At 42.4% G+C, this 71904-nt stretch overlaps 4 protein-coding genes across 6 annotated transcripts; 2 read left to right on the top strand and 2 right to left on the bottom strand.

Annotated features, from left to right (window-relative positions):
* Positions 1-12806: 12806 nt before the first annotated feature.
* On the top strand, positions 12807-14478 carry LOC127312420 (uncharacterized). The gene has a single exon (XM_051342957.2). It carries the CDS (start codon positions 12810-12812, stop codon positions 14292-14294), a length of 1485 nt encoding a protein of 494 aa, XP_051198917.1. The 5' UTR covers positions 12807-12809; the 3' UTR covers positions 14295-14478.
* A 2739-nt stretch (positions 14479-17217) lies between these two features.
* LOC127314505 (YTH domain-containing protein ECT3) lies at positions 17218-21424 on the bottom strand. 2 transcript variants are annotated; one of them, XM_051344980.2, is made up of 9 exons: positions 21194-21424; positions 20422-20495; positions 20167-20341; positions 19788-19864; positions 19419-19719; positions 19229-19296; positions 18592-19071; positions 18112-18324; positions 17218-18033 (listed from the first exon to the last, which is right to left on the bottom strand). In XM_051344980.2, exons 1-9 carry the CDS (start codon positions 21228-21230, stop codon positions 17671-17673), a joined length of 1788 nt encoding a protein of 595 aa, XP_051200940.1. In that variant the 5' UTR covers positions 21231-21424; the 3' UTR covers positions 17218-17670. The 2 variants fall into 2 exon arrangements, with proteins under 2 accessions (XP_051200940.1, XP_051200938.1); XM_051344978.2 differs by having other exon boundaries at positions 18592-19074.
* Positions 21425-36260: 14836 nt separating this feature from the next.
* Positions 36261-41046, bottom strand: LOC127314504 (protein DAY-LENGTH-DEPENDENT DELAYED-GREENING 1, chloroplastic). Of its 2 annotated transcripts, XM_051344976.2 has the most exons (8): positions 40083-41045; positions 39713-39798; positions 39375-39548; positions 39094-39208; positions 38604-38701; positions 37471-37606; positions 36938-37071; positions 36261-36570 (listed from the first exon to the last, which is right to left on the bottom strand). In XM_051344976.2, exons 1-7 carry the CDS (start codon positions 40689-40691, stop codon positions 37003-37005), a joined length of 1287 nt encoding a protein of 428 aa, XP_051200936.1. In that variant the 5' UTR covers positions 40692-41045; the 3' UTR covers positions 36261-36570; positions 36938-37002. The 2 variants fall into 2 exon arrangements, with proteins under 2 accessions (XP_051200936.1, XP_051200937.1); XM_051344977.2 differs by lacking the exons at positions 36261-36570; positions 36938-37071; positions 37471-37606 and adding an exon at positions 37670-37907 and having other exon boundaries at positions 40083-41046.
* A 25096-nt stretch (positions 41047-66142) lies between these two features.
* LOC127315654 (glutamate receptor 2.8) lies at positions 66143-71842 on the top strand. The gene is made up of 5 exons (XM_051346124.1): positions 66143-66398; positions 67366-68705; positions 69006-69312; positions 69984-70390; positions 71312-71842. The coding sequence occupies exons 1-5, from the start codon at positions 66143-66145 to the stop codon at positions 71840-71842; spliced, it is 2841 nt and encodes a 946-aa protein (XP_051202084.1).
* Positions 71843-71904: the final 62 nt, after the last annotated feature.

Here is a 71904-nt window from a genome sequence, read left to right on the forward strand (position 1 = left end):
ACTCGTATCCTCCTGGCGAGGCTTTGTGTAACTTTCCCACCATGTCGAGACCCCACTGAGCAAAGGGCCAAGATAAGGGTATTGGCATTAGTTCCGCTGCCGGAGAGTGAGGCTTTGCGGCAAATATCTGGCACGCGTCACAAGTTCGCACTATCTCCTTCGCGTCCTCAATTGCTGTTAACCAGTAAAATCCAGCTCGAAAAACCTTGGCCGCGATAGCTCGGCTACTTGCGTGATGACCGCATACTCCTTCGTGTACTTCCTTCAGAATTACCCTTCCTTCTTCGGGTGTAACGCATCTTTGTAACACACCCGAGATACTTCGTTTGTATAACTCTCCTTTGATCACAGTGAAAGCTTTGGAACGCCTAATAACTCGCCTTGCGTCAACTGGATCGTCGGGTATTGTTTTTCTTAGGATGTATGATATGTACGCCTGCATCCATGGGATTTGTACCATCAGTACTAGATCCTGTTCCTCTTCTTCTTCCAGTGTTTCTTGCGCAGCCCCCGAGGATTTTTCATCCTTCTCCTTCTTTTTTGATTTCTTCGTCTTTGTGGATCTCTCTGTTATCTCTTCCCAGAACACACCTGGAGGAATCGCGAGACACTGCGACCCGATGTTTGCAAGAACATCGGCTTCGTCATTGCTTAACCTGCTGATGTGGTTTACCTCGCATCCATCAAACAGTTTCTCCAGCTCGTTATACATTTCCTTGTACGCCACCTTGCTATCATTGACTGCATCACATTGGTTCATGACTTGTTGGGCCACCAATTGTGAGTCGCCAAAGATTTTTAGTCGAGTTGCGCCACAAGCTTTCGCCATCTTCATCCCATGTATAAGAGCTTCGTATTCTGCCTCGTTGTTGGACGCGTTTGGGAACGTCATTCGTAAGACATACTTTAATTTGTCGCCTTCAGGTGATATGAGAATCACGCCTGCTCCAGCTCCCTCTAATCTCTTGGATCCATCGAAGTTCATGGTCCAAGTTCTCGATAAGTCCGGAGGTCCTGTATTTTGCAACTCCATCCACTCTGCGATGAAATCTGGCAAAATTTGCGACTTTATTGCTTTTCTTTTTTCATACGTGATGTCCCGAGGGGAAAGTTCTATTCCCCAAAGGGAGACACGGCCTGTAGCTTCTGGATTGTTTAGTATATTGGATAGAGGCGCCTCGTTGACCACTATTATCGGATGCGCCGAAAAATAGTGCCGCAATTTTCTTGCGGTTGTAAACACTCCGTATGCTAGCTTCTGGTACTGCGGGTACCGCTGTTTTGAAGGCGATAAAACTTCACTGATGAAGTATACCGGTCTCTGCACTCCGTGGAGTTTTCCTTCTTCTTCCCTTTCGACAACTAGCGCTGTGCTGACCACCTGGGGTGTAGCCGCAATGTATAACAGGAGGGGTTCCTTCTCTTTTGGTGCCACCAAGATTGGTGGTGTCGAAATTGTCCGTTTAAGATCCTCGAAAGCTCTATCTGCCTCTTCGTTCCACTGGAACTTTTCTCCTTGTTTGATTAAGGCGTAGAACGGTAGCGCCTTTTCTCCCAGCCTGGCGACGAATCTGCTTAAAGCTGCGACTCGCCCAGTTAATTGTTGTATTTCTTTCAACTTTGTTGGCTTCCTCATTGTTACGATAGCTTGGAATTTTTCGGGGTTTGCTTCAATCCCTCTTGCTGAAACCAGGAACCCAAGAAGTTCTCCCGCAGGAACGCCGAAAGAACATTTTGTCGGATTCAGCTTGAGACAAAATTTGTCGAGGTTGTCGAAGGTTTCTTTCAAATCCTCGATCAACGTTGCCCCCTTTTTTGAAGTTATGATGACATCATCAATGTACACTTGTACGTTTTTTCCAATCTGTGTTGCTAGGCACTTCTGCATCATCCGTTGATATGTTGCTCCCGCGTTTTTCAAACCAAAAGGCATTGTTCTGTAACAAAACACGCCATACGGTGTGATGAACGCTGTCTTGGCTTCGTCATCTTCTTTTAATCGGATCTGGTTATAACCAGAATATGCGTCCAAGAAGGAAAGACGTTCGCATCCTGTCGTGGAGTCGATAATTTGATCGATCCTTGGGAGGGGAAAGTGATCCTTTGGACAATGTTTATTGAGACACGTAAAGTCGACACACATGCGAAGGACTTTCATGTTTTTCTTCGGCACCATCACTGGGTTAGCTACCCACGTGGCCTCTGTAGATATTTCTTTAATGAAACCAGCTTCTCTGAGTCGATCAATTTCTGACAGCATGGCTTTGCGGTTTGGTTCCGAAAAACGCCGCAAAGGTTGTTTGATTGGTCTCGCTATTGGATCCAAGTTTAGGTGGTGCTCGGCTAGTTCCCTGGGTACTCCTGGCATGTCAGCTGGACACCATGAGAAGATTTTCCAGTGCTCACGGAGGAACTCGACGAGCGCGCTTTCCTATGCGAGGTCCATGTTTGTCGCGATGGACGTCGTTTTCTTCGGATCTGTCGGGTGGATCTGCACTTCCTTGGAGTCTTTCGTCGTGTTAAAGGTCGATTCCTTGTTAAATCTCCCTACATCTGGCAGCACATCATAATCAGTCATGAGCCTTGACGCCGCGTACTCTGCTTGCATCCCGAAAGTTTCTGATAGTCGATGAAAGTCCTTGTCACATTTATCGGCTAGCGCGAAGCTTCCTTTAACTGTGATTGGTCCCTTAGGTCCAGGTAACCTCCATAGCAGATATGTGTAATGTGGTACCGCCATAAACCTCGCATATGCTGGTCGCCCCAACAAGGCGTGATATTGCGACGGGAAATCCACAACTTCAAACTCCAACCTTTCTATCCTGTAATTTTCTCGGGTCCCAAACTGAACGTCGAGATGAATCCTTCCCAACGGATAACTCGGCTTCTCTGGGGTGATTCCATGGAAACGCGTGTCAGTTGGTTTTAGATTTGCCAGGGATATGTTCATCTTCCTCAATGTATCTGCATACATAAGGTTTAGACTGCTGCCTCCGTCTATGAAAACTCAAGATACGTCGAATCCTGCGATCACCGCTGGCAAGATGAGTGCTGACTGCCCTGGTCAAGGAACTTGCTGCGGGTGATCCGCAATTGTGAAGCCAATGTCCTGTCCCGACCAATTTAGGTACTCTATGCTTGGTGGAGGCATCTTCTCTGCCATGAACACTTGTCGCGATATTACCTTCTGAGCCCTGTTAGATGGTCTAGCTTTCTGAATCATCGAGACCGCGCCATTGGAGTTAGGATCAACATACGGAGGTGGGTGTGGTGCTGTCGCTATTCTGAGCTGGTGTCGATTTTCGTCCGTGATCGCGGGAGGAGGTGGTAGGTGGATCTCACTCCTAGGCCCTTGTGGGTTTCTATTTGCTGCTTGAGCATTGGCTATCCCTGCTACTCGCAGCATTGATTGAAAATTTCGGCAGTCCTTCTGCAGATGTCCCGACTGCCTTCTTCCATTGTTGTCGAGATAAAAATGCATCTGGCATGGCCCGTTCATCATATCCTCGGGGGTGACGAAAGGTCTCTGGAACCTTGACCCGCTATTTTGCCTATTATTTCGAGAATCATCTCTGTTGTCGCCTCGCTGCTCATTACTTCTTTGATATTCATCTCTATTGTTTGCTCCATTGTTTCCCCGAAAACCAGCCGATATTTGGCCAGGAGCGTCGTAACTCGAGAATTGCCGAGGAAATCGCCTTCTATTTTGAAAGTCTCGGCTACGGTCCTCCTCTGGTGACCGGTGTCGCTTATTGTGAACAGCATCCTCTCCATCTGCCCATCTGTTTGCTATCTCCATCAATGCTGACACTGTCCTTGGGTTAGTTCTCCCCAAGTCTTCGACAAAATCTCCTCACCGAATTCCTGCCACAAACGCATCTATTGCTCTCTCATCAGGTATGTTCTCTGCCGAGTTTTTGATGATGTTCCATCTTTGGATGTACTTTCTCATCGATTCATCATCTTTTTGTCGACACGACCTCAACTCTTCAAGTGATGCCGGTTTTTTGCAGGTTGATCGGAATTTCTTGACGAAAACATCCTCGAAACTGTCCCAGCTGTCGATGGATCCCGGGGGAAGTTTCTTTATCCAGGATCTTGCGGCTCCACTCAGGTGTATTTGAATACTCTGCATTGATGTTGCCCTGGTGCCACCTATTAATTTCACCGTCTCTAGATAATCGACTAACCAATCCTCAGGATCTTGCAGGCCATCGAATTTCTTAAAACTATCGGGTAACTTGAACCCTGACGGGACTCGAGTTTTTCGAACCCGTCTCGTAAAACATGGTAGTCCACACATATCTTCCTCGGCAACTTCTGGTGAATGCTGATGTTCTCTTCTTTGTTGTCGCGCTCTATCCACTCTGGCCTGAGTCGTTGTGTCTCTAACTCCACTTGCTCTCGGTGGATCTTGCACTGCTATAGTAGGTCTCGGACTATTTTGCCTTGCAGTTCCTTCGGGAGGTGTAGCTGCGAACGCTGCTCCCATGGCTCCGCATCCCGCCATGGCCATGTTATACAACGCTTCTCTTGGATCTCCGGGAGGTGGTCTGGACGCTAGGATGAAAGCTTGCGTCGCCATATACCCTGCTTCCGGTGTTTTTGGAATAATATTCCCCCTCGTGTCGATTGACATAAAGGACATGTCGAGGTTTTGGATTAGAGTCTCTCTTTCTGCTTCAGGTATGTTTTGCAGCCGAGATCTTGCTCTCCTACGAGCTTCTCTATGACTATCTCCCGAAGTTCCTGACTGTCGACTTAGCTCCGCTCTTCGCCTGCTTGATGCGGAAGCTGCCTCCCTTCTTGTGTTCAAAGCAGCTGTCTGTTTTTCCAATTCCCTTCCTGCTCTGGCGAGCCTATATTGATATGCTTGCAGTTCTTCCACCATAGCGGTTGTCTCCATTGGTTCAGAACCATCCATAGCTTTCGCAGCTCTATCCCATGCTGCTTGTGGAAGTTGAACTCTGACACGTGGTGTAGGCCCGACATATTTAGTGCCCAAGCCTCGCCTTAGGTCCGAGGGATCGACATATGGATTTCCCAAATCGTCGAAAGCCTCTGATGTTTCCTCCTGATCACGACTTGCTTCTCCAATGGCATAAACTTGATGATATTTTGGATTTTTCACTTTGTTGGGTTTGGTGACACCATCATATAGATTGGTGAAGACCTTGCCTACAGATGTGGATCTGTCGATGAAGTTGAAGCTGTCGACGCTACTCGAGTCATCGCTTATATCTGAGTCCGCGGATGACTCGAAGGATATGTCGCTGAAGAGCTTGGCGAGTTTTTCACTTGCCCTGGTGCTGATGAAGCGTGGCGACGAAATTTCTTCATCGCTTGACTCTGTTGACGATGTTGAGTTTGAAATATCGGGATCGACCACCAATAATCTCGACGAGATCAGAATTTCGAGACGATATGATCCTTCCTTCTCGACACAGAAGTGGAACTCTCCAAACGTCATCTCCATGGGCTCCTCCAGATACGCATATGCATCCAAACGGGAGGGCGGGTGAGGAACAAAATCAACGAGACCAGTTTCGATCTGTTTACCTCTGTCCATGATGTTGCTTGCTACCGACGAAGTCGATGATCTTGAACGTGCCATCGAGATCAGCTCCTTGTCGCCTCTAGATCCCACAGACGGCGCCAATTGACAAGGTATTAACTTGTCAATGCCTACAGATTGTAGACTAGGGTTTAGTTGGATGTAGAGGGCAAGTAGATCTCGAAGGTTTCAGCCGAAAAGTGCTCGACGAATATGAAACTAGGGTTATATTGACAGTAAATTCGATCCCCCCTTTGTCCCTCGACTCCCCCTTATATATGAGGTGGAGTCGAGGGTTTCGTAATACACAAGTTTACAGAGTCCGGGAGGGTTTCCAACCCGTCCCGCAAGATTACAACTATCCTTTCCTAATACAACTCTAGCTTTCCTTAATAGTATCTTGGGCTTCCGAATCTTCTTATCTTTCGGGTCGTGGGCCTTCAGTAAACCCCGGGTACCATCGTCGGTAGGCCCATTGGGGATGCCTATGTCAACAGGAGAGGCGGTTGCAGTGAGAACGTACGTCGAGGGAGAGAAAGAGGGGCTCTATAAAGACGAAGGTGGCGTGTACCGTAACAAGCGTCCGCTATGCACGGCTGCAGCATGCACCGCGACACGAGTCTAACCCTGGGACTTTGGTGTATTCAGTTATAACCTCGTGCCTTATACGGAAATTTTATCTGTACTCAGTTTTCCCCTTGAGTACTTAGACTGACAAGTGCAATACACTCAGTTTTACTCTCAAGTAGCTGGTCAACAGAGAGTCAACAAATGAAATTAGCATAGCTAATTGAGTCATTTCATGCGCAAAAAAATCCAAAAAAATAAAAACATAGTGGCACCTACTCATGGAGTCTTCCTACGCAACCTGCTACCTAGAAAACCTTAACAAACATATATAAATCAAGTTTTACCACAAATTACCACATCTCAGAATCACTAGTGTAGCTATGAAGATGCATGGTTTTCCACTCAAACCCCTTTGCAAAACATCTTCCCCAAAAACATAGTTTGTCTAAATTATGTCATAATTGTCACACTCATGTATATTTGAATTGCAAATAATTTGATGTATCCCAATATGAATTATATTATACAAAACACGCATTTTTCATTTTGAAATTCTTTTGTTTGAATCTCTTAGTCTATTTACTATTTATGTGCCCTTGGATTCTTAGTACTACTCAGTTTTTCCCTCAAGTACTATCACAAATGCTCTCAGAAGCCGAAACTTATCCTAATTGGTTGAGCCGTTGTCACACGGATCGACTCCATGAACTGTTGATCCATTGATCTAACGGGTAGTATACCCCTCTCTGTCTCTTCGTGGCCACCCCTCTCTCTCTCTTCGTGGCCACCCCTCTCTCTCTCTGTCGGTGGAGAGTGCCACCCCTCTATTTATGTGCAATAACGAATTTGCCACGTAATATACTTTGGGATATAGTATTGGTATTTTGAAACGGCCCAAAAGTGGTATAATTTTGGTATAAACATGAGGCATACATATTTGCGGATTTCGGTGAATGCATTATTTGTCACCCCTCTAACAATTATCAACTATCTTTAGCTTTCCTTTTATTTTAGGGAATATAGTTTGGGATATAGTTTTGGTAATTTGAAACGGCCCAAAAGTGGTATAATTTTGGTATAAACATGAGGCATATATATTTGCGGATTTTGGTGAATGCATTATTTGTCACCCCTCTAACAATTATCAACTATCTTTAGTTTTCCTTTTCTTTTAGGGAATATAGTTTCGTATATAGTTTTGGTAATTTAAAACGGCCCAAAAGTGGTATAATTTTGGTATAAACATGAGGCATACATATTTGCGGATTTCGGTGAATGCATTATTGTCACCCCTCTAACAATTATCAACTATCTTTAGCTTTCCTTTTCCTTTAGGGAATATAGTTGGGAATATAGTTTTGGTAATTTTGGTAGAAACATGAGACATACATATTTGGCATATTTGGGGGAATTCGGTGAATGGATTATTTGTCACCCCTCTAACAATTATCAACTTTCTTTAGCATTCCTTTTCTTTTAGGGAATATAGTTGGTAATTTGGTGAATGCACACACTAACTTTGAAAACAACTACAAGTACATGTAACTGAATAATGGATTTGTAACAAGGTATCCCTTGTAACAACTTCTAGCGCCTGGTGAGCAATGATAAGAATTTGATCGCAATTATACAACAAAAAAACAACCAGCCATCAGATTAGCTTGCTTCATCAACTCGATCAGCTGCCTTAAACTGCTTGTTCATTTTCTTCAGTTCTCCCTTCACTTCCACCAGTCCTGCATTGGGAGCATTAAGCATAATCGGAACGGCTCCTCTCTCCGCCATATTCTCTACAGCAAGTCCCCCCCTCCCAAATTGCGTTCCCCAAGAGCACCAATTGATTCCTGCAATTGAAGAACTAATCGTACACATCGATCCACTCGAAATGCCTGCATTTTTTCAGGATCTGAAAACAACAACGTGAACCCTAAATCCCAAATTCGAGGGAATAACAAGAAAATCGAGAGAAAACAGAGAAATTGGAGCGAGATCTAACCTTATCCCCCTCTCTATATGGCAAGCTCTCGCATGCAAGGAACTCACGTCCACGGTTGCCGTTGTCATCCGTCTTACAGATCGACCGCTTCAGGGGCTCCTGGCGTGGGCAGTCAGAGCATCTTGTCAAAGGAACGGGTCCATACTGAGGCCATGAAGAACGGGAGGTCGAAGAGAAACTAGACATCACCCGCATGTCGGAGAAGGGCTGCAGCTGGCGGAGAAGAAGAACAATGGGGCGCGGGGAAAGAAAGGGGAAGCAATGGCACGGGCACGGGCGCGGGGCTGGCTCGGGCTCCCATTTTGCAACGGTCACCTGGGTAAGCTGTGGGTCCGGCGCGCTAACGTGGACAAGTTGTGGGTCCCACGATGATCTGGATAAGTGGAGACGTGTCCATGCGGGGCACCAACAGCGGCCCACTTGCCAGCACCAACCAACGGTCAACTAAACGGGAATCCTCCGTCCGAGCTCCTTCTGTGGGTTTTAGACAAGGGATTGGGAAAAACTGAGTACAACTAAGGACCCGAGGGCACGGAAATAGAAATCCCTAAAATTTATTGCTCCTGCGATGGGCGCAAAGTGCTAGCTCACCCTTAATCCGAGAGGAATTTGTACTTCGTCAGATAGCAACATTTCGATATTGTGTCGTAGAAATCGAAGAAAGAGATAGTGAGAACTGAAAAGAAACAAAATCTGCATGCACATAACAAGGCAGAAATGCAAGTGAAGATTGAAAATGCAGATAGAAAAGACACAAAATATGACCAGCTCTTATAAATTTAGCGTGTAAAATTTAAAATGCAGAAAAATATGACCAGATCTTATAAATGCAATGAGCAGGAAATGAAAACTAAAACTAAAAAGGTTAAGAAACTGAGAGACTAAAAATAAAAGACTAAGAACTGGAGATTACTTAAAACTAAAGGTAAAACTGAAAGAAGACAAGCTAAGAAAAAAAAAGACCAAGGAAATATTTGCTAAACTGAGAAAATGGGAATAATATAAATGAGAGAAGAAAATGAAACGCGAATAAATGATTGAATGAAATAAAAAAGATACTAAGATGGACTGAAGATCAACAACAACTGAAGAAAAACAAGGACTCGAAAAAGAAATGAATGAATAGATACTTGAAAATCTACTTTCCACTAGAGACTAAAGGAAAAAACTTCTTGGAAACTGAAGAATGAGAAAAATGATAACCAAGGAACTGACAAAAATAATAAGAAACTAGTACTGATGACTGAGCACAGAGGGTAAACTATAAATTGAATGCTCTGGTATAGTGAGTTCCTAGAGACTGAAGCTAATGCAATTCTAAAAAACTGAGAATGATATGACTCAGAGAAAACAAACTAAACAAATATAACTGAGACAGAAGAAAGAAGAATCAATACCCAGAAAATAAAACTCAGCAAGTAAAGGACTAAACAAGTTAGAAAATGATGCAACCAAGAGAACAATACAAATAAACACAGATTATAAAATGCACTAAATGCTCAGAAGATGAGGTAAAGTAGAACAATGAGAATCTTAAATAATGAGGTAGAGAGAAAATGAAAACAATGAACTGAAAATGAAATGATGAGGAAGAAGACAGATACTAAGAGGAACCGAAGAATGACAAGAACTAAAGAAGAACCAAGACTAGAGAATAACTGAGAGAGAATGAGACAGGAGGAGAGGGACCCCAAAAGAAAAAGGAAAAAAAAAAACAACCCCAACTTGCTCCGATAACTCGGCAGCGGCTGCGAGCCAGTCTTGCCCGACACAATGAACTACATGGAATGGAACAGTCGGGTGCTTGGGAACCTAGCAGCTGTTTGAGAGCTTCGCAATGGTGAAGCAAGAAGTCCCCAATCTCATGTATCTGTATGTGATGGATTCTAAAATCGCTAGCCTAAATGGAGGTGACAAAGCCTATGATGTTGTACAACTGAAGCAGCAGCAGCCCTCATTTGACTCTAATCAATCTCACTTTTCACTTCTCACCTCCACATTTGACTCCAACGCCTTGTTTCAGAATTTTATTTTTTACTCCAACCAAGTGTTGCTCCAAACTAGTAAACTGCAGGGAGATGGATGAATCAACTGCTTTCCTCGACCCCCCGCTTGTGGTGCTTTCTTCCATCTGAGCTCGCCCCCCTCTGCGTTGGGTGTTGCCTCCCTCCCAAAACCCCTTGTACTGCTGATGAACCTCACACGGGCCTTCACCCGATCGTTCTGATGAAATGAAAAACAACACATTCAGGTGGGAGCCTTTGTGCTCCTCCCAATGTACACTCAAAAAAATGCTTTCCTCCACAGAGCTTATACTTTTCTTTGCCTTGCCTTCTTCACCATTGACGGCAGTTGTCGTCGTAGTGTTAGAGACAGCTTTATCCTTAACATCGTGGAAACATCACTTCGTGATGCAGGTTTACATCTGGTTGTAAGCGCCGCGTGGTCCTGCTGAAGTGCTGCTGCTGTTGTTCATGTGCTATATAATCATTCTGCAGGAGCATCCGCAAGCTTTGCCTCTTGATGATAGTATATGGGTCGGAGTAGTATGTATAACTAGAGGATTACCCCGCGCGTTGCAGCGGGAATTGAAGAATGATTTACAAATAGACATCATAAAATTCACAGTGATATTTATCAAAGTGAAACAACTTAACACCAAAGAATTAGCAGAAATGCATCCGCTCAATTCCAATCTCAAACTAAAATGTAGCACACGTCTATAGTTCTTTCAGTTGTTTCAGAATAAGATGTCGATGTACAATTCAATTGATTAAAAAAGGTTACATCGAGATTTACAGTGAGACTGATTGCAAGTATACTATAAAGTCGATCAGTGAACACTGAACACTTATGCATATCTACTCAATTCTAATCAAGTCAAAGAACCAAAACTGCAGCGTATATTAATTTACATTTCATTCAGATGGTTATATCTGGGATTACATTGATACTTATAGTAAAGCTGATTGTACGAACAAAAGCAGCTAAAACTGACAGATGGTTATATCTAATGAGCCAAAAACATGTCAAATTGACACTGTTGGCTAAAGACTGTTGTACGCTCGCGACATGTAGGTTAGGCAGGGTAATGGTTTTAGGAATGGCTCGATTATAAGCCATTAGATACAATAAAAACTGAACAGCTATAAGACCGCCTGACTTGTTGCATGAATTAAAGAATTGAAAAATGTACATGGATTAGTTCTTTGCATGGAGTCGACATCAGGATCCTGCACTCGGGAAATTCAGAAACAATAATCGATTTGTGCTAATCAAGATGGTTTTGTTCTTAGTTAGCATGAGGATGAGGCTTAACAAATAAGTACAAAAGAAATACTATAATAAGTGCAGGATAAGCATGATACAACAATAGAAGAGTGAACTGGAAGTTGCTGCTTAAAGAAACATGAATCAAAGAATAAATAAGAGGGGTATGATAAATAAAACACACTTACATTTGTTGACTTCTCAATCATGTAACTGGGGTGGGCATAAAATAGAACAAAGTTCTTAGCTGGATCGACTTTTCGTTGTATTTGGATTAAGCACAAACACACATAACACTTAGGCCAATGGAAGAGTATTTGGAATTATAATCAATATACATGGAGTATATTCTCCACCAAATAAAGACTACTTTGAATTAATTAGAGAAAATAATTTGATATTAATGCAGAAAAGAAAGGACATGGAGAAAACCAGCAGATCAGAAATGGGATGAATAGAGAAGATTAATCAATGAACTCCAATCGGTAGGTGCAGACGTGCAGTACTGATCCATCTTTCACCCGATGGTGCAGATCCTGCACAGGAAAACGTCAACAATGTCCACGCTGCCCTTTAGAAAGTCATACGGGCAAGGACCTGGAGGAGCACCTATGATGAATCAGAAACAGAGGGAAAGCCTTGGTGATCTAGAGTTCGCCATGGTCTTATAAACGCAGGACAGGAGATGGATCGTCAGGCGGAGGTCAGTGGGAAGGGGAGAGGGTGGAGCAGACGAATAGGAAGGGCAAACAAACCGCTATAATTATTTTATGTTCCTTTATTGTTGGTGCGATTCGGGATTACAAATAGGTACATGGACATGCCGCTAGTGGGCTGCCGTGGAAAGCAATTTGTGTGCAGAAAATTGAAAATTCAAATAGTTTTCTGATGTGGCAGGTTGATGAGGTGGCATGGTTGCATGTTAAGAGAATTATTTTTAGTGGGTTGCTCCTATTTAGATATTATAGATTACCTGGCTTGGTTTTGTTCATGTCTCTCATAGCTTCACCTTGCCCCGCTACATGCGTGCAGTACATCAGTCATGTCTGATGAGTCACTCTCTTGTCAATGCTGCTGCATACTGCAATGCTAGTGCGTCTGTGCGTGTGTGTGATTTTCTCCATGTTTGTCCTGATGATCTTCGTCGAACTCGCTGCTTTTGTGTGCATGATTTTCACCATGTATTTTCTGATGCCTATTATCTAATCTGATGACCTATTGACCTGTAGAAGTGTAGATGCACTTGGGCTACTGGCTACTAGCAGAGCCCACGGTTCTTCAGCTGGATCTGCGAGCGGTAACAAATCCCCCTATTCATATTCCGACTACCTCTCTGACCCGGACAGTCGCGAAGCCAGTACCTCCCTCCATAAATCCAATTCATCGATCTTGATGTACGTCCGGCCGGCCCGGAGACCGATGGGGATCATCAGCTCCGATCAGCCGCGCCCTGGCCTGCGGCACCCCCCGGCCGATGCCGGTGCCGGTGCCGGTGCCGATCGAGATTGTCCGGCGAGCTGCCTTCTCCGCATCACTGCCATCATCGACAGCCGGACCAACGCATCCACCGCCTGCTGCGATACCGACGACGTACACAATGCCTCGAAAATCCAGATCACCTTCGTCATCGCCGACCCTCCTCAGGTCTCCTACTTCTGCGCCTACTGCACCGGATCTATCTTCACCGAGAAGCCGACCATCGTCCACACGGAGGGCAATCTCGCCCTCCTCTACACCAGCGTTTCGAAACCGAACTGCTACGGGCTCGACCGGTACGCCTTCTATGTCTACCACGCTAACGGCGGCTCCGGCGGGGGGCCGTCCCTCAACATACTCCCGCAGCCCAGCGGCCGCCGTATCGTCGAACGGTCTCAGATTGGGCTCCTCCCCGGGCCCGGAGGCACCCGCGACTACCATGTCGCCGCACTCCTGAACGCCTCGGGGTCGGGGCCGCTGCATTACGAGCTCTACGTCTTCAGCTCCAAGACGCGAGCTTGGACTGTTAAGAAGCCCGTCCTGGTTCTGAACGAGCAGCAGCAGCGGCAGGCAGGGGAGTTTCGCCACATCACGGCGAAGGTGATCACCGTCGGCGGAGACTACGGCACCATGGGCTTCGTAGACCATTCACGGGGAATCCTCTTCTGCAACGTGCTTCAAGGCGACTGCCCTCATCTCCACTATGTGCCTTTGCCGACGCCGCTCCATCACAGCAGGCTCGACCCCCACGATGCATGGCGCGTCTCCGACATCGCCGTCGACACCAAAGGCGGCCGCATCAGGTTTCTCGAGATGTGCCCTCGTGAGAAGACTCATGGTTGGCGGGCCGTCACCTGGAGCAGGAATGCTGCTAATTACCATGAGGGTTGGAGGCAGGACTGCGACCTTCTTCCTTCCCAGCTGCTCTCCGGCGACCTGCCCGAGCAGCTGCCCCTGCCCAGGGAGTCGTGCTGGGATAACCGCGGACGACCTCCCCCGCTGACCACCCGGGACATCGAGAGGATGTACACCGAATTTCCCACCTTGAGCTTGCACGAGGACAACACCATGTACCTGATGATCAGTCGCCATATTGGCGCACGGAACTGGTGGGTGATTGCTGTCGATACGGCCAACATGACTCTGCAAGACGTTGCTTACTACCGCCCAGAAAGCAGATTAATATTTCGCCATAGCAAGATCTCCAACCATCTCAACATGGGCGCTTCTCCAGCTGCAAGAAAACGTCCTGGGGTGGAGGCGCTGGAGTCGTCTCGCAAGAAGAAATTTATCTTATCTATGGTGGATGATATGGTGTCATCCTCGGTTGGCCAACAAGAGCAGCACCAGGATGCTGGAACTATCAAGGGAGCTCAATATGGGGATGATATGGACTTGGACATGACTACATTGTTGATCGAGCACTAGAGATATGATGGGTCTTCTTGTAATATGGTAACTTCTGCTTTTATGTCAGACCGTCTCAGATTTGCCAGACTAGTATTCACAAGGCAGGGCGGGTGTTACATGAGACAATGTGTAGCTCTTGTTCAAAATGTAGCAGGCTTTTTACCCGCAAAAAAAAAATATAGCAGGCATCGCATGTTTTAACAGTCAATTTTAATCAGCTCCAGGTTGAAAGGTGCCTTTTTCTGGCCAATATGTGTGTGCTCTTTTGCATATTATACTTTGCCCATTTTCTTAAAACCTGGTTTTGTCCATTTGCTATCTTAACAATGGATTGGCTGGCTGGTACAGAGAGTTAAATTATTTTTGGGCTGTTCAGTGCTGGCTTATTATGTTTTAGTACCTGTTGCTGGATCAAAGAGAGGAGCTAATTGCGTTTGATTGTTCAGGTATAATGAACCTCCTTAGACTGGATGATGTAACTGTAGCCGATCTGACATTCCGAGGGTTATATGGTTTACTTGAGAGATACGCTATCTTTAGAGAGAATTGTATCTACCATGCTTCCTAGGGAGTACTACCTACATCCCAAGACTTAAGGCTTATATTTTTTTTGGAAAAATCAAAGCAAGTAAAGTTTGACCAAAATTTTAGAATAATCTATCAATAAATATGATATTTTGTAGATAGGCACATGAAAATATATTCCATTATCTATCTAACAATATTAATTTTGTATTTGACATGTTAATAATTTTTTATAAAAACTTAATCTATACCTAATAATAAAGAAAATAAGACTTCTTGTTGGTCCGTTTTTTATTGCCCCTAATTTTCGTTTAAATTACAGCACTGCCACCGTCAAGTAAAAAACGATTCAGAGCGGGAACAAAAAGACTGTCCACGATCCTCTCGTTCGCTATGCCGTCCAATCGCCCCCATCCTCTGCCACTACGGCACCCGGCGGATGAGCCCGCCCAGCAAGATCTTTCTGCTTCCGGAGGCGCTGCCTCGCCAAGACATCCGGTGGAGAACTGGAGATCCTCTCCGCTCTGCATCGACAGAAGGCGCAGAGCGGTCGCGTCCCCGCTGGGTAGGGAAGAACCGAAGAATGCAGAGGATATCACCTGCAACGGCTGTACTGAACCACGTTTGGGTGGGGCGCTACCAAGGAGGAAGTCCGCAGGATCCTCGCTCTCCTGCGAAGCCAGCTCCCTGGTATTCTTTCCATAGAGCCGCCCGCTTTCTTTCAAAGCCGCAGCCGCCTCGCCGTAATATGTGTATGCTTCCTCGCCCGCGCAGCCGGCTCGCCGGTACGGCCGTTCAAGCTGCTAGCGCTCAGATCCTCAATGAACCCTCTCTAACGCTTTATAAGTCTGCTCCGCCCTCGCGGGATCTGTTCTGAAGAGGTGGCGGCCAACGTCGCGCATGGTGCCATACAGTCGTGGTCCCGGTCGACATCAAAATAAAGCATATCAGAATAAGTAGTCTCCCTTTGCATCTGCTGGGTTATTTCAGAGAGTATGTGAACCTTACGTTGCTTCAGCTGCTACCTGTGCATGTCACTGAGGGTGATCTCGAATAATCTCTTTGCAAAGCAGAGCAAAGCTAGCTCAAATGGCAAACTGCCTAACCAATTTGGTCTAACATAACAGGAGTTGCCCAGCCTACCATCGCTTTTTGCAGGCTCCTCAGATCACTTCCAATGGGCTACGTGATGAAGTCTAAATTTTCAGTGATGGGGTATGGTTTCCAAATTCTGTAGAAAGGTATGGTTCAAAAAAAGCATCATTACATACAAGATTTTTATTTTATTAAAATAAAATAGCTAAAAAAGGAGCGGGTTTAAATAAGTGGTTAATTTGTCAAAGTATTATTTCTATATTTTTAAAATTCCAAGTTGTCATGGGGAAAGAGGTAATAACATCATCTCATCTGGATGTTCTGTATGACATTGGACAAGTTCAATTCTAGAAATTTAGGTCAAGGTCTCTCATTCATGGGAAAAAAAGTAAGCCTACCTTAAAAAAAAATTAATTAACAGATCCATACTATGTGCAATATTATTATAATTTAATGACATTACGTTATATGAATAGAAGATTGGCATACTAATATACTCCCTCCGTTTCCAGATATAAGCTATATAGTTTTTTCTCAGAAAAAGTCCATAATATAAGGTGTATTGCAATGCGCCAATTATATATACAATATTTTTAGAAATTTGATTATGTTTTCTTATCTTTGCAAAGTTTAATATTAGCTCATGTTAATTGCCTAGGGTTAATCCCCTCCAAATATGGTGTAATTTTTTCACAATTTGCATTCTTTAATTTTCATGCCAGAAATTATATACTTATAATTAGGAACGGAGGGAGTATGCTTTTTTCATGTGCAAAGCAATTCAGCATGCTTGGTTAAATTAGTGACATCAGACTATAGGTATATATGTTAGCAAGATGACTTTAATAAAATATTGATTTAGTAAATGTGTAACAATTTGGATGATTCAAACATTATTTCATGTTTATTCTTCTCTATGACTAAAAAATATATAACAAAATTAACCCGTAGCAACGCACGGGCACCTTTCCTAGTTAAACTTAACATAGTTTGACTTTCTGAAAAACTTAAGCCTTGGGATGGAGGTAGTAGTTTATAGAGGCTGTCTAGCAAAAGTTCTTTCAGGTTTATTGTTCTCTGCACTTGGTACTGTGTGATGTGCATGCTAACTTGCTAAGTGCAAAAAGAGATGGAAGGCTTATATTTCAAAACAGAGGTAATACATATGACATCAAAATAGAACAAAAATACAAGAGATAATTTATGGCTAAAACAATAAAGTTAGACGTAATTGGACTAGCCAAAACACACTTTAAAACAGAAATAACAAGTTCAGAAGGTACATAGAAATGAGATAAGTTGAGCTAGTGAGAGATGGAACTATCACCAAATTGCAGAGTATGGAATGCTCTTTGCTGCATAAATCTGCCATTTATGGCCAGAGACACTAAAAGTGAACAGCATTCACAACACAGACGCAGGTACCACTAAAACCGGGACATCATTCATGACACTGACACGAGTAAAACGGAAGGAGGAGATGAGAAGACACTAAAACTGGACAGCATTCACGACAACACGACACAAGCAAAACGAAAGGAGACAAGGAAGAAAATAAAAGACACAGAAGCAGGAAACCCTGAGCGAGAACTTTGAAACTATTGGATATTGAAACTATAACCTAAATGGTAGTGAAACAAAGCCTATGATGTTGTACAACTGAAGCAGCAGCCCACTTTGACTCCAACCAACCACCCTTTTTCCCTCCTCACCTCCACATTTGACTCCAACCAACTGCTGCTCCAAACTAGTAAACTGCATGGAGATGGATAAATCAACTGCTTTCCTCCACAGGGCTTACACTTTTCTTCGCCTTGCTTTCTTCAGCCTTGACGGTAGCTGTCTGTGCATCACCCGCTGAGATGGCACCCTCAGCTCTCAGTTTGTTGTCACTTTTCTCAGTTTCCTTCAGCTGGACGGTCCGAGAAAATTTGTCAGAGATAAGAGCAATAGAATCTCCCATGACCTTAGCGTCTGTTGGCTTCAGGGGCTCTGTGCTGCCCGGCTGCTGCTGACGCCTATTTTCCTTCAAGGCTTTCTCACGTTGCTCATAGAAGTCGAAGTCCTCCACAATGGTTGTCTCTGCCTCATGATTCTTGAAGATGGTTAACATCTGGAGACCATACTCCAGCTTCACCTGCATAAGTTGTTCATTGGATTAGCATATCACCTTTTATTTTTTGAAAATGTTCTCCATAAAGCTCATAATTTTTACCTCCTGGGTGTCTCTGCTGTTTGTTACAGGTTTGTTATCATTGTTCTCAAGAGTGATGTGCCGCAGTAAATTGTTCGGAACATCCTTGACAATGTGCCACTTCACAGGAAACTGGCCACTCCACTTGTCTTGCTGCCAATAATCAACACTTCTGTCGAAGTCAACAGGTCCAATCATCTCAGCCACACCGCAGAACTGACCACTCCCATTAACCTACAAAAGAAGTTATGGATGAAATTCCACATCTCTACTGACACAAATCCTAAATTGAAAACATGCTTACAGTAGATCCAGTGCACCATTTTTTTCCAATTCTTATGTGGAAATAAACTACCCCCTCCGTCCGGACATAAGTGACTCGGATTTGTCTACATTCACATGTATCTAGACGCGTTTTAGTGTGTAGATACATGCGAATCTAAACAAATCCAAGTCACTTATTTCTGGCAGGAGGAAATATAAAAGGAAAATTAGCCTTACCGAGAAAAACAAGAAAATAGGGCAATGGTCTTCTTTATCTTTGGCCGCACGATAAGCTGAATCCAGCTTTCTATTCCCGCTAGCTGTGCTGGCCCAAACATTGTACTTAATGCTCCTATGTACATGGTCCTCCGTGTATGATTTAATTACAAAGAATTTCGCATCCTTGTACTCAGTGACAAAATCAGGACGGTTGTACAGTTCACTATCAACCAATGGAGTGGGTTTCTCGCTTTTGTCCTCCACTGAAGAATTCTCCGTGTCTTGTTTCTTTGGTTTTGCGGCACGTGGGCCACGGTTTTGCTCATTCAGAAACTCCAGAGAACCATTCTGGATACCAAATGGCACCCTTTGTTGACTGGAGCTGTAGTCAAAATTATTATATCTGCGACCAGCAGAACTCCAATTTGGAGTAGCGCCTCCATATTTACCAGTTTGTTGGCGTGGCTTGTAGGATCCGGAACCATACATTGATCCATGCTGCTGCAATAACATGCATTGTCAGTACTGGACATTTAGGGGCACAATAAACCAAATAAACAGCAAATTTGAGTTCCAAAAATAACTGCTCTGTTTATACTGAACTGCATGTGTCCAGGGAGCTTTTGCAAATAGTCCAAGTTGCATGACAACATACCATTCCAGAAGCCAGTGGTACATTCCCTTGCCCGTAGAGTCCTGGAGCATTGCTCGGTTGCGTTGCTCCTGCGAAAGAAATCCATAGTTAGTTTGGTATGGCTCTGACCAATCTACGACAACACACATTACTTGCAACCATCATATCTTTTCTTGGAATAATACAGGAGACTGAAAGGAACAAAAGTTACCTCTGTTGTATGACCCAAATGGTTGGTGGTATGCGGCTGTTGGTGAATACAAAAGGCCATCAGGAAGGAAGTATTCTTGCTGAAGCATAGGGTCTCCTTGAGACATTCCAGTACCGGAATTTGAGTATCCCATACTAGGAGAAGCCGGTGGCTGGTAGTAAGGAGTTGAGAAGGGGAAGTGCATTGGGGAGTAGGACTGGCCATCTCCAACATTTGAAACAGGAGAATAAGCTCCATACATCATTTGGGGGTTGTTCGCATACCCAGGAGATAGCATGACTGACTGGTTACCATCGTAGAACTGCATCAGTGAAAACACTTAGTACTTGATTAAGGGAAGTGAAACAAGTTTGATAGGCAGCTACTTACAGGTGACGCAGAATGGAGTCCTTCCATACTCACATAATAGGGATACTCTTCCCACTGCCCAGAAGGATTCATGTATCCTAGAGAAGAATAAAATAAGATTCAAATAAAAAACATCATTCCACGAAAAGGAGATGTCAAATAAGGTACAATGAGCCCTCGTAAGTCGTAAGAAGCCCAAGATATAACACTTCAACATCACTTAGTACTGTTAATGAACAATGATGACTAATGAAACAAAAACTAAACAGTAAATAGCAAATATATAGGGCAAGAATGCAAACTTGACCTATTAGTGTTCTGGATATATATTCTCCCTGTGCAATGTGCAATAATGCATACAAGCATTATTAATACCCACAGAAAACAATGGCAAACTAACCTCCAGAATAGACTGCCTGTGGCTGTGGTGCATACACATTGGGCTGGTAGACATAAGGCTGTTCTCCAGCTTTTCCCAAAAAACTAGCCTTCTCCTGTGCACCTTTTGGCGACTTTAGGGAGGTAGAGCCACGCGCAGTGGTAGCACTTGTTTTCTCAGCTGTAATAGAATTAATCTGATGCAACAGAAATCAACGGTCAGTAATATTCTACGTCTGCACAGAACAGGAGAAAATAAAACAGTGCAGCACGTTACCTGCTCTTTGGTATTTACACTCTTCGAAGGGTTATTATCAACTACAATTTCTGATTGCAGCGGAATTGCGCAATCTACAAAAAAGAAAAGGATGGTGTAAGCTGACAAAGGGAACTGCAGAAAGTGTTACTACGGTACGTACTTAAACTTTAAAAAAAGACAGGTATCGCATACTGTTACTGTGTCGTATAAGCCAGGGAATTACACAAGGAATATGCTAAAGGTCTCTTTGATTCACAGGTTTTTCGCAAGGAACAGACCAATTCCTTCAAGAATCGAGCAAAAAATCTACTTATCAAGCAAATATCAATGAAGCAGGTTAGTCAAGTTTCAGTCAGGCTTCAAAAGCTCGACTTGACCCGTGACAACATGTATCCTGCTAGCACCAGTACAGGCTGTTGCCGGCTAATTTCATCATATAATCTCTTAGCTTCTCGTTTTGCTTGTCACGAGCGATACCCAGCGACTAACACGTATGGCTTAATTCAGCTATTCTAACAAAGAAAGCACGGCGCAGGCAGCAGTTCAGCACAACACAATTGCTATTGGACAAAATCCTTTCTTGCAGCGGCAGGCGCGGGGCCCAGACGTGGAAATTCTAGGGGGGAAGCCGCGCTTGCTGTTTTAGGGTTGCAGCATGTACAATCACCACGGCTAGGTCTGGAGCAGGAGAAAGCAGCAGGCGGGCGGGAGCGTAAATTCGGGCCGAATAGGTGGCGGCGAGGGAAGCAAGGGGACGAATTGGAGCTGCTGAAGCAAGGGCGGGGCTTACCGACGAATCCGGACGGATCTCCTCCGGTGGACGCCATGTTCCGGCCGGCGGGGCGAGGAGGAGGAGGGGAGCGAGGAGCGGGGAGGAGGTAGGGGCGGCGTAGGTGCGCGGTCCGGCTGGGGGAGACGCGGCGGCCGGCGGCGGTCGGCGGGGAGGGGCCCCGTCGGGTTTGACGGTGGTGCGTACGCGAGGTGAAGAGGAGGCGAGGCAAGGAGGAGGAGGAGAGGTCCACTCACGCTAATCATCGCGGGCTTTAAAACCGGACCGGTGCCGGCTCGTTCGGTCCACCCGCCCACCCATCCGGTCCGGCTTCTAAAAGTTTTAACCCACCTCCATTGCATGTTTTACCTCCAATCCAACTCTCAAAAGCACATCTAAAAGCTCTCTCAAAAGAAGCAACTCTTCTTATTCCAATTTGGGACATATATCAAGTTCCAGAAATTCTATGAAGAAAAAGTTTATGACTGATGGAAAAGAGAGTCGAATTAGAACCCTTCCTTGAGCTCTCGCCATGTTGGTGCTGAAGGCGTTGATTGCCCTCTCCTTGGAGATGTCTTTCACGGTGTTCTTCAAGATGGTCCATCGTTGGATGTACGAGCGTATCGACTCGTTTGATCTCTACGTGCATGCTTGTAGCTTTTCGATGGAGGCAGGTCGTTTTTAGGTGACCTGGAAGTTCTGGATGAAACAATAGACCAGGTCATCCCATCTGCTAATCGATTCCGCAGGCAAGCTTTTGAGCCAACCTCGCGTGGAACCTCTCAGCTACAGACAGCTTGAAGGCCGTCGTACTTGGGGATGTCCGTGGATAGCTTGAAGCTTTTCGGCATCAGGGTTCGACGGACGCGTCGGCTAAAACAGCTCGCGCCACACGCCTTGACATCAGAGTCAGAGTCAGGAGACTTGTGGTTAGAGCGCTTTATGCGAGATCTTTCGGCCTTGTGTTGCATGATGTCGTTGCGGGAGTGTTGCGGGAGTCGTAGTCGCGTGATCCTCTTCCTCGCAGTCGCGGGAGGTGTGGCGAGTTGTCGCCTCGTGGAGGAGAGTGGTCGGATCGTTGCGGTATGTTCGCCTTCATCGATGGAAGATCGCTCGGGGATCGTTTTGTGGAGGTTGGTTGGACAACAACTATGTGTATTCGCGATGAGGGAGCCTTGTGGCGTCTTGGCTTTTTGACATCTCGAGCCTAACGCCCTCGGGCAGTTGTTGAAGCCAAGAGTGTCGTCTGGGCGTCATGCCCGAAGTGTTAACCTTTGACATGGAGGAATGGGGAGAGGACAATTGTGCTCGTCGTTCACTTGCAGCTTGGTCATGCGTGAATGCTCCTGTTGAAGGACGAAGTGGTAGGTCATAAGTTCCTCATGCGTCCTGTCCAGCTGCATAGGAGCCGAGCCTCTTACGGCTTTCTTTTCCTTGGCCTAGGCTTCTGTAGGAATGGTGATGGTGGTCTGATCAGCTGTTTCGGGGTTTTCATCATTGATTCCGGTGGCAGGGTCGATGACCACACACTAGAAACATGTAGGGTATGTGTTGTTGTTGCACCTCCAGTTCTGGTGAAGCCATCGTCATGATCCCAGTAAGGATGGCAATGGAGCAGGTTTGGACGGATATAGGAACACCAGATCCATGCCCAAATCCATCAGCCTCGCTCTGCCCCGCCCACGAAAGTATCCGTGGGCATGGATGTCGCCCCAAATCCAAATCCGATGGATACCTGGATATCCATGGATATCCATGCCCATAAAACTTGAGTTCCATTTCAGCAATATTTCACTTGAATTTCATTAATAATAAGCTAACATGAATGTTTTGGCAGCATTCGACATTATTTCAATAGCATTTCAACCGTAATTATGTCGACAATTCATAGGAATATCAAAGCAACAATATATCACATTACCGAGGAGGCGGAGCAATCAACGAAGATCCACAGTCAATGCGGCCGGCGGAAGCCCTACCAGCACAAGGCGGTTCGTGATTATTTAGAGTGTAAAATCATTAAGGCTTAAATTAAGTGTTTGGTGATTTGGGCCTAAAAAGGACAGCCAATCATAGGTAAAATCGCATGTGTCGCTGACATGTGGATCCAACATGTTAGTTGGATATCCATCGAATATCCATGGAGCAAAAGCTATGTCCGTGCCCGCTCCATGAATTATCGGATATCCGCCCCATGAAATCCATGGACACAACCAATCCTCCATACCCGTGCCCGGCGGGTCGAATTGGATACCCAGATCCGTGGATAAAATTGCCATCATGAGATCCCAGATGAGGTCATTTGGACCCGCCACATGCTAGGTGTCGCAGTCGACACAATAAATTAAAGTTGGAGTAGATTTCAGCTCACTGGAGGAGTTGGCGGAAGACGACGATGAGGGCTCCTTGACGGTCGGTGGCGAGGTCAACTCCACCGGAGTCGAATGGATCGGATCCAGAGGCGAAGGATGCCCACTGTGTTGATGTGGAAACGTAGATCTCCAAGCTCTAGATCAATTCCCTCATGGAAGGATTTGAAGGCCAAGACGAGGCCGGCGGGTGCGGGATGAACGCGAGGGAGCTGAAGTAGATCTGCTCCCCAGAAACTGGCGACTTGCGCTAAGGTTGGAGCCACCAAAGTCGTGACTCCATCGCACAAATTTCCCATATAAGTCACCAATTGACGCGGGGTCTCCACGACAATGAACATGGTTGATGGACTTGGGCTTCGGGGAAGAAGGTGCACTAGCGAATTCATCGGTTGAGAAGCAAAGGGGAGGCACGATTTACCCAGGTTCAGCCCCCCGGAGGATAAAACCCTAATTCCAGCTTGTATGTTCTTGATTGATAGATGATGATTACAAAGTCGATGTGATGGCTATGGTCTTCTAGATTGATCGTCCTCCCCGACGACTAGGAGGTTGGGTATAAGGTATCGTGTCCACGTCAGTTACAAGCTAGAGGTGAACTCTATTTTTCCTTGTCTTGGGCATGTCCGTGTTCCACACGCCAGGACCTTGGGCCTTGAACGCTTCATACTGCTGAATCATCTTGGGCTTCTTGGTCCTTAGCAGGTCATCAGGTGGCCTCCTATTACGCCGCACCAGGTATGCCAATGATGGGCACCCGAAGGGTCGTGCCCATGTCAATAAGATCAAGAACAAGAAGAAAATGTTCATCATCATGATGAACAAACTATAAAAGTTAGAAAGGTGGAATCTCTAGGAAAAGTAACAGAAGTCTAAAAAAATAGCATCAGAGGTACTTGAAGAGTAGGAAATCCTAGTTGGTGAATCTTAACACTAATCCAACAATATTAATCAAGCCATTGAGGAAAAACATCTCCTTTATTTGATCTTTTTAAATGATTCTAATTCCTACTTACTGATGAGAGAAATTAAGTGGATGAAATGCTCTATTCTAAACTAGGGCATATATCTATATTATGTCATAGTGACTTGATAATTAGGCGACTCTATGTATCCACATATATCTTGTGATCAACCAAAGGAATGTTCCTCTAATTGTAAGCAAACCTATCTTGCTAGACATAATACCCTAAACTCAAGAACTGTGATGAGATGAATAATACCTCAAACTTTTTTGAATCAACTCTATGAGTAATCCTAAGGTGATAATCCAATCTCTAGAATGTTGCCCAACACTACACTAGAGGACAACACTTCAAGGGAAGTAAACCTAAGGCTAATTAAAGCTTATTCATTTAGCTTATGACAAAGGGATTGATACATATATCCAATTTGGTCCACACCTATCATTGCACACTTTCAAGTGTATCAAAAACCTAGAGAAATTATAAAGATTCCAAATTTACTTTGGAAATAAAATTCCATATGAAGGTTTAATCAATATCTTTGAATTGACAAAATATCAAACCATGTCAAATGTGGTAATGACTAAGGTCACATATTTTCATATGTGACCAAACCACATACCTCTCTTATGAACAAATCATAATTATGAATTTCATAGAAATAATCTACATTTTAAATTATTTATCAGATATCTTGACTAAATTTGGAGTTATCCAAGATCTTGTAGAATACATACCAGTACAAACGAATCCATTTGAGATTTCTCTCAAATTAGGAACCTAGTTGATGTTCTACATTTTATGTGGAGATCGAAATGAATTTAGAGATCTTATAAAGTTGTCAAAATAAAAGAGATGGAAATAGAAGGAACCTATGGAAATTCCTTATAGTTCATCTTTATTTGAATTGAATTCCATGTTTAAGTTTATAATATTTTTTCCATTCCATTAAATTCCTTCCCATTAGGAAAGTAAACCCTAAATTTCATTCAAAATGGAGGAATGTAAAACTTTGAAAAACACCAGGGCTAAATATTCAAATTCGTAGAAATGTTGGAATTTCAAAATAATTATTTTGCAAAATTCATTTAAGGGTTTGAATTCCATTTGAATTCAACACATTCCTACGTGAGGAAATAAAATACTAAAACCATTTCCAAATATTTTGAGGGATGCAAAATATCTCTCATACATGTTCACAATAATTCAAGTACTTGAATTATTCAATTCATTCTGAAACCAAAACCAAAGTCTAAACAGAATTGAAATTCAAAATAAAAAAAGAAATAAAGAAATAAAGGAAACCACTATGTGGAACACATCCCAATAGCCGGCCCAATCTGTCGCCCAACCTTTTTTCTCCGTGATGAGTGCATTTTACAACATATTTTAAGCATGGATGGCCCAAAAGGTGAGATTATTATCCAATTTCCTTGGGAACTTTGTACATGAGGCATGAATGTGCCCTTTTTTATAGTTGGTTGAAACAATATGCATATGAAGAAAGTCTATGGTAAAACCAAACTAAGGGTGTGTTCGGTTGGTGTCACCAAGTGGAATGTAATGGGATGGTTCCGCACCTAGATCTCATTACGGTGTTCGGTTGGAAAATGGAACGGAACGAGGTGGTTCCTCAAAGAGAATATTCCCTACAGATCCGAAACGCACCCATTCCTCAAGATCGGTGGAATCTCCCCATTCCTCTATGCTAAAGCCACTCACACTCACTCAACTCCTCTATTCTCTCATAACTTTATTCTGCTAAACGTACCCCACGCATGCTCACATCTTCTATTCCCAGAATCTGTTACATTCCACTCTCCAACCGAACACAAGAACGGAACCAACCCATTCCATATTCTAGCTCAAACTGAACACAAGAATGGAACCAACCCATTCTTCTGGAATGGAACCATGACATTACATTCCACTTGGTTCTCAAACCGAACACACCCTAAAGTAGCATGAGGTGTGGTTGCTTGTGCCAAGGGGCATGAGACATCCAACTTGTAAGATGTCAAGTACATAACCCATATGATATCTAAAACAAAGTAAAATTAAAGAGATGCTTGGACCCCATCCTTTATGAGTACTGTTGACATAACAACATATCTCCAAACTTTATTTTATGCTCTCAACTATCTCTTACTTTATTGGAGGTCTAGCACATATATTCTCTACTTACTTTCTATTATCCAAGAGTTAAAAGAATCAAAATAAGAGTATCGAAGAAAAATAAGAAAATAAACAAAACGAGTCTTCCATAAAATCTATAGGTTTATTCAAGCATGCTTTATGGTCGATAATAATTTTCATTTTGTTTGAACACAAGACTGCTTATGGTTAAGCATGTTTTGTAGATTGTAAAAGATATCACTTTATAGTTCACTTGGTTATTGTTATTCTTTAAGGATTGAACCTTGTGAACTTTATGTGATAATGAAAATAAGCAAAGCAACAAACTCCAAAGACCATGCATGTTAGTTTTATCACCTTTATGCTCGAGGATGGGCATACGTTAAGCTTGGGGATGTTGATGCATGTAAAATGCATGCATGAACTTTGTAGTTTGTTGACATGTATTCCCACATATTTACAACATATGTGATGTTATATCCATGTTTTATATTGATTTTTGAAGATTTACCAATGATCCCCTTTATTTGGGTTATAACTTTGCACGACGGGAAAATCATGTTTTGTGTAATTTAGACTTTCAGGGACCTTAACGAAGCCAAATTGAGTTACAATTTCGGGGATGCCAATATTTCATCAAGATAAGCATCTGGAGCGCCTGGACCTCACGAGATGGGCTAGGAAGGCCAAAAGAGGGCTGGTGGCGTGCCACCACCTCTCTTTCACTCCTCGACCATCTGATTCGCTTGATATTTTTGCCACGGTCTTCGTTTGACATAAAAAATCCTATATATAGGACTTCCCGAGGCTTCCTCGAGGGGGCCGCGGTGGAAACATAGAAACACCAAAATAGAGCTAGAACCAGCGAAGATTGGAGGTGAAACTCCACCGGAGCAGCCATCGGAGGGATCTCCACCTTCTCCAACCATCTCCACCATCATCACCATGATGAAGAGGGAGTAGTCCACCTCTGTACTATGGGTTTGTGACAGTACCTTGATCTATCTCTCTCGTATTCTTCGTAGATCGTAGTACCATATGAGCTGCCCAACATGATTATGGTCATATATGTAATTCTTATGTGGTGGATCTTTCTTCTATGGTATTGATATATGAGTTTGGCATATATTATGTGTAAGATGTATTGATAGATGCATATCATGTACCCCGTTCTTAAGTGCTTGTTCTGATCCAACTTGTATGCAAAAACATGTGTGGTGAGAAGTGTGTGTTAGGTGGCATGGTGGTAGTGATTGAATAGTGACAACAAATTCATGATCTACTATGGTATTTACCTTTATTTTACCTCCTCACTAGGGATAAAGTGAATACATTTGCTATGTTTATCATGTGACATTGTGATAATCTTGTTTTTTCAAGGTAGAATATTTGATATTGAACCATTATGTCATATTACTTAAGTCTATACTATGTTGATTCCTAATTCAAGATTGCTTGGAGTTTTCCCTTTCTCGAGGAGTATAAGAGAGATATGGTGCATCATCTCTATGTTAGGACGTAATGCCCACATGAATGCCTATCAAACACATATTGAAGCTCCATCAATATTATGTCATTGATGAATTGTTAGTGTTCACTACAACTTAAAAGGAGAATAGACATGTGAACCCATGAACGTCGGTCCATTTTAAATCACTAAAAACACCTTCCCAACACTTTTACCTTGCTTTAAATTTTCTACAGTTATTTAATCCGAAAATACCAAAAATACTATCTCTACATACACACACACACAAAACCTAAATACCATTAGCCTTTATTGCTTTCATCTAGTTTACTTAAGTTGTTTACTTTATTCTACTTTACTTTACTTTTATCCTTGAATTTCCTTTACTAATACGAAACCTTGTGCTTGGCAACCACACACCAGAGTTGGGGACACAAGGCAATAACTTTATTTTGCAGGTTCTATAAGAGGAGAAGGAAGAATTCACCATCTCTGCCATTCCCCGCGAGTTCGATATAAACCCTCGAGACACCCTTGTGGGAAAAAGATGCTTGCTACAAGACTCTGCACTTGGAGTCCCAACGAAATGGTACACACAGAGTTGTTGCCATCAAGCGGTATTTGGTGACGCCATCAACCATCATCACTCCGCAGCGAAGAAAAGCGCAAAGCTACCAGAGAATTTAACTACCTCTCATACGGGCAGCCATGCCCGTATAGTTTGGTCGTATCGACTTCTTCGGTAGCGGAAAAACTCAAAAAAGAAAAGAACACGTGGTGCAGCATGAGAACACACCCGTACCAGAGAGCCTCACCATGCAGCGAGGAAACATGACATGTTCTATTTGTTCTATCACACTTTATTTTCTTTTATCTAATTCAGTAACTCCCTAGCCTAAGTGACATGGCAGATATCAAAGGGGTTCTAGTATTACTCGAGGAACAACAAGGAACCATAGAGCTTAAGGCCTTGATTTGGTGTCATGACCTTAATCATGGTGCTAGCTAGGGCTACTGAGCGATGCACTGTAGAATCATGGGTGTTGGATGAAAACTGACCGTGGAGTCCAACTAATTATTGGTTACTTGCCTACTTGCATATTTATATGAAGCATTAAAATTCACTTGTCCCACACTTATTCCATTCTCTATCGTCATAAACTGAATCTCTCCATACCTTACCTCTCGTTGTATTCATCCCTTTATATAATTAGTATTTAATTCAGCACTAGTTATAGCCATTATCCAATACTGTTACTCTAGCAACTTATAGAATGGCTATTTCCAAACACCATTTTGAGTGTAAACGTGGACGCATTGACAATGCGGCTATAGGGTAGAGTGGATACCATTTTGCAAAAGCTCCTAAGGGACAATATATACTGGGAGATACTTGTCGATATTATTATTACAATAACCCTGGTGTTGACCCATGTTAAACATATTTTCTTTGCATAGGAAAACCAGCTCATCATCCCGCGTATCACATAAGCCCAAGCCAACAAGGGTTTTTTCGCAAAAACACAAATTCTCTTGTGTCATCTCCCCATCGTTGACGCGTCGTTGTCGGCAAACTGACCTCGCTATCGATACCACCAACTCTGGTGAACCAACTCTAGGGGAATATAAATAGTCCTGGAACCATTCAAACTATAGAGCAATTGAAGACTCGTCAGAGCTTCTAAACTACTTATCACATGAGGATCTCACAACTTTCTCTCTCTCAGTCTCGCGCTCGCTCGCTGGAGCAACCCCAAAACGGGAACACCAGCAAGCCCCCCGCGAGGGAGATCCTCATGTAATAAGTAGTTTAGAAGCTCTGGCGAGTCTTCAATTGCTTTTCCATCGATGTGAGCTTGCTAGGGATCTAGGAATCGAGGGAATCGAGGTCATCTTCCCTGACGTCAACCAACACAATCTGTGAGCTTGTGCTCATCTCCGATAATGGTACTTTTACCAGGGACTACATCACATGTGATGGCTTCAGGTGCAAGTTTCACTTTTTTTTTTGATTTTTTAACCTCATTTAATTGGTATAAAATTAGCTCAAACTTCTGGTATGCTGCATTTGTACTAGGTTGACGCAAAACCCATGTTTGGGCATTGTTTGGGGACCACACTTGCAGGGTACCTCCAATTATTTCTTTGAAAATTTATAAATTGTAATTTATGTATATATAGTTCAAATTTGGTTTAATCGGCTAAATCTTGAAAGTAAATACATATAAAGCAACAAATCGAGATAATCATCACAACTTGAATTTGGCCGTCCTTAAAGGTCTACTGCGAAAACGGAAGTGATGACCGTATGTACCTTACTTTTGGTAGCCACTTTACGAAAAATCACTCATTTTTCCCTCTACATGTACAAATATAAAAGGAAAATCTTTTTTTTCATAGAAGCAAAGAAACACTAGTTGGCAAAATTATTGGCCACAAGAAGATGCACATTTCTGACAAAAATGTCCTCATGGGAAGCAAGTTTGCTATGGATCTTTCATGAAGCATGCCTAAATGGGTAGAAAGTTTATCAAAGTCATACATGGTACCAAATTTTATGAACAACTCTTCACCAAAACCTTTGTATGGCTGGTCTGGTATTTTTAGTAGGAACTACATACCATGTGATGGCTCCATGCACAAGGTTTCATAACTTTTTTGATTTTTTAACCTCATTTGGGTTGTTTCAAATTTAAGTTAAACTTCCAATCTACGGCGTTTGTACTAGGTGGAAGTTGAACCCATGTTTGGGCATTGTTTGGGGATACCACACTTGGAGGGTACCTCCAAGTATTTTCTCCAAAAATTTATAAATGTTAGTTTATGTGCATACTGATTAATTTTGAATTTAATCAGCCAAAACTTAAAAATAAATCGGTATAAAGCAGCAGATCGAGATAAAACCTCACAACTTGTATTTGGCCATTCTTAAAGGTTTGTGAAAACTGAAGTGATGGTAGTCTGTATCTTTTTTTGGTACCACTTGACACGAAATCACTCATTTTCCCCTCTACATGAACAAACATAAAGATTTTTTTGCATAGAAGCAAAAAACTCTAGTTGGCAAAGTTTTTGGCCATGAGAAGATGCATCTCGCTGCCACAAATGAGCTTATGAGAAGCAAGTTTTCTATGGATGTTACATGGCCCATGCTTAAATGGGCAAAAAGCCAACCAAAGTCATACATAGTATCAAATTTTGTGAACAACTCTTCACCAAAACCTTTGTATGACTGGTTTGGTAATGTTACTAGGAATTACATGACATGTGATGACTCCATTCGTAGGTTTCACGAATTTTTGAATTTTAACATTATTTGGTTAGTTTTATATTTGGCTCTTTCGATCTGCGGCATCTATACTAGGTGGACACATAACCTTTATTTGGGCATTGTTTGGGTAACACATTTGCAGGGTACCTTCTACTATTTTCTCCAAAAATAATATGAATTATAATTTATGTACATAAAATTTAACTTAATCGGCTAAAGATGGAAAATAAATCCACATATAGCAGCAGATCGAGATAAATCCCCACACCTTGAATTTGTCCATCCTTAAAAGTCTACTGCCTATGAAAACTAAAGTGCTGAAGTCTGCACCTTATTTATGATAGCCACTCTACAAAAAGCCACTTATTTTTACCCTATATGTGCACAAATAAAAAGGAGCCAAGTCACCCGTACAAATCTTCATGGCATTAATTCCTAGCTGAACGATGTCATTCCTAGCCTACTTCACAGACCGAACTCTATCCGATGACAAGTGCAAAATACCACATAATCCAGCGTGGTAGAGGTTACTCAGCTATAGGTCATCCGGGGTGGCAGAGGTTACACTGTTATCAACGGTCAACTCTACAAACAGAGCACAACTAGAGATTTTTAGCGTCGTGTCTCTTCGAAAGGAGTTGAGATCGTAAGAGAGAGATCCATCTTGGCAACCATGGTCATCATGGTGCCAGGTCGCTCGTTGCAAAAATCTTCCGACAAGAATTTTACTAGACAGATCCTGAGAAGATAGTCAAGACTTGTGTTGGCTTTTAGATGTACTCATACCAACCACATGTTCCGGCTACAGAGGTGAAGACAATCCCCATAACTTGGTATTTTGCCCTCTGGGGTCTAGACATGGTTATTCATGGCTTGTGTAGCATAAGTTATCCTACCTAGACCCCAGTGATATGCCCCGCAAGTCACCGCCTTCAACGGGGAAAATGCATAGCTTTTTTGATAAAGAATAGCAATTACACCCAGCCTCTGTAACAACGTAACAACACAGTGCTCTAATGACAATAATAAAAAAACAGAACAATTACATAAAAGAAAAATCTCTCTACGTGATCTATTTCTTGTAACAGTGAACCAAACACCACAACAAAAATAGAAATTTAACTTCTCCAAAAGCAATGCCTCTAAAAGGAAACAATGCACAAGCCTCGTCGTCGCTACTGTGTCTCGGCTCCTATGCGCGAAAGAGTGGGATGGATGGTAGTTTTGATGTGTATACAAATGATCATATCATAGATTTTCACCCTGGAAAATGGCCGCGCTCACAAAATAATGCCTTCAACAAGACTATTGCGGCGTTGCCAAACACAACCAATTAAGGTCAGACCTTGGATTTTCACCCTCCAAGTTTAAACTATGAACTTTTCCGATGATGTCACGGTATCACCCCCACTTGCCATTGCCGCTGCTCCAAGTCACAAATCACCACCAGTAGTTGAACCACCATTACTCGTCCTCAGAACTCGGCTTCCATGCCATTCTCCACGAGTGACTTCACCATGGCACCAAGGCAACATACTGCAGAACTTCGCGCCGCTCCCTCCTGAATCAAACGGCCAGGAAAAAAAACATGGGTGTGCACCACTGAATACTATCCGATCCAGCAATCTCCAAGCATAAAGGCACCCAAGGGAGTTCACCGGTGGAGCCTTCCAGAACTCGGCACTCCGGCCAGATCAATGAAGACAAGCATGAGGCAGATATTTGTCTTGGCGCGGGATGAACCCTAGGACCTTCGCCTCTATTCAAGTGAGCCAGTAACCCCCACACCACCATTCGGTAGAAGAGGCGAAGATGATGGAGACCGCCGCCGTACTTGTTGACCGGCATCACACCCAAAAGGGTCCATGCCACCACCGCGGAGAGCAGCCTGTTTAGCCATGAGCGCAGTTGCCGCAACGACCCGTCGTCCTAGACGGATCATACGTGCCCCTTGACACCCGCCATGGCAGTAGCGCCTCGGATGACGTAGCTCCGCACACCCCCCAACACCGCCACCACGCGTCTTCTCTTCCACCATCCACCGAAACCACATCGTAGCCAGTTGTGGGATCCCAAGATCCACCACACCAAGCCCAATCCAGCCGGCCACCTCTGGTAGGAGGCCGCCACCATGCCCGAGACCGCCACCCCGACACCCACATGGAAAGGGTTGCGCAACATATCGCCGCACTCGCAGGTCGGCAAGCGGACCTCCAGGCCCCGATGGGCACAAACCAGCCTAGACGCGCCAACGTAGCTTCCCAACCATCGCTTGGCAGACCGGCCAACGCCACCGCCCACCACCATGCCGTCGAAGTAGAAAGCGCCGCCGCCCTCCTACCTCGAGGTCGCGCCCGGTAGGAACCCACCGCCGCCATACCGTGCAGGCTTAGTGCGGCGGCGGCGGAGAGAGGTTGGGATGTTGTAGAGGGAGGCTCAAGCGATGGCGGCTGATTCCCCGGTGCGGCGCGGCGCCGTCGCACGGGAGTTAGGGTTGGGTGACAGCAAAAAGGCATAGCTAGCCAGACAAGATGTTGTGGAGTATACCCCTTTATTCATGGCTTGTGGAGCATAAGTTATCCTCCCTAGTCCCCAGCGATATGTCCCGCAAGTCACCGGCTTAAACGAGGAAAATGCATAGCTAGGCAGACAAGATGCTGCTGATCTCCTTAATAGAAGAACATTTGCTAGCCGACCAAGAATCTATCTATCGGCAAAACATGTGCCACTATCACAGCCTTCCCCCTTCGGGCAAGGCATCCTTTGTTTAAGGAAGGTGACATGGTCATTCACTAAAAACAAAAGAAGAAGCATTTCCCCACGTTGGGAAGAATTCTCATTTGTAATCAGCAAAGTTCTGAACATGATCATACTACCTGTGGATATCCGTGAGAAGAAGGAATAAGACGTAAGAGCAAGAAGAAGAGCAGAAGCGTGAAAGAAAACACAGAAGAATCCTCAGCTTCAGACGACGGTCGTCCAGAGGTGCCAGCAGGCTATACGATGGCGGCTTGGCATTCCGGCAATCAGCACTGGTGTGTGTGTGCCGGTGGTACCATCGGAAATCCGGCGAGGCGTCAGACCCTGAGCACTAGTGAGTGGTGATTTGATCTGTGCCATCGTAATGTTAGACAATTTTTGGGTCACAAACTACAGGGAAAGTAAGAAACCGGAGCGCATCCGCTCCCGCTCCCGTACGGCTGAGCCGGGCCGCACCGGAGCGCCCAGATCCAGCCAGCCGGGCAAGCTCCCCCGTCTCCCCTGCCCTCGCCGTCACCTGTGGCCGTCGTCGGGGAAAGCCCTGGCGGCGCTGTGGCGGCGGGGCGCCCTCCTACGCGCGGGATCTGGGCGGCCCGGCTTCGGCGCCCTTTTCTGGCTGTTGCGGCTCGGGGGCTGGCCGGACGGCGGCGGCACGAGGCGGCGCTGCGCTGCTGCTGCGTGTGGTGGCTCCTCCGGCGGTCTCCTCCGTAGAGGGTGGTGGGGGCTCTCGGGCGGTGGCCCACGGTGGTGTTGGCGGTGGCGGCCGGCGTGGCTGCATCGGGCGGCGCGTCGGGCGGGTCTAGAGGTGCTGCTGCCTTGGTGCAGTGCTCCTGCCAGCATGGTGCTGGCGGAGCTGCCGTCTCCGACGTGGTTTTCCTCCACGTGGTGTGGTGGTGCTAGTTCGGGTCGTTGAGCTCTCTATTTCTGGTGGTCGGTGGAGTGGCTGCGTGAGTCGCCTCCTCCTTACCTTGCTATCAGCCTGCAGCGGTTTGCCGTTGGGGCTGGCGGGTGCCGTGGTTTCGCAGTGGTGGCCATGGTGGTGACGTGCTTCCCACCCGGGGGTGCGTCGTGGCTGGGTGTGGAGCCCCTCTGTCTTGCCATCAGTGGCAGAGGACGCTGCTTCTGTCTGCTCTGGTGTGCCCCATGGTGATGCAGATGGCGGCCATGGGTGCGGTCTCCTCTCCGATGCGAGGTGAGCCGTGGCAGTGGTGGTGGCGGCGTCTTCTTGCCGGTTGCTGGGCTCTGGTGTCGGGTCCTTGGTGGGGATCTTCGACATGCGGTGGGTGGTCCATGCGAGAGTAATCTATGGGTGTCTCTGCCTTTTGATGCCCTTCGACTCCAGCTGGTGGCACACAGGTGTCGTGGCGTCGTCTCGGCTGTGCGCAACCTTTCGGCCACACCCTCGACACAGAGTCTCGGATGCGCGTTTCCCTTCGATTACGTCGATGGTGTAGTGTCGGTGCTGGGTCTCGGCGAACCAAGGCCGTTCGACTACTCCGGCGAGTCCTCGAGCTGGGTTGTCCCTCCTTCGTGTCCTTGGGGCTCTTCCTCATGATTGTTGTGCCTGGGTCGTGATGAGATTTCTCATCGGCCAACCGTCCCCTAGATTGAGGGGTGGCCACTTTGTTTTTTCTTTTCTTAGTCTTGTCTGTTGGTGGTGTGCGTTTTTTCTTTTCTTCTTCTCCTTTGTAACCTCCGTGTACTCTGGTTCATTTGAACCCATCTTGTAGAGGCTGAAAAGCTTCATAGGCAACTTGGCTGAATATATGTTCAGGCTGGCTCACGCCCGCCGTAGTTACAGTCAAAAAAAATGTTAGACAATTTCAGATTACTTCTTAGTTCTGCAAATTGCTGTTTCAGTTTACCACTATAAACGCAGTTGTATATATATAATGCATGCCAGTAAACAAAGCAGATGATTCAAATTTTCGATGAACTTACCAACTTCAGAAGCATGAAAGAAAGAGTAAATTATGTTACGGCGTTTCAGTTGCACAAGCAAGAAGAAAAAGTTGCCACTGCTGCATCTATTGTGTTTATACATTATTCTATAGTAGCCTGTTCAGAAGTCACAACAGGATAATCAAAAAGAAGATGCTCCTTTTTTTCTTGAGGGGGCTGGGGACGAAAACCATTTGGCATTCATAAATCTGTATGTAAGAAAATTGCATTCTCCTGTATGATACCTATGGCGCAAAATCTTGACATTTACCTGGAGATATCTATAGCACACGATAATTTGTATAGTATGGCATGTTTTTTAGAAGGAACAATAACTGGTTCAGGTGACATCCGAAGTTGCCAGCCATAGCACATAGAGATCCAACTGATGACTAATTGAACGGACACATCGCAACTCCGAGCTGAGGCCTGTCGAAGAACGGTTCTTTCAGAATTGAAGTCCTAGTTCAGATGATACATGGACTGACCTGCAATACATAATCAGAATGTTTTTCCCCTTCGTGCAAAAAATATTTAAGCCAGACTTGCCAGCTACAGTTTGGAGAGTTTATAGTGCATTCATAGAAATATTGGACACCATCACAAAGAGTTCCATTAAAAATACACTCACGATTTGCCAGCTAAAGTTGTTGATTAGAAATAAATTGGCGATGGTGTATGTGTATCACAAAAGGAAATGTGCATCTCTACATAACGAAAGGTGAAAAGATGCTCTTGGATTCTCCTTAAATAACATTAATGAATACTTGTATCACTGTATCAGTCACTGCTAGTTTTCCACTACTACTCACACAATGACACCGGAGCCAACCATACACGGAAGTCTATACATACCTGGAATGAACTTCTCCTAGCAATTCCCTTATGTCAGGAACTAAATTCCTGATGGAAAAAATTCTCTAGTGGCGCCTCACTTCATCCAAAATGTTACCCACACTAGGAGATAATCTTGGAAGGTATTTATATACCTGCAAAATAAGGAAACTACATTAAGTATGCTGATCTTATCCAGAGAGCAGGTACTCCTTAGTTCTGCTTTATGAGATTATGGTACTTGCATATTAGAATGTGAACAGTTGAGGAGATTTAAACAAAATAGTTCAAGGAAAACGAAATTGATTCCACAAAAGATTGTAATAAAAACTAGAGCAAGTGCAAATCCAGTTTCTTGAAAAGACTATTAAAGAATGTATATAATGTGATTTTAAGTGTCTGCCGGAGTTGCTGAAATCCGGAATTAAGGATATTCTTAAATTATCATCTTGGTTAAAGCTTGGCTCTCTAACCAAAAAATGCTTCGTTTAATCTTTCAAATATTTTGTCATGTCCCAATCATTTGACTGTGCCAACACACAAAGTAGACTCACCCAAAATTTTATAAATACATCCAGGGCAACTGGAACCAGACAAACGAAAAAGGTGACTGCAGCTTGGTCGGCTTCAAGCCCATAGTGTTCAAGAATGATTTCTACCAACGAGTGCCAACCTGCCTCTGAGTGGTACCTGAGACAGTGCAGCTACAAAATGTTCATACAGCCGATAGGATCACAGGAAATTTAAACAAAAAAAGGAGAGTGCAAAACAAAATAATATTAGCGTTGCTTTCTGTTAACTCAAAAAATAAAATATAAACCAACTTACAGAACTACTTAGCTGTTTGATATCACCATATGTCCCATTAAACATGAATACAAAATAGTACAGGTACATTTTTCTGCTCATGTGCTTCTGTGTTAATCAACTTCTCAGGCGCAGTGCTTTTGTTCAGTATTCACAACTGATTGTAGATAAAAATCAGTATTTCCTAACAATTATGGTAAATACCATTCAGTATTTCCTAACAAGATGGTAAATAGAATTGAATCCCTAAGTAGAAGGTTTATTAAGATACTATCATACTAACACATAATATATGCTATAAACATCACACAAAAGACAAAAAAAAAAACACTTAAGATATGAATAAAATGGTGTTTTTACTCTGTTCTAGGATCACTTGTAAAGTGAAAATCAATTCTACTAAGATGTGACCAAATAGCTCACGTAAGCGCTAGGCACCATCCACTAGTTGGCTGACTAGTCTGACTAGACCATGAAATGGGCGCTACCCAGCTTGCACTTTTTAGAACACTACTTTGCTGTCATGAGCAATGCCTGATAGATGGAATATTGCCTCAGTATCAGGCTTCAAGTTAAACATTTTCCTTTGGAGAAAAATCTTTAAGTAATTAGGAATATAGTTATTGAGATATGCACAAGATGTAGTTATGAGTTGTTTGTTTTCATTGTACAGGTTCTAGGTAGACTTTTCTGAAGCTTACAGGATGCATCTGGCATTTTGGGATTGCACGTCTAGTTGCGGTCGTTCCAAACTGTGTTTTCAGATAATGTTGGTGTCGAGCATGAATTTTTTTGGATAACAGAAAGGAGTATCATGTTATCACACTAAAGGCCAAATATAACAAATATGCATTTTGAAAAAGGAATACATATAACTTACCCCAGAAGGATGTCTGACACTAGAATGATAAGAAAGGCCTTCCCACTGTCCGAGATATTATTTAGTAATTTATATCCTGTGAACTTCAGCATTGCAACCTGAAAGTAGCAGAAGAGTAAGATGTATGCCAACTGGTAGCAATATAGCTTTAATTTTAGCAGGAAGCAAAAAGTAGGCCGTGTTCTTGTACATAAAACATGTACACCACCAGTACTGTTTACTCATTGATTACATTTTTTTACTGAAACTGCAGTTGCCATGGAAACTATCTAACAAAACATTGTGAAGTATTGGCAGAATGAGGAATTTTTCTGATACAGTTCAGTTCTGCAGTTGTTTGACATGACATAATCAACTATTAACAGCTGAAGTTGGTTAATTGCTCAAGAGGCCTAATAACACAAAATGTTTCTATTTCTGAAGATCCACATGGTACAAGCACATCAGTATGAAAATGTACAAAAACACTGCTTATCCTATATATACTTACTTTACTCTGGTTAAAGTACATAATAAGGAATAGGGCGGCCCCATAAACAATATCAGACCAGATGTTTGCAAATGCTTGTCGGTTTTCTAATCTCCATTCATCCCTCAACTCTACCCTGATAAAGTAACAGATCAATACATTAAAATTTAATAGATCAATTAATTGGATCTCAAAACAATGTTTTTACTATCAACATAAGAAATGAGAAGATCAATGTTCATGTCAGTCATTCCAAATGCAGTAATATAAGCAACAACTCTACAAGAAAGCATAAGTCTCACGCTTTTTCCTGCAACTCTGACCAGAACTCCTCATCAGAAAGTGGAGGAGATTTACCAATCTCTACTTCAAGACGGAATCTTGCTTTCTCAAGATTTAGGTCCTTTATCATCTGAAGCTTCTGACTGCGTCTTACATCAAGCAGTTCAGCAGCAAGTGGTACCTTTTTGACATACCTGTTATCGTAAAATGATCAATGTAATCAGTTCTGCGTTTAGAACACATGACAGAATTGAATTACAGAAGCACAAAGAGATGCAATTATTGGTAGTTGCACATTATAAATTTCCTAACATGAGATCGGTATACATGGAACACCATAGTGGTAACATGAAATTACCTGTCTAGGAATGGCATCATAACGTAGTCATGCACTAGAAAATCCAGCACCCATGGAACCACAATCAACAATGCTAGGAATTTGGCCTGCGAAGTAGATTTTTCTTGTTAGAACGAGTTCCCTAAGGTCCTGTTGCAATAAACCAGATGCCTGATAAACTCAGTAGCATCCCATTTTCTATCATCGAAATGGATCCACAGCAATGTTGCATGGCAAAAAGGTTCGAGTTTATTGTTACGCTAGGCATAATAGTAAGTACACCACATGTGTAAAATCACTACATGGTAGTGAACATGAGGAGAAGATGATATCTCATGACTATTGTCAGGCAGTAAATTATGAACTAAGCAAGGTAGTTTAAAGAACGCACCGAGTTCGCCGAAGCATATAAAAAAACCCGGTCCTCAAACAACATGTCTTCGTAATCTTCATCGATGGAGTCTTTAAAAGTTTCGATGATGCCCTTATCCCTCACTATCTGCATCGGATCATCGGTTATCTGGTCCGAGAAGCTCCCACCCCCGCCCCAATCACCACCACCCCCCGTCGCCGCCGTGCTGCCCCCACCGATCCAATCCTCCCACGACCGCCCTTCAGCATTCTCGGCATCCTGCTGGGCCTCCCGCAGCTCGACAATCGCCTCGGCCTTCCTCTTCCACGTCTGAAACTTGTCATCCTCCGACAGGTCTTCGTTGCTAACAACCTCCTGGAGCAACTCATCGTCCTCCCTCCAGCCGGCCAGGCTCTCTTCCTCGTCATTCCAATCCGAGAACCACGCCTTCCACCATGGCTGCTGCCTCTTGGAACTCCTCCTCCTCTTCTTGGCAAAACCCACCAGGTGCCTCGCCCTCCTGCTCCTCTGGGAACTGACATCGAACATCTTGCATGCACAAACCCTCCGTCGCCCGATCCTGTCCTCTGCCGCTGGCCAGACCGCAGCGCCGCTAGAGCTGACCACGGAGCAGCTCATTAAGGTCATGCGACGGAGACCACATCTTCCGGGCACACACCGACGCCTACGACGCAGGGGCGGATACACCTCTACTGGCCATGAACTCACAGCCTCATAGCATTCCCCTCTTCTTGGCACCGATTGCCATTGCAAGGTAGCAATCTCCACATCAAGAAACCAAGAATTCCCGGGCGACTCCAAAGAACCAAGAAACGCCAGAAAATCAGAGGAGCGCCGCGGCGAATAGGGAGGCTGGTGTTCTTGGTGGGATTATTAATTTGGACACGAGCTCCAGAGTGGCATCCGCAGATATCTCTGGGATGGATAAGAGAGGGAGAAGGAGGACTGACTGACGGGTAATGGTGTCGCCGCGACGCGCTCGTTCTCGTTTATTGGTGTCGCAAACGGCGATGCAGTCGTGGGTTATCCGTTCACCAGAAGCGTTTGTTGGGTCAGGCCTGTTTCGTCGGCTTATGGGCTGAGCCCAACTGTTCTCACACAATCATATGCTATTTCCCGAGGAGGGCTTAGGAAAACTGAAAACGCCCGACTCTGATCTAGCCAGTTGGTAGCTGCAGATGACTTTTTTTTTCATGGGTTGGATCGTGGAATGGGTCGTTTGAATGCCTGCAGGCCGCCGCGTTTTTGCAGGAATCTAGTTTTAAAGCACTCCTTGACAGGCCTCGAAGAACGTCCGGAATGACAGTTTCTTCAGGGCCAGGCCTCTTGTAATCAGAAGGCTGCACACGAGAAGGGAGGCAGAAACGTCGCGTCCCTTCGGGAACACACGCCATAATTAGGTTCACCGCTCCCTCTCCTTCCTCTCACTCGCGACCTCCCCCAAACTGTCACATCACTCGGCGGTTCCCCTCCCGCCGACCAATCTGCCGCACCGCCGCACGGAGGAGCACCGATACCGGAGGAGGAGACGTCGGCGAGCAGCACCACGACATCGGCCGGAACCTGCTCCGCAGTCTTCATCGACATCTCGAGTTCTCCCGCGACCTCGAGCTCGTCCTCGGCCGGAACAATGGTGGTAACGACCTCTCCTTCTCACCTTCGTACTCGTTCTACCAGAACATGTCATTCTAGGGCATTTGCGACGACATGCATATTAGATCTGCTAGGGTTTCCGTTAGGATAGGGTTCGTATTGATGTTTGCAAGGTGTTCGTCCCCATTACTTATTTTTCTTGTTCAGTTCTTACTGTTCATGGTCTCGATTTGCTTAGATTTGTCACTCTAATATCGGATTGCCGTAGATCCTTCCTAGATCGGACTGTGGATTGCTGAAACTTCTAGATTTTACTGTGCATGCAAAGATGATTGATCAGAACCTATGGCACGACTGAACATCACCATGCTATTGGTTCTGATCAAACATCTCCTCCATATCTGCTTATTGTATGAGGCCTATGCTACATTGCTTTCCATGTTTATACTTCTTCAGTTGTGGAATGGCCAATGATTTAACTATGGCACAACGGCAGGCAGGGTGCTGTCCTCAAACTTAGTTATGTGTGCCATATTTCTTGCACACTAGACTTAGTTTGCGGATAGTCCCTTTGCCTGCCGTGTGATCCAATTTATGAGGCCTCATTTTGTTTGTCTAGTGCATTGGCCAATGATTCAACAAAGGCACAATGGAAGGCAAGGTACTGCCTTCAAACTTAGTCATGTGTGTGTGATTACTTGCACACTAGACTTAGTTTGAGGGCAGTCCCTTTAGCTGCCGTGTGAGCCAATGTATGAGGCATCACATGTTTTCAATGTTCGTTTTCATCTATATACTGGTGAACAAGCACACCTATAATACCATGTGTTCTTGTGGCAGACTGAGAAGCTCAAGCTTGGGTCACCTGAGACCCCAGAGGAGAGACCGTCTGTCGAGGGTACTCCTCGGCAATGCCCACCTTTTGGGGCTTAGGGTTGACGGAATCCTGTAGGCTGACACGAGACATCGGATACCAAACAAATGGGGAGAGAGATTTACCCAGGTTCGGGGCCCTCGATGAGGTAACCCTTACTTCCTGCTTGTTTGATCTTGATTATTAAAAATATCGGGTTACAATGGGGTAGCCGAAGGCTAAGGATAAGATCTCGTCGAGAGACTAACATTACGTATGACCTAGCTCTAGACTTGCAGTGGTTCTGGCTAAATTGATTGTGTCTCTCGACAGACCCTCTCCTGGCCCTTATATTATGAGCCAGGTCTCGAGGGTTCTGTCCGGGTACGACTAGGTTACAAAGAGTTCTACATCTAAACTTTCCTTCTTCTTCGTCTTCTTGCTTTGTTCATCAAGTGTCTTTCTTTGGAACTGACGTAGCGACCCATCGTGGTTGATGGATGATCTTCATGGGCCCCTGGTTGGGCCGTAAGAGTTAACATAATATGGGTTACCCGAAGGGTAATGCCCACATCACCGTCCAAGAAGCAAAGCGCGGCTAACATCGGCCACTTCTAGCCGGACGTAGGGTCGGACCAGTTCCTGCGCATCGTATTCAAGCCCACCTTCAGTCGGCTCCGGATCCCTCAAGATTTCGTCAGGTGGTTCGGAGAAATCCCTTCGAGCATCATCGTGAAGACCAACACTGGCTACAACTGGAGGATGACTACGGCGAGAGAAGACGATGACGCATACATCGACCAGGGGTGGGCGGGCTTCGCCATCGCTCATCAGCTGCAGGTATGCCAGTTCCTCATCTTCAAGAAGGTGTCCTCCTTCGAGTACAGTGTGCTCATCTTCGACTACACCTGCACTGAGGTGATGACCAGGTGTCGTTACCATGGCGATGCCACGAGGTGTGTCGCCTTCGAAAGTCATGTTTGAAACGTACCTGGTTCTGCCTCGCTGCTACCATGTCTGTGTCTAGTTGTTGTTCCTATCGTGTGTTGAACTATGATCGTCTCTACTGTGTCATGAACTATGATCGTCCTGTGTCGTGAACTATGACCATGTTTGAACTATGATTAGTGCTAAGTTTGCATGAATTTTGATTGTGTTCTTGCTTGTGTTGTTGATCGCTGGTAACCTCACCACTGAAGAGAAGAGGTAAGGAGAAGCAGATTCTGGGTTGCAACCAAACGACAGGGGCGCCGTTGTGGGCTGTGATACGTCTCCAACGTATCTATAATTTCTGATGTTCCATGCTTGTTTTGTTCACATTTTATGTCATATTTATGCGTTTTCCGGAACTAACCTATTGACGAGATGCCGAAAGGCCAGTTGCTGTTTTCTGCTGTTTTTGGTTTCAGAAATCCTAGTAAGGAAATATTTTCGGAATCGGACGAAATCAACACCGAAAGTCTTAGAATTCCCGGAAGCTTCCGGAACACCGAAGGAGAGTCGGAGGCGGGCAGCAGGGGGCCCACACCATAAGGCGGCGCGGGTGGCCCCCTGGCCGCGCCAGCCTATGGTGTGGGGGCCCCAGCCGCCTCCTTGCGCCGCCTCTCCGCCTATATATTCGTCCCTGACCTAAAAACATCGACAAGTTCGACGGAAACAGAGAAAACCATCCAGAGCCACCGCCATCGCGAAAGTCCAATTCGGGGGATAGAAGTCGCTGTTCCGGCACCCTGTCGGGACGGGGAATTGCTCCCGGAGCCATCTCCACCGCCGTCTTCACCGCCATCGCTGCCTCCATGATGAGGAGGGAGTAATCCACTCCCGAGGCTGAGGGCTCCGCTGTAGCTATGTGGTTCATCTCTCTCCCATGTACCTCAATACAATAATCTCATGAGCTGCTTTACATGATTGAGATTCATATGAGTTTTGTATCACTATTCATCTATGTGCTACTCTAGTGATGTTATTAAAGTAGTTTTATTCCTCCTACATAGTGTGAAGGTGACAGTGTGCATGCTATGTTAGTACTTGGTTTAGTCGTATTGATCTATCTTACACTCTAAGGTTATTTAAATATGAACATTGAATTGTGGAGCTTGTTAACTCCGGCATTGAGGGTTCGTGTAATCCTACGCAATGTGTTCATCATCCAACAAGAGAGTGTAGAGTATGCATTTATCTATTCTGTTATGTGATCAAAGTTGAGAGTGTCCACTAGTGAAAGTATGATCCCTAGGCCTTGTTCCTAAATACTGCTATCGCTGCTTGTTTACTGTTTTACTGCGTTACTACTGCTGTGTTACTACTGCTTGTTTACTGTCCTGGGCAAAGCACTTTTCTGGTGCCGTTGCCACTACTTATTCATACCACCTGTATTTCACTATCTCTTCGCCGAACTAGTGCACCTATTAGGTGTGTTGGGGACACAAGAGACTTCTTGCTTTGTGGTTGCAGGGTTGCATGAGAGGGATATCTTTGACCTCTTCCTCCCTGAGTTCGATAAACCTTGGGTGATCCACTTAAGGGAAAACTTGCTGTTGTTCTACAAACCTCTACTCTTGGAGGCCCAACACTGTCTACAGGAAAAGGAGGGGGGCGTAGACATCAAGCTATTTTCTGGCGCCGTTGTCGGGGAGGAAAGGTAAAAGGTACTCACACTCCGGATCTCGGCTACTAAGCTATTTTCCGGCGCTGTAAGTACTCAAAGCTATTTCCTTTAGATCCTGCAATTGCAACTTTTTGTTTCTTGTTTACACTAGTTAGGCATAATGGACAAGAATGAGCTTCTTATGCTATTTCCTGATTTAAAACATGGATTGTTTGATGCGAAAATTAAAAAACCTATGGAATCTTATTTGCATGCTGGTAGTAATATTAGTATGAACGCTTTGAACACCATTGTTGATAATGATATAGAAAGTTCTAAGCTTGGGGAAGCTGGTTTTCATGATCTTTTTAGTCCCCCAAGCATTGAGGAGAAAATTTTCTTTGATGATACTTTGCCTCCTATTTATGATGATTATAATGATAGTAGTCTTTTGGTACCACCTGTTATGGAGGATAAATTTGATTATGATTACAATATGCCTCCTATATTTGATAGCTACTTTGTTGAATTTGCTCCCACTACAACTAATAAAATTGATTATGCTTATGTGGAGAGTAATAATTTTATGCATGAGACTCATGATAAGAATGCTTTATGTGATAGTTATATTGTTGAGTTTGCTCATGTTGCTACTGAAAGTTATTATGAGAGAGGAAAATATGGTTGTAGAAATTTTCATGTTACTAAAACACCTCTCTATGTGCTGAAATTTTTCAAGCTACACTTATTTTATCTTCCTATGCTTGTTACTTTGCTCTTCATGAACTTGTTTATTTACAAGATTCCTATGCATAGGAAGCATGTTAGACTTAAATGTGTTTTGAATTTGCCTCTTGATGCTCTCTTTTGCTTCGAATACTATTTCTTATGAGTGCATCATTAAAACTGCTGAGCCCATCTTAATGGCTATAAAGAAAGAACTTCTTGGGAGATAACCCATGTGTTATTTTGCTACAGTACTTTGTTTTATATTTGTGTCTTGGAAGTTGTTTACTACTGTAGCAACCTCTCCTTATCTTAGTTTTGTGTGCCAAGTGAAGCCTCTAATCGAAGGTTGATATTAGATTTGGATTTCTGCGCAGAAACAGATTTCTATCTGTCACGAATCTGGGCTGTTTTCTCTGTAGAAAAATCAGAAAAATATGCCAATTTACGTGCGTGTTCCTCAGATATGTACGCAACTTTCATTAGTTTTGAGTTTTCTTATCTGAGCAACGGAACTATTTATTAAAAAATCGTCTTTATGGACTATTCTGTTTTGACAGATTCTGCCTTTTATTTCGCATTGCTTCTTTCGCTGTGTTGGGTGGATTTCTTTGTTCCATTACCTTCCAGTAGCTTTGAGCAATATCCAGAAGTGTTAAGAATGATTGTGTCACCTCTGAACATGTGAGTTTTTGATTATGTACTAACCCCTCTAATGAAGTTTATGAGAAGTTTGGTGTGAAGGAAGTTTTCAAGGGTCAAGAGAGGAGGATGATATACTATGATCAAGAAGAGTGAAAGCTCTAAGCTTGGGGATGCCCCGGTGGTTCACCCCTGCATATTCTAAGAAGACTCAAGCGTCTAAGCTTGGGGATGCCCAAGGCATCCCCTTCTTCATCGACAACATTATCAGGTTCCTCCCCTGAAACTATATTTTTATTCCATCACATCTTATGTGCTTTTCTTGGATCGTCGGTTTGTTTTTGTTTTTGTTTTGTTTGAATAAAATGGATCCTAGCATTCACTTTGTGGGAGAGAGACACGCTCCGCTGTAGCATATGGACAAGTATGTCCTTAGGCTCTAGGCGAAGTTTCTTCTTCGTTAAATTGTTATATGGTTGGAATTGGAAAATGATACATGTAGTAATTGCTATAATGTCTTGGATAATGTGATACTTGGCAATTTTTGTGCTCATGTTTAAGCTCTTGCATCATATACTTTGCACCCATTAATGAAGAAATACATAGAGCATGCTAAAATTTGGTTTGCATATTTGGTCTCTCTAAGGTCTAGATAATTTCTAGTATTGAGTTTGAACAACAAGGAAGACGGTGTAGAGTCTTATAATGTTTTCAATATGTCTTTTATGTGAGTTTTGCTGCACCGGTTCATCCTTGTGTTTGTTTCAAATAGCCTTGCTAGCCTAAAACTTGTATCGAGAGGGAATACTTCTCATGCATCCAAATACTTGAGCCAACCACTATGCCATTTGTGTCCACCATACCTACCTACTACATGGTATTTCTCCGCCATTCCAAAGTAAATTGCTTGAGTGCTACCTTTAAATTTCCATTCTCCACCTTTACAATATATAGCTGATGGGACAAATAGCTTAAAAACTATTGTGGTATTGAATATGTACTTATGCACTTTATCTCTTATTAAGTTGCTCGTTGTGCGATAACCATGTTCCTGGGGACGCCATCAACTACTCTTTGTTGAATTTCATGTGAGTTGCTATGCATGTTCGTCTTGTCTGAAGTAAGAGAGATCTACCACCTTATGGTTAAGCATGCATATTGTTAGAGAAGAACATTGGGCCGCTAACTAAAGCCATGATCCATGGTGGAAGTTTCAGTTTTGGACAACATCCTCAATCTCATATGAGAAAATTAATTGTTGTTACATGCTTATGCATAAAAGAGGAGTCCATTATCTGTTGTCTATGTTGTCCCGGTATGGATGTCTAAGTTGAGAATAATCAATAGCGAGAAATCCAATGCGAGCTTTCTCCTTAGACCTATGTACAGTGACATAGAGGTACCCCTTTGTGACACTTGGTTAAAACATGTGTATTGCGATGATCCGGTAGTCCAAGCTAATTAGGACAAGGTGCGGGCACTATTAGTATACTATGCATGAGGCTTGCAACTTGTAAGATATATTCTACATGATACATATGCTTTATTACTACCGTTGACAAAATTGTTTCATGTTTTCAAAATCAAAGCTCTAGCACAAATATAGCAATCGATGCTTTTCCTCTATGGAGGACCATTCTCTTTACTTTTATGTTGAGTCAGTTCACCTATTTCTCTCCACCTCAAGAAGCAAACACTTGTGTGAACTGTGCATTGATTCCTACATACTTGCATATTGCACTTATTATATTACTCTATGTTGACAATATCCATGAGATATACATGTTACAAGTTGAAAGCAACCGCTGAAACTTAATCTTCCATTGTGTTGCTTCAATACCTTTACTTTGAATTATTGCTTTATGAGTTAACTCTTATGCAAGACTTATTGATGCTTGTCTTGAAAGTACTATTCATGAAAAGTCTTTGCTATATGATTCAATTGTTTACTCATTGCATTTACATTGTTCCGAATCGCTGCATTCATCTCATAAGCTTTACAATGGTATGATTAAGATTATGTTGGTAGCATGTCACCTCAGAAATTATCTTTTATCGTTTACCTACTCGAGGACGAGTAGGAACTAAGCTTGGGGATGCTGATACGTCTCCAACGTATCTATAATTTATGATGTTCCATGCTTGTTTTATGACAATACCGACATGTTTTGTTCACATTTTATGTCATATTTATGCGTTTTCTGGAACTAACCTATTGACGAGATGCCGAAAGGCCGATTCTTTGTTCTGCTGTTTTTGGTTTCGTAAATCCTAGTAAGGAAATATTTTCGGAATCGGACGAAATCAACACCGAAAGTCTTAGAATTCCCGGAAGCTTCCGGAACACCGAAGGAGAGTCGGAGGCGGGCAGCAGGGGGCCCACACCATAAGGCGGCGCGGGTGGCCCCCTGGCCGCGCCAGCCTATGGTGTGGGGGCCCCAGCCGCCTCCTTGCGCCGCCTCTCCGCCTATATATTCGTCCCTGACCTAAAAACATCGACAAGTTCGACGGAAACAGAGAAAACCATCCAGAGCCGCCGCCATCGCGAAAGTCCAATTCGGGGGATAGAAGTCGCTGTTCCGGCACCCTGCCGGGACGGGGAATTGCTCCCGGAGCCATCTCCACCGCCGTCTTCACCGCCATTGCTGCCTCCATGATGAGGAGGGAGTAATCCACTCCCGAGGCTGAGGGCTCCGCTGTAGCTATGTGGTTCATCTCTCTCCCATGTACCTCAATACAATAATCTCATGAGCTGCTTTACATGATTGAGATTCATATGAGTTTTGTATCACTATTCATCTATGTGCTACTCTAGTGATGTTATTAAAGTAGTTTTATTCCTCCTACATAGTGTGAAGGTGACAGTGTGCATGCTATGTTAGTACTTGGTTTAGTCGTATTGATCTATCTTACACTCTAAGGTTATTTAAATATGAACATTGAATTGTGGAGCTTGTTAACTCCGGCATTGAGGGTTCGTGTAATCCTACGCAATGTGTTCATCATCCAACAAGAGAGTGTAGAGTATGCATTTATCTATTCTGTTATGTGATCAAAGTTGAGAGTGTCCACTAGTGAAAGTATGATCCCTAGGCCTTGTTCCTAAATATCGCTATCGCCGCTTGTTTCTTGTTTCTTGCGTTACTGCTGTGTTACTACTGCTTGTTTACTGTCCTGGGCAAAGCACTTTTCTGGTGCCGTTGCCACTACTTATTCATACCACCTGTATTTCACTATCTCTTCGCCGAACTAGTGCACCTATTAGGTGTGTTGGGGACACAAGAGACTTCTTGCTTTGTGGTTGCAGGGTTGCATGAGAGGGATATCTTTGACCTCTTCCTCCCTGAGTTCGATAAACCTTGGGTGATCCACTTAAGGGAAAACTTGCTGCTGTTCTACAAACCTCTGCTCTTGGAGGCCCAACACTGTCTACAGGAAAAGGAGGGGGGCGTAGGCATCAGGCTGCTACAAGGCCTGAAAACCGACCTACCAAACGGGCAGAGCCCAAATCTCCACGGGGCCAAAAAAATTCTGTGCAGGCCACCAAACAACATGGCTTTTATGGCCCATGGCCCGTCTGCGACGTGCAGGGGACTTCTTCTCACTGCACCAGTGGTGCAGCAAACTCATGCATGCTACCAAACGCGCCCCTAAACGCGCCACCCGCTGTTTTCGGGGGATGCTTTATGCCGGGGGTGTTGTATGCCGACCTGGTCGACGCGGACCAGGCGACGCACACCCTCAGGTGGGTTGTTGGGCCGGCCCAACATTCCCACTCCTTTTATTTTATTTATTTTATTGCTTTTTCGTTTTTTCTATTCTATTTTTATTTTTACGTTTTTCAAAACTGATTCTTTTTAGACCCGGTTTTTTAAATCCTGGAATTTAAATTTTTTAGTGTTTTCTAAAATTTAAATACTATCAAAATTTGAACATTTTTCGAACTTGAACATTTTTAAGATTTTTAATGTTTTTTCGAAATTTGAACATTTTTCGAACTTGAACATTTTTTGTTGAACATTTTCAGATTTTTTTATTTTTTGTTCAAAATTTGAACATTTTCGAATATGAACATATTTTAAATTTTAAGATTTTTTTAAAAATTGTTTTAATTATTAACATTTTCTAAATTTGAACATTTTTCACGTTAGAACGATTTTTAGATTTAAACAATTTTTAATTTGAACATTTTCTCAATTTTCTCAATTTTTAAATTTATAAGTTTTCAAATCTGAAAAATAAATATAACAAAACCAAAAACTAAAAACAGAAAAGAAAAACAGAAAAAAGAAAATAAAACATAAAAGAGAGGAAAAAAAACTTCCTACCTGGGCTAGGCCCAACACCTGCGCGGGGGGGGGGGGGGTGCGGTGGCCGGTAGTCACCGACCTGGTCGGTGTATAGGTTTCGACTAATTGCGGAGACGCTGCACACCCCACGACCAGGTTTAGATGGGTCGCGGCCCCTTAGCTCAGGTATGCTTCCTTTATATTTTTCTTCTTTTTAATGTTTCTTTTTTGCTAATATTTTCTTTTTCAAAATCTAACACGTTTTAAAATTGTATAAACCTAAAAATAGTTTTCGATTTTTTTTCAAAAACATGAACGTTTTAAAATTTTAACATTTTTAAAACCGAATAGTTTCAAATTATGAATATTTTTGAAAAATGATACTATTTTAAAATTTTGTATAGCTTTAGATTCTAAACAATTTTAAAATTTGAATACTTGTTAGATTTGAACAATTCTAAAAATTGAACCAATTTTTGAAATCCGAACAGTAAAAAGTTAGAACAATTTTTAAAATTGAACATTTTTAAAAAAATTAACATTTTTTGAAACCAAATAATTTTCGAAAACCGTAAAAAAAACATAACATAAAACCAAAACCTGACAAACCAATCAGAAAACCACCAAAAAGCTAGGCGAAAAAGGATTTGTGAACTATGTGCTAGCCCATAAGGCCAAAGTGGGTTGTGCGGCATGGTGTCCCGCGAGGACTCTCTCTACGTCCCCTACCGGGAGGGCATGGGGGAGGCGGCAAAGGCGGCGGTGCGCATTGTCGTTGCCTTGGCCGACGAGTGGGCATCCCTCGAGTCGTTCCATCACCAACCTTCGTCGTCGACCACCGCATAAATCCTAGCGGTAAATTCCGAGCTCGCCGAGGCAAGGTGATATATCTAAATATTGACGCTTTTTATTGAGGATTTTTCACTATTATCATTTGGTTTCATTGGGTTGTCATCGAGTTTTGTCTTTCAACTAATGTTAATATCGCAATCTACGTGAAACCTTGTTTTATGTATTTCAGGAAACCATCACTTATGGAAGATCCTAGGGTATTTATGAGCTGATTGCAACAAAATATGAAGATTTCCTATTGAAGCTAAAATGTTTAGCGAGCACCCGTACGGCCGGGGCCAACCATACCACGCGCCTATATTGTGCGTCGTCTCCTTCCCCATATCAATACAAGCCTTTTTCGAAAAGGAAACAACAATAAAAAAGCAGAGACGTAACCACCATTCGCACTAGAACAGAAGAGATCAGATCTAAAGAAGGAGAAGACCATCATCGACTCTCGCGAAGATCTGCCCCCATCTAGATCATCCACTCATCCATCACACCCCACTTTAATTGAGAGAGAGAGAGAGATTCATACTTGTAAGATTAGAGATTGAAATCTCTATTCCATCTTGGTTTGTATTTGATTTGATCTTCAACTATTGTGGCTTGCTACGGTAATATCGAGATGAACTCCATTTACATTGTTATGATATCATTGTGATTTTCTCCTCTCATGTGTGAGTAGATCCCATAGGTGTGGGAGATGTAGGGGATTGGTGAGATGTGGTGTGCCTATTTTATTTCATCTATTTTATGAATTATGATTAAGATGATTATGTATAAGAATGAATGTCTATGTGCACCTAATATTGTTATCTAATTTAAGGACCCAGATAGCATGATCTCAAGAACTCATAGATAGGAACTTGTTTGCTAGTGAATCGATGACCGCCGAGTGACACGGCCGATATCAAAGAGGATCTAGCAGTACTCGAGGATAAAAAAGAACCACCAAGCTTAAAGCTTTGATCTGGTTTAACCACCTTAATAGATGCGGTGACCATGGCTTTGGTAACAGGCTAAGGATCATTGGAGAAATAAGAAATCTACCAAGAAGAGTCTTTCTCTCATTTGGGTTGCTGGCCTACTCAAATACAAATAAGGAAGAATCATATTCACTTATCACATTTATTTCACCAGGTACATTCACTATCACCATGAACCGAATCTCCCCACGCCTAATCTTTCATCTGCAGAAACTCATTTTATTTCTTAATAGATGTTTACTTCTATGCACTTTCAAATACTCAAAACTCCTATATTCGCATTCACATTTTTCCATTTCAATCCTTGTTGTCAATTCACCTAAGACTTGTGACACCTTAGGTGCGACAAAAACACTGCAGATAAACATCTTACTAAGCTCCTCGTTGGGATACGGTATAAAACCGGAAATAATACTTCCACAAAAACATGCATGAATGACCATGTGTTCTTGCAGGCCATTGATACGTCCAATTTGCATCAATATTATATATCATGATTTATTGTTATTCATTGATATATTTCATATTTATAGGTGATACTTATGTTATTTCCTCTCTTTTGCATGTTTGATGATTATTGGAGAATTAACCGTCGGAGCTAGGAATTTGTAGGAAAAAAGACCGTCAAGACACCATATTTCTGAAAACCAACAATTTCCTGCAAAGATACATAAAATCCTATTTTTCCAGATGATGGAGAAAGCCAGAAGGGAAGGCCGAGATGGGGCCTGAGGGGGCCAAACAACCCCTAGGCACGCACCAGCCTCAGGTCGCGCCTAGGCATGGTCTGGGTGCCCTGGCTCACTTCTGACGACGCCCCCTCGTGTATTTCAACCCCCCGAGAAACCTAAGATAGGGGAGGGACCAGAGAAATATTCTGCCGCCGCTACGGGGTGGAGAACCAGATAAAGAGAAAAGCTCTCCGGCAGGCTGAAATCTGTCGGGGAAATTCCTTCCCGGAGGGGGGAAACCGTCGCCATCGTCACCGTCATCGAGCTGGACTTCATCGGGATCATCATCACCATCATCTCCACCACCAGCACCATCACCACCGCCATCTCCACGCCGTCCCGCTGTAACATCTTGGGTTTGATCTTGTCTAGTTCATAGGGGAAATTTTCCCGGTGTTGATTACTCCTTGTAGTTGATGCTATTGAGTGAAACCATTGAATTAAGGTTTATGTGCAGATTGTTATTCATCATTATATCACCTCTGATTATGATCCATATGATGTCTCATGAGTAGTTCATTTAGTTCTTGAGGACATGGGAGAAGTCATGTTGTTAGTAGTGGAACTATGTTGAGTACTATGCAATGATTTGATATTTAAGTTGTGGTGCTATTCTTCTAGTGGTGTCATATGAACGTCGACTACATGATACTTCACCTTTATGGGCCTAGGGGAATGCATCGTGTATTTGGCTACTAATTGTGGAGTTGCGGGAGCGACATAAACCCAAACCCCCATTACGAAATCGGTGCACGAGGGAGTGTAGGATCTCAAAGTTTAAAGTTGTGGTTAGATTTATCTTAATTACTTTCTTGTAGTTGCGGATGCTTGCAAGAGGTATAATCACAAGTATGTATTAGTCCAAGTATGGGGTAGTGCATTAGCATAGGTTCACCCACACAACATTTACCAAACCATCGAAGATTACTCAGCTATGTGAAGCGAAAGCACTTGACGAAATTCCCTTGTGTCCTCAGGAACGTTTGGTCATCATAAGTAAAACAACTGGCTTGTCCTTTGCTCTAAAAAGGATTGGGCCACTCGCTGCGATTATTATTACTGTATTTTATTTACTCGTACTTTATTTATCTGCAATAGCAAATACCCCTACAAACCTGTTTGCTAGTGTTTACAGTGAATCCTCGATCAAAACTGCTCGTCAACACCTTCCGCTCCTTGTTGGGTTCGACACTCTTATTTATCGAAAGTACAACGATACACCCCCTATACTTGTGGTTCATCAAGACTATTTTTTGGCGCCATTGCCGGGGAGTGAGGCGCTATTGAAGAGTGGAATTGGTAAAGGTAAATTTTGGTTGTTTTTATTTTTGTCTGCTACTGCTTTATTTCATTATGGAGGCGTCTCCGTTTGACTCTCAGTTTGGAATGCGTCTCCGTTTGACTCTCTATCACTGTTACGGTAGTAGATGAACCATGCGTGCTCAATTGGATCCTTTTAAAATACCTATGAAAATTGTTGAACGTGTTATGAATAACTGCTATTTTGGAGATGGAACCGTCCATCCGGGTGATCCTTTACTCTTTATACATGAATTATGCGAGTTTTTCAAGTGTGCAGGTATCTCAATGGACCAAGTTAAGAGGAAATTATTCTATTTATCACTTAAGGGAAGAGCTACAGAATGGTATAAGATGCTGAAGAATTGCCGATCTATTGGATGGGAGGAAATTGTACCTCTCTTTTATTCTAATTTCTATCCTCCAGGTGAGATTCATAAAGATCGGAATCAAATATATAATTTCTGGCCTCAAGATGGAGAGAGTATTGCCCAAGCGTGGGGGAGATTGAAGTCACTAATGCTCAAATGCCCCATTCATGATCTCCCCAGTAATATTGTTATTAATAACTTTTATGCAAGGCTTTCTCTTCATGATAAGGATTTATTGGATGCTTCTTGTCCTGGATCATTTACATGTATGAAGGAAGAAGCTAAATTGGATCTTCTCGACCGCATTCGGGAGAATACCGAAGGATGGGAGAACGATAAAGGAAGAAACTCAAGTATTGATTATGATTACGAATGCATTGAATCTTTTATGCAAACTGATGACTTTCGTAAATTCTCAAATTCTTGCAAATTGTTTTAAGGATTTTGCCTCTTATCTTGATGTTCTCAAAAAAGGAGTGGAACAAGTACCACACACCTTATAAAGGTATTGTTAATTGTGTTCCTGCTAAAAATATTGAAGTTTGTATTGCTGATCGTGTTTTGCTCGAACCTTATATTGAGAAAGTACCTTTCCCTGCTAAGGTAAAGGAACATTCTATTATAACTAGTGTGGTTAATAAAAGTAAAAAAAGAAAGCTATAGAACATGATGAACAAATAACTATTGAACATGCAGTAGCAATAGTAAAGGACTTGGTTACTGAAAATGTAGAAGATGAACATATTATTTTTTTTGAAGATGCTTCTAATATTGTTTCACATCCTAGTAAATCCATGAAAACTAGTGTTCCTGTGCTTTCTGTTAGAATAGGTGATCATTGCTATTATGATTTATGTGATATTGGTGCAAGTTCTAGTGCTATTCCTTATGAGCTTTACAGGGAAATTATGCATGAAATTGGTTCTTGTTTACTTGAAGAAATTAATGTGGTTATTCAGCTTGCTAATAGAGAGACCATCTCTCCAATTGATATTGTTAGAGATGTGGAAGTTCTATATGGTAAGATTAAATATCCTGCTGATTTTCTAGTACTTGGTTCAGCTGCTAGTAAGACTTGTCCTATAATTTTTGGTAGACCTTTCTTGAATACTTGTGGTACTATTATAGATTGCAAGGTGAAAATTCTTACTAAATTTGATGGAGTCTTATAAGTTTATTTTTTCTAAGTTTCCTAAACCTCCTTATAAAACTGAATTGCCTAATAAGGATTTTATAGTTGAACAATTTGCTTCTATTGCTGTTTCTCCTCACAATGCCTTGCAGCAATATATGGGGGATCACGAAAGTGAGATCTTTATGAAGGAAAGAAATGAAATTGATGAGATTTTTCTTCGTCAGCCGGAGATGCTTAAGCACGATTTACCTGTGGAAGACTTGGGTACCACATTACCGCCCAGGGAGGATCCTGTTTTCGATTTAAAACCTTTACCCGATGACCTTAAATATGATTATATTGATGATAAGAAAATATATCTTGTTATTATTAGTTCTAAGCTTTCAAGACAGGAGGAGGAAAGATTATTGGGAGTATTGAAGAAGAACCGAGGAGCTATGGGATATACTCTTGATGATTTGAAGGGGAAATTTCTCCTACTATATGTCAACATGCTATTAATATGGAACCTGATGCAAAGCTAGTTGTTGAACATCAATGTTGTTTAATTCTGAAGATGAACGATGTGGTAAGAAATGAGGTATTGAAACTCCTTGATGCTGGTATTATTTATCCTACTGCTGATAGTAGATGGGTTAGTCATATGCATTGTGTCCCTAAGAAAGGAGGAATTACTATTGTGCCTAGTGACAATAATGAACTTATTCCTCAAAGAGTAATAGTTGGTTATAAGATGTGCATTGATTTTAGAAAAGTTAATAAAGTTACTAAGAAATATCATTACCCTTTACCTTTTATTGATCAAATGTTAGAAATGTTGTCTAAGAAAACACATTTTTTTTCTTGATGGTTATTTTGGGTTTTCTCAAATTGCTGTTAAAAAACAAGATCAAAAGGAAACCACTTTTACTTGTTCTTATGGAACTTATGCTTATAGACGTATGCCTTTTGGTTTGTGTAATACTCCTGCTATGTTTCAAAGATGCATGTCTGCTATCTTTCATGGTTTTTGTGAAGAAATTGTGGAGGTATTCATGGACGATTTCTCCGTCTATGGGACTTCTTTTGATAATTGTTTGCACAACCTTGATAAAGTTTTGCATAGATGTGAAGAAACTAATCTTGTTCTTAATTGGGAGAAATTCTACTTTATGGTAAATGAAGGAATTGTTTTTGGGCATAAAATTTCTGAAAGGAGTATTGAAGTCGATAGAGCCAAAGTGGAAGCAATTGAGAAAATGTCATGTCCCAAGGATGTTAAATGTATTTCTAGTATTCTTGGTCATGTTGTTTTCTATAGGAGATTTATTAAAGATTTATCTAAAAATTTAAAGTCTATTACTAATCTTCTACAAAAGGATGTACCTTTTGTTTTTGATGATAACTGTAAGGAAGCTTTTGAAACTCTAAAGAAGCCTTTAACCACTGCTCCTATTATTCAACCACCTGATTGGAATTTACCCTTTGAAATTATGTGTGATGCTAGTGATTTTGTCGTAGGTGCTGTTCTTGGACAACGAGTAGATAAGAAGTTGAATGTTATTCATTATGGTAGTAAGACTCTTAATGCTGCTCAAAAGAATTATGCTACTATTGAAAAAAAAATTCTAGATGTAGTCTTTGCTTGTGATAAGTTTAGACCTTATATTGATGATTCAAAAGTTACTATTCATACTAATCATGCTGCTATTAGATACCGTATGGAAAATAAAGATGCTAAGCCTAGGCTTATTAGATGAGTGTTGTTTTTACAAGAGTTTGATCTGCATATTGTAGATAGGAAGGCGCTGAAAATCCTATTGTTGATAATTTGTCTAGATTGAAAAACGTTTCTTATGATCCTATTCCTGTTAATGATAGTTTTCCAAATGAACAATTGGCTGGAATAAAGTTAACCTCGCGAGAGAGTCCTTGGTATGCTGATTACGCTAACTTTATTGTTTCCAAGTATTTTCCTCCAACATTTACAGCTCAACAAAGAAGGATTTTTTTTATTTGAGGCTTTATTTTTGGGATGACCTACACTTATATAAAGAAGGAGTGGATGGTATTATGCGAAGATGTGTTCCAGAATATGAACAACAGGAGATATTGAGAAAATGTCATGATAGTGCTTATGGAGGACATTATGCTGGAGATAGAACTGCACACAAGGTTCTACAATCAGGTTTTTATTGGCCTACTCTTTTTAAAGATGCAAGAAAGTTTATTTTATCTTGTGATGAATGCCAAAGAGTTGTTAATATTTCTAGACGCAATAAAATGCCTATGAGTTATTCTCTTGTTATTGAACCATTTGACTGTTGGGGATTTAACTTTATGGGTCCTTTTCCTCCTTTAGAAGGTTATACTCATATACTTGTTGTTGTTGATTATATTACTAAATGGGTAGAAGCTATACCTACAAAGAGTGCTGATGGTGAGACCTCATTAAAAATGCTTAAGGATGTTATTTTCCCTAGATTTGGTGTGCCTATAGATATCTTATGACTGATGGAGGTTCTCATTTTATTCATGGTGGTTTTAGAAAGACCCCTGCTAGATATGATGTTAATCATAGAATTGCTTCAGCCTATCATCCTCAAACAAGTGGGCAAGTAGAATTATCAAATAGAGAGATTAAATCTATCTTACAAAAGACTGTTAATAAATCTAGGAAGAATTGGGCTAGTAAGTTAAATGATGTTTTATGGGCTTATAGAACTGCTTATAAAAATCCTATGGGTATGTCTCCTTACAAAATGGTTTATGGAAAAGCTTATCACTTGCCTTTAGAATTAGAACACAAAGCTTATTGGCAGCGAAAGAACTTAATAGAGATTTTAAACTAGCTGGTGAGAAAAGGTTGCTTGACTTGAGTTCTCTAGATGAATGGAGGAATGAAGCTTATGAAAATGCTAAACTCTTCAAAGAGAAGGTTAAAAAGTGGCATGATATGAGAATTCTTAAGAGAGAGTTCCATGTTGGTGATAAAGTTCTATTGTATAGGTCTCGTCTTAGATTTTTTGCAGGAAAATTACTCTCGAAATGGGAAAGACCTTTTATTATTGAAGAGGTGTATCGTTCCGGTACCATAAAAATTGCTTCATTGAAGGATACCACTACACAAGTGGTGAATGGGAAAAGACTCAAGCATTATATTTCTGTAGATTCTTATAATGAAGATATTGATGTTGTTAAAGTAGTGACCCCGAAAGAATTTATTAAGGAGCAAATCCAGTAATCTGCAGAGTTCATTTTCGAATAGGTAACAGTTTTAGTAAGAAAAAGTTCGCGTTAAGCTTTACAGGTTATGCTTTTGCTGTTTTTGATGAATATGAAAAATTACGAGACGAAAACGGGTAGGAGAAGGTGCCCATGGGCACCAGACCACCCCTAGGCGCGGGCCAGCTCCAGGCCGCGCCTAGGCACGGTTTGGGCGCCCTGGAGCCCCTTTCTGACCCGGTTTCGCCTTGTTCCCTTCCTCCTGTTATGATTTTTTTGCTATATAATCCCCCGGATCCCCCGAGGTCCGTATATCGTGTTCTCGTCGTGTTTTTGTTTTGATCTGTTTCTGCCAGGATTTGTTCTAGGTTTTAGAGGCATTATGGTCTCCACCAACAATAACAAGGGTAAGGGGCTGCCGAAAGATGATCTCCGAAACACCAAGCCGGAGGAGGAGGTCAAGAGTGAAGCTGAAAAGGAAGAAGAAGAAGTCCGAAGCTCACCTCCTCGCACCATCATTGCAAGCATCGGAGTGGTGGAAGACCCTCTCAAGTTCAAGAAAGGAGCATGGATACGCACTCGAGGAGGAGTTCCACGTCACATCCTGGCTGAGAGGACGTCATCTCCAGATCGTTCTAACCATGCAGGGAAAGGAAGCTCCGAGTCCGAGGAAGGATGGGGGAATAATTCCAAGAGCTGGGACTCACAGTCTCACCTACAAGATTGATGATTTGAAGGATTGGTGCTTAATAAGGATGCACCACCACCGAAGGATTAATTTGTCATCGGCATTGGCATCCCCTTGGCTTGTTCCAAGCTTGTGGGAGTGCCGCGGTATCACACCATTCTCTTTTACCTATTTACTTTTCAGCAGAGTCATATTATGAGTAGCAAAGTTATCATATAGGATAGTTTGCAGTGTGGAAGTATCTCTCCTTTAGTTGATTATCTATGTATCCCTTGGTGTGAGTTGCCGTTATGGAATATTAATGAGAAGTTTTATCATTTACTTTCTTCACATTTTATTTTAGTTTGTAATTTCTATCATATGATTAATCTTGTTGGTTAGTATTGGTATCACTTTGGGAGCATAAAGTAATTCTAGTTGGTCTTGGCAAACTTAGCATTGGACAATAGCAATATTACTTTGAGGCTTAAGTAGAAAAGAGAGAAATACATGTAGATATATTATTCCATTATCTTTCTTTCTTGTTGGCTCATAAGCTTAATATTCTTAAGATTGAATCGTTTGTACTTCCAAGGAAGATTGCATGATTGTTTTCTATCACATGTATATTTGTTTCTTTCGCTCAACTCTTATACTTGCTACCCAACCTTGCTAGCCAAAGACGTGTACTGAGAGGGAATGCTTCTCGCTCGTGCATCCAAACCATGAACCAAAAACTCATGCCATTTGTGTCCACCATATCTACCTATATGTGGTATTTCACCGCCACTCCAAAGTTAATTGCTTGTGTGCTACCTTTAAACCTTCAAACATTACTACATGTTTTGTGTTTTGTTCTTAGCTCATGAGGAAGTATTGAATGGTTTATTATCTTTTCATGACTTCATTTCGTGACTAGCGTGAATAATGTGCTAAGTCCTTCATTTTGCAAAAAGAGCAAGGCGCTAGGTGCCCATCCCAAACAAAATGTAAACAAATAAATAAATAAACAAACAATGCTCCGCACATTATGTACTGGAGAGATCCTAAATAATGGTGTGCAACAGAGAAGTACATGGGAGCCGCCCTTGAGGTCACTATATGAAAGGATGACAGATTGTTTGATGCCATTCGTTGACATAGACATGCATACCTCTTGAAATATATATTTTCAACACTCCTGTTGCATTTGAAACAAAAAGCTATAGCACATGAGTAATCTTACTTCCCTTTGTGCATGGCCTTTCTTTTACTTTTATGTTGAGTCAGTAAATCTATTTCCCTCTACCTGAAGCAAGCATTTGAATTGTTGTGATCCAACCATTTATATATGTTGATGCATTTAATCCTCTCTTTTACTCTTCCTTGTGTAGCACAATGCATCTATCTGAATGAATATGATTTTTGCAATAAGCTCTAATATAAAGACTCTGCTCGAAAGATAAGTAAAATATGTTAATTGTTCTCTGGCCAAGAACGAAAGTTTGCCATCATCAATTATGATTTCCTCTATGCACCTCTATTTAGTGATTCCTTACTCATTGCAAGTTGAATTATAAATAAGAAGTTGTTGTCTATAATGACTTGTGTATTGGTAAGTATGATGCTTCTTGTCCGTATTTTGTTTATCGACACTTCACTCCAGAAACCCGTGGTCTGGTTCACTAAGTTCAGTTTCGCTTGGGGACAAGCGAGGTCTAAGCTTGGGGAGAGTCGATACATCCAATTTGCATCACTATTCTATATCATGATTTACTGTTATTCATTGATATATTTCATATTTAGAGGTGATACTTATGCTATTCCATCTATTTTTGCATGTTTGCTGATTATTAGAGAATTAACCGCCGTAGCCAGAAATCTGCTGGAAAAAAGACCGTCAAGACACCATATTTCTGAAGACCAACAATTCCCACCATAACAGAGAAAGCCAGAAGGTGAGGCCGAGATGGGCCCTGAGGGGGCCAGACCACCCCTAGGCGCGGGCCAGCCTCAGGCCGCGCCTAGGCATGGTCTGGGCGCCCTAGCCCACTTCTGACGACGCCCCCTCGCGTATTTCAACCCCCTGAGAAACCTAATATGGGGGAGGGACCAGAGAAATATTCCGCCGCCTCTACGGGGCAGAGAACTAGAGAACGAGAGAAGCTCTCCGGTAGGCTGAAATCTGCCGGGGAAATTCCTTCCCGGAGGGGGGATACCGTCGCCATCGTCACCGTCATCGAGCTGGACTTCATCGGGATCATCATCACCATCATCTCCACCACCAGCACCATCGTCACCGCTGTCTCCACGCCATCCCGCTGTGACATCTTGGGGTTGATCTTGTCTAGTTCATAGGGGGAACTTTCGTGGTATTAATTACTCCTTGTAGTTGATGCTATTGAGTGAAACCATTGAATTAAGGTTTATGTCCAGATTGTTATTCATCATTATATCACCTCTGATTATGATCCATATGATGTCTCGTGAGTAGTTCGTTTAGTTCTTGAGGACATGGGAGAAGTCATGTTGTTAGTAGTGGAACTATGTTGAGTAATATGCATGATTTGACATTTAAGTTGAGATGCTATTCTTCTAGTGGTGTCATGTGAACGTCGACTACATGATACTTCACCTTTATGAGCCTAGGATAATGCATCGTGTATTTGGCAACTAATTGTGGCATTGTGGGAGCGACAGAAACCCAAACCCCCGTTAGGAAACTGGTGCACGAGAAAGTGTAGGATCTCAAAGTTTAAGGTTGTGGTTAGAATCATCTTAATTACTTTCTTGTAGTTGCGGATGCTTGCAAGAGGTATAATCACAAGTATGTATTAGTCCAAGTATGGGGTAGTGCATTAGCATAGGTTCACCCACACAACACTTACCAAACCATTGAAGATTATTCAACTATGTGAAGCGAAAGCATTTGACGAAATTCTCGTGTGTCTCATGAACGTTTGGTCATCATAAGTAAAACAACGGCTTATCCTTTGATCTAAAAAGGATTAGGCCACTCGCTGCAATTATTATTACTATAATTTATTTACTCGTACTTACTTTATTTATCTGCAATATCAAATACCCCTGCAAACCTGTTTGCTAGTGTTTACAGTGAATCCTCGATCAAAATTGCTCGTCAACACCTTCTGCTCCTCGTTAGGTTCGATACTCTTATTTATCATAAGTACTACGATACACCCCATATACTTGTGGGTCATCAGCCATCAAGCTATTTTCTGGCGCCATTGTCGGGGAGCTAAGCGATGGGTGTTTGTTTCTTGACACTTGTAAGTTTTGATGATCTCTGTTGAGGACAAAGGGTCTACACGTTCAGGTAGAATCTATCTACCACATTTTATTGATCAAGTACCGGACTCTAGACATCTGAAAGTTATTCAAAATCTTGTTAATTCGTGTGTTGGAGACATAAATAGTTTAAGTACTTTGATGGAAAATTTATCCATCACCGCTAAGGCCGCTGGGCCTAGTAAAATCTTCGCAGAATATGAAACTCATTCAGCATTGGTTGCAAATAATCCTATAATCTATCATGATGTAAAGGGCATCAAATATTAAATAGATCCTGAATTATTAACTATGATGTAAGAGGATGCCTTTTCATGAGAAGGTCATGAGGACCCAAGCGTTCACTTAACTAAAGTGAATGATATATGTGAGGTCGTTGGGCCAAAGAATTTGCCAAAAGACTTTCTACTTCTTAAATTATTTCGTTGGTCTTTAAAGGACAAGGCTTTCAAATAGCTACAAGCCTTACCAAGAAATACTATTGCTAGCTGAAAAGATTGCATAAAAAAATTCATGAATAGATTTAAACAAGGCTAAAGCGCTCCAGAAGAATAAAAGAAGAAGATGAAGTGTAGCGACAAGGTCGCTCTCCACAGCCTAAACTTCGCAAAGCCGCAAAACCACCCTTGCCTAAAGTTCAAATGTACCACCCTTAGCACGTAGACAAGAATGGTTGGGAGGTAATCGCGACACCGAAGGACAATCTAAAGGTGGCCCAATAGTTCTTGGACGAGTGTGAAGACCCGGTTGTAATATATAAGGTCAAGTACATCCTTGCCAAAACAATGAAGCAGCAGGAAAAGGCGGACACCTAAGAGGCTGGGTTTCGACCCCAAGACTTGCATGTCTAGCACGCGCAAGGAAGTCCCTGCAGCCAGGCCGGATCCAAAGGACCACCACTCGCAAACCGACTCTACAGAGGGTCGAATGAGAGACACAAGAAACTGGAAGGATGCTATCCCAATTTCCTCTGGTTCCACCAAGGACAAAGGGAAGGCCCCAATGTATCACGGAACTGACAAATACCGCCATGACTCACCGCCATCCCGTTGAAGCAATATGCCACCTCCCAAACATGATGGTTACGCGAGAAATGCCAAGCTTCATGGCCCAGGCGGAATAACAATCCGCGAACACGATGAGCCAAGGGCAGCAGGAATGATGGCCGCGAAGAGCATGCCGGAAGACGAAGCCACCGTAGTGATGGCGAAAACAAGCACCACGAAGACACCCACCGAAAGGAGAGTCACCGTAGCGGAAGCAAGCAAGAAGGTCGCGACAAATCACATGGCGGAGACGACAAGAAAAAACCTCCACGCCACTCACTGACACCACCTAGTGACAAAGGAGAAGGCGAAGGCAAAGGTTCCGCCAGATCCAACCAATTGCATCATATGAGCTCCCCAGCTCGTGATCTCCTAGAGACTTACAAAGATGTATATATCGGCCCACGATGATTCAGTTCTCAGATCCGAGAAGCAGAGACACCCAAAGGCTTCAGCTTTAGACTAACCAGAAGCATGAGAGTGTATGATGGCTGGGAGAAACCCAAAACTTGGTTAGAGGATTCCTATGGCGTAGTTCTATTCGCCGGAGCAACTCCCAATATAGCATGTCGGATGCTCCAGTTGTACCATACCTTACAAGTTTGGCTCGCCAATGGCTAGCTGATTTGCCTGAAAGGCCAATCCATAACTAGTTCGACTTGAGGGAAGCTTTCAATAACTTTGAAGGAACCTACAAGCGACCCTTCACTGTCGGTGACCTGCAGCAATGCGTCCAGAAGAAAGTGAAACCTCCAGTGACTTCCTTTCCCGTTGGTTGGAGATGAAGAACTCATGTGAGGGCGTTGGCGATGAAACCACCATGATCGCCTTCATAGGTGGTTTAAGCAGAGGAGGGCTCCTACACTACACATTGACATGCGAGCTAGCTATATGTGAAACACTATTTTAGACTAATGGAAACAACAAAAAATCATGAAAATAAATAAAACTACTGTAATAAAAAAGGTAATGAAACTGAAAAGAAAATAGAAATAAATACTTGATAGAAAATACCAAAGAAAAAATGAAAATAAGGAAGAAGAAAATCATAAAAATATAAATGAAAAAGGGAAATAACAAAACAAAAGGTGAAAAAAAAGAAGGCAGTTGCAGCTAGCTAGGCTAACTCACTAAGTGGATGTTGCTAAGACTACTTACGTTGAAGTACGTACATGTCTAGCGCTAGCCCGCCCATTGATTCCTAGCGAACTCTGCACGTACATATAAATACGTGAAACCTGGCCATGTCGTGTCCAGCATATGGTTGTGAGCCATATGTCGGAAACTTCACAAACGGGCCAGGCCCATGAGAAACTTTTTTGAGCGAAACGATGGTACGTTGCGCGCGAGCAATTTCCTCTGCAATAGGTAAAAAAATGTCAACGCTCCTCAAAGAAAAAAGAATCCTAGTGTCAACGCTTACTTGCAGAGGCATCCAATCCAAGAAAAGTACTGTACTCGTTTATTTGGACATACAAATTTAGGATCAAAGATACGTCGGCACGCCACCCTCGACCCAGATGTTTTTATATCCTGGTGATGAGGATATAATCCGCCGACCAATTCATTCTATGCATCTTCTTCTCTTTTTGAGTGATGCAGAGACGACTATGGATGAACTTCCTGGTACTTCCGCGGCAAACAAACAGAAAAAGTCCAGTGAAGGTAGAATGAATAGACAAGACTCAAAAAATAAACAAGTAACCTGTCATGTTAACCTTGCAAGTTGCAACTTCTAAATTCTAATGGAGGTCGTATATAAGAGGTTGCAGTGCATCGCACAAAAGAATTGGAAAACTTGCAGGATTGCAGAAAGTACCTCTAATGGAGAGAGCACCTCCAGTCATCCTCTTCCTATTACTCATTGTCCCGTTCGGCATAGCTCAGAATACCACCAGCGAAGCAGATGAATTCCATGTCGGGGTAATCCTCAACCTGGGCTCACTGGTGGGAAAAGTGGCACGAACCAGCGTTTCGTTGGCCCTCCAAGATTTCTACGCAGTCCACCCGAACTACAGCACAAAGCTTGTTCTGCACATCAGGGATTCCATGGCCAGTGACATCCTGGCTGCATCAGCAGGTATGTTTTCTGCAGTGTGTCACGTTATCGGGAAAACTAAATAGCTTTGTTTGCTACTTCCAAAATAGCATTTCCAGATAAAGGTTTTTCACATTACCTCGTATTACATTTCGGAACGGAGGTAGTACATGATTAGTCTTGTCAGTTTCTCGGTTGGGAGTACATGAGTGACCTTAGATGAAACAGAAGACGTTAAGAAAATCACAGATGCCCCAAAAAGAGATTTTGTTTTCAGTTTGAAAAACCATACCTGAGAGACATATTTTATCAAATGGATCCAATGAATCTTTAATAGTATGGCCTGCAATGAAAAGATCATGTCAAGTTCCCCACACTCTCCGCAATGATGGCGTAACGCGTAATCAAAAGCTAGAAATACGTGTTTGTAATAATAAAGCTACAAAATAATTATTGTTAAACCTCCAGAAGTTTGCGGCAAAATTCTAATGGAAATAGAAAATATTTTGTACTCAAAATGTTCCGATCCAATCCGATTAGTCTAGTTAGAAAGACAATGTATTCTACTTTACTATGAGTCACAGCCTCGACAATTTTGCTACGACTTGGATGGGTTAATATTTCTCCCTTTGTAGCCTTTGTATCTTATCTCCCCTAAAAAATATTTTTATAGTTTTACCCTTGTATTTCTAATTATATTTAACAAACAGAGGGCTCTCCCTTGATGTGTTCCCTTGAAATAGGGCAAGTACTGTATTCCCTTGCACATGTGTGTTGTGCCAAGCTTTGACGTTTCCTGAAATTACTTGACTGTTATGTCAAGGGACGACTTTGGCAGAGACGTTTGTAGTCTAAATTAGAGCGTTTACCAAACAAAACTGAAAGGTCCAAACTAAGTTTTTACCGTTTTTCCTATCTTGAAAGAACTGGTTAAGATGCTGAGTACTATTACACATTAGTCCACTGATATTATTTTGATCGACATTATCTCTTTTCCCCTTTCCAAAAGCTATTGAATTGCTGGAGGAGTACAAAGTCCAAGCCATCATTGGTCCCCAGAAATCATCAGAAGCTGTATTCATATCTAAACTTGGAAATATAACTCAAGTCCCCACAGTATCCTTCACAGCAACAAGCCCCTCTCTCACTTCTGGTAATATGCCATATTTTGTGCGTGCAACAACGAATGACTCAGCTCAGGTGAATAGCATTGCTTCAGTTATACAAGCCTATGGATGGAGACAAGTAGTCCTAGTATATGACGACACTGACTATGGGAGAGACATTGTACCATACCTCATTGATGCACTTCAAGATGTTGATATACGTGTTCCATATCGTAGTGTCATCCCTTTGTCAGCGACAAGTGAAAACATTATGCCAGAATTGTATAAGTTGATGACAATGCAAACAAGGGTATTTATTGTTCATATGTCATCCACTATGACTTCCCTTCTCTTTACAAAGGCACAAGAGGTAGGAATGATGAACAAAGGATTTGTGTGGATTATCACAAATGGAGTAGCAAACATTCTCGAGTCACTAAATCCAAGTGTTATTGAGGCAATGAATGGTGTAATAGGAGTAAGGCATCATGTCCCTAAATCACAAGAACTTGATAACTTCTCCATAAAGTGGAGCAGAATGTACCAGCAGGATAATCCAGATGAATCACCCTTCAATAAGTTGAGCATTGTTGGTTTATGGGGATACGATGCAGCATGGGCATTAGCACAGGCAGCGGAAAAGACTGGGATATCTAGTGTAAGAAATAAGCCATGGTCCAGTAAAAACTCCACATGCTTTGAATCCATGGCAATTTCTACAAATGGTCCTGAACTCTTAGCAGCAATTGTACAAAACAAGTTCACAGGTTTCAGTGGTGACTTTGACCTTACAGACAGACAGCAGCTTAAAGTTTCAGTTTTCCAAATAATTAATGTGGTTGGGAGAGGTTATAGAGAAATCGGGTTTTGGACATTGAAAAATGGACTTTCACGGAAGTTAAATATAGAGGGCTTGAAAATAACAGGATCAGCCTCAATGCTTGATCTAAATCCTGTAATTTGGCCAGGAGAGTCGACCGAAATACCAAGGGGCTGGGAAGTTCCTACAAGTGGTAAGAGGCTTAGAGTCGGTGTGCGCACGAGTGCATATCCAGAGTTTATAAAGACATTCAAAGATCCTGCCACAAATGCAACAAAAGTGAGTGGCCTTTCGGTTGACATATTTGAGGAGGTAGTAAAGAGGCTACCTTTTGCACTTACTTATGACTACATAGAATTTGACACAACTGATACAGCAACTACGGGGAGCTACAATGATTTTGTTTACCAAGTCTATCTTCAGGTAAAAAATACTTTATAAATATATAGCTTTAAATTTCTCAATCCTCAAATATACTAGGTATTAAATGTGTGCTCCTCATTTACATCCAGTGTTTTATTGTGCTTTCAACTGAAACCAGGTTGCTATTTCATGTCACATAAAAGGATGTCAACCAGAAAGGCTCGCTGTATTTTTTTCACAGAGAATATCAAAAGTCTATTGCATGCTTAAACTTCTATTGTTCAACTTATCTCAAAATTTAGATACTCCTTTCTTTATTTATCAAATGTATAAATCTGACTAATGCAAATGCAATTGTAGAAAATCGACATAGCAGTTGCAGATATTACTGTAAGATACAACAGAACATTGTATGTCGACTTCACTGTACCATATACCGAGTCGGGAGTAGGAATGATAGTTCCAGTCAAGGAAGACATGATCAAGAGTATGTGGATCTTCTTGAAACCATTGAGCACTGGAATGTGGTTTGGCAGCATCATATTCTTTATATACACAGGAGTTGCTGTTTGGCTGCTGGAATATCTAAATGGCAATGAATATGTACATGGTCCCTTTTCACTCAGACAGCTGGGGATTACAATGTTTTTCTCCATTTTTGAAGAGAGTGAGTAAACATTACAGTTTCATAGATTTATGCAGAAATTTGAACAAGTAATTTATTTGCATAGTTAAACTATATACTATTGCACTAGAAGAAGCACCAAAAGGTTCCTGCAAGACAAATTACAGCATTGATATGACCAAACTGCATCTCTATAAGTTTAAGGGGGAAAATCATAACTAGGACTCCTATTTAGTTGAATTTGCTTCCAAAAAGAATTTATATCTGTCTTTTTTTTTGCGAATTCAAATATATTACTCAGGCAGGAAGAGAAATGTCCCTCAGCCTGGCAGCGAGAATTACATCAGGCTCAGAGCCGATCGAAGTCATAGTTCTATTTGAGGTTCTACCGATATTTGCCAGAGTATCTGTCTTAACTACAATTCTTAACAAATACAATATTAAGTATCAGAAAGGAAAAAAAAACAAATAATGCTAGTTTGATCTGCTGAAAAAGTGTTTAAGCAGTGTATTGTGCGTGTTGTTCATAATTGCACTTCACTAAACAGAAAATCTATCTTGGCATCATCCTCTGTTTGCATCACCTCAAAAATTGATGGTAAGACTTGCATTTGTCATCTAAGGAAACAGAAAGTTCTGAAATAGCATGCATTCCAGTATCCCAGGTTCAAATTTGTTTAGTGTCTTAATAATAACTTTTATTATTTCTGCAGAGGAGAAGCTGGAACGCTTTCTATCTAGAATTGTTATACTTGTATGGATGTTTGTTCTTCTCGTACTTACGTCAAGCTATACAGCAAGCTTTGCATCAATGCTTACTGTACAACAGCTTTCACCGACAGTTACTGATGTTCATGAACTCCGGAAGAAAGGAGAATATGTAGGTTTCCGTCGTGGTTCCTATATAGAGGGTCTACTGGTGGATATTGGTTTCGAAAGATCAAAGATCAGGCCCTATGATACACATGACGAATTTTATGGTGCTCTTTCTAATGGAAGCAAAAATGGTGGCATTGCTGCGCTTGTACTTGAAGTACCATACATCAAACTATTTCTCAACAAGTACAACAAAGGTTACACAATGGTGGGGCCTATTTACAAGAGTGCAGGTTTTGCATTTGTAAGTTTAACTACACCAACTAAGACCTTCATTTCTTATCTCTTGAAAAATGAAACAAAATTTGATCTGCCTGCTAGTCAGTCATGTAAATGTTATGCACATTTAATTCCTTTAATTCTACATTCATTGTTACAATAAGATTTCTATTTGCAAACTAAACTTTAAATAATTATGAAAATAAAATAAAAAGAATAGCATGTCTATCTAATAGCACAGCATAATTAAGTGTCTCTTCCAGTGAACTGATGCGGAACAAGATCAGTGTAGGGCAAGAGAATAAATAGCAAAATAAACACAATATAGTGTTTTATACGTAAGTACCATGTATGATAACATACAAGAGGCTTAGAAACAAACATCACATAACAACACAGATCCATCAGTTTACTACCAGGAACTTTAAATGAGACGATATTTACGATTAATCATAATGAGGCTCCGTTTGGCATTGCATTGGATTTCGATAAATAATCTCAGCAGCCGAACAATAGCTCGGCTGGTGGCCATGCGGTTGTTCTAACTACCAGCCTGGGATCGACCTGATCGCGTTTCTAGGTGCACCACCCTTCTTTCTTATCATGTGTTGAGAGACTTATTCCCCTTTAGCCAAAAAAAAAATTATAATAAATCATATCAGTTGGTTGGGTACTTTTATATATCTGCATGATTAGCTAGGTTTTTTAATTAAAATGCACGATTTGCATTTGAGAACATATGAGTTGTCATTTGGGGGGTTAACAATTCTATCAGACTTAGATCTAATTCCAATCATATTTATGAAACAGAGTAGTAAACTTTTCACAGCTTTCTTTTTAAACAACTTTAAAACAAGTACATCGCAACACATCATAGCACCATCATTGATATATTCCATTATATCATGTTAGTTAAGCTTATAACAATGATCTCTTTGGTGATTAGGCTCTTCCCAAGCAATCTCCACTGCGAGCTGAAATATCGAGGGCAATACTCAACATAACAGGAGGAGATAGTATCATTCAAATTGAAAACAAATGGATAAATCAAAATAGCAATCAAAATGAGGATAAATTGGATGGTTCGGGCGCTATCACTTTTGAAAGTTTCGGTGGATTGTTCCTTTTAACTGGGATTGTGACAACATGTTCCCTTTCAGTGGCCATGCTGATGAACTACTACAAGAAATGTAAACAAAATGCAAGGACCAAAGGAGATGACCAAAATGATTGTGGACATGGGCAACAAGGAGAAAATGGAGATTCACAAGGAAATCAAGACGATGAAAATGGAAACTGCAGTGATATAGAGAACCGAACAACATTGCCAGTGCCACTCAGTTCAAACACGAACGGTGACCAGCTACCAGACAATAGATGCACACAAACTAACAAGGCAGCATCACTGACTCACACCGGCTCACAAATCATTCATAGGGGAGACAAAAGTGGTATGTCATTGAGTGGTTCAAGTTAGTTACAAGCTGAGCAAAGTTCACCCTTCAAGCCCAAAGATCCACAACTAACTGCGGGGGAAGC

The sequence above is a fragment of the Lolium perenne genome, chromosome 7 (genome assembly GCF_019359855.2).
Source record: "Lolium perenne isolate Kyuss_39 chromosome 7, Kyuss_2.0, whole genome shotgun sequence".
Lineage (NCBI taxonomy): Eukaryota > Viridiplantae > Streptophyta > Magnoliopsida > Poales > Poaceae > Lolium > Lolium perenne.

Excerpts from the sequence above, each read along its gene's own strand:
- LOC127312420 (XM_051342957.2), top strand. The coding sequence starts at position 12,810 with ATGGGGATCATCAGCTCCGATCAGCCGCGCCCTGGCCTGCGGCACCCC.
- LOC127314505 (XM_051344978.2), bottom strand. The coding sequence starts at position 21,230 with ATGGCGTCCACCGGAGGAGATCCGTCCGGATTCGTCG. Across the intron at positions 20,496-21,193 it reads AGATCCGTCCGGATTCGTCG|ATTGCGCAATTCCGCTGCAA; the intron begins GTAAGCCCCGCC and ends TCTTTTTTGTAG. Across the intron at positions 19,720-19,787 it reads GACTCCATTCTGCGTCACCT|TTCTACGATGGTAACCAGTC; the intron begins GTAAGTAGCTGC and ends TCACTGATGCAG.
- LOC127314504 (XM_051344976.2), bottom strand. The coding sequence starts at position 40,691 with ATGACCTTAATGAGCTGCTCCGTGGTCAGCTCTAGCGGCGCTGCGGTC. Across the intron at positions 39,209-39,374 it reads TCAGAGTTGCAGGAAAAAGC|GGTAGAGTTGAGGGATGAAT; the intron begins GTGAGACTTATG and ends TTACTTTATCAG. Across the intron at positions 37,072-37,470 it reads ATGTATTTATAAAATTTTGG|GTATATAAATACCTTCCAAG; the intron begins GTGAGTCTACTT and ends CTTATTTTGCAG.
- LOC127315654 (XM_051346124.1), top strand. The coding sequence starts at position 66,143 with ATGGAGAGAGCACCTCCAGTCATCCTCTTCCTATTACTCATTGTCCCG. Across the intron at positions 68,706-69,005 it reads TTTACCAAGTCTATCTTCAG|AAAATCGACATAGCAGTTGC; the intron begins GTAAAAAATACT and ends ATGCAATTGTAG. Across the intron at positions 70,391-71,311 it reads AGAGTGCAGGTTTTGCATTT|GCTCTTCCCAAGCAATCTCC; the intron begins GTAAGTTTAACT and ends TTTGGTGATTAG.